At 37.7% G+C, this 50697-nt stretch overlaps 2 protein-coding genes across 2 annotated transcripts; one reads left to right on the plus strand and one right to left on the minus strand.

Moving 5' to 3' along the window:
- Positions 1 to 654: 654 nt before the first annotated feature.
- LOC126815403 (thyroid peroxidase-like) lies at positions 655 to 16574 on the plus strand. Its single transcript, XM_056099928.1, has 4 exons — positions 655 to 662; positions 6109 to 6266; positions 15552 to 15694; positions 16377 to 16574. Exons 1-4 carry the CDS (start codon positions 655 to 657, stop codon positions 16572 to 16574), a joined length of 507 nt encoding a protein of 168 aa, XP_055955903.1.
- Positions 16575 to 24982: 8408 nt separating this feature from the next.
- LOC126814677 (eosinophil peroxidase) lies at positions 24983 to 39204 on the minus strand. The gene is made up of 14 exons (XM_050539994.2): positions 39101 to 39204; positions 38470 to 38570; positions 35450 to 35567; positions 34573 to 34724; positions 33582 to 33779; positions 32612 to 32669; positions 31824 to 31933; positions 31104 to 31211; positions 30530 to 30622; positions 29403 to 29563; positions 28399 to 28892; positions 27258 to 27427; positions 26746 to 26851; positions 24983 to 25348 (listed from the first exon to the last, which is right to left on the minus strand). The coding sequence occupies exons 2-14, from the start codon at positions 38549 to 38551 to the stop codon at positions 25285 to 25287; spliced, it is 1914 nt and encodes a 637-aa protein (XP_050395951.1). The 5' UTR covers positions 38552 to 38570; positions 39101 to 39204; the 3' UTR covers positions 24983 to 25284.
- Positions 39205 to 50697: the final 11493 nt, after the last annotated feature.

The following is a 50697-nucleotide window of genomic DNA, read 5'->3' on the forward strand; positions in this document are numbered from 1 at the left end:
AATGACTTAGTTTGTGGCGAGTGGACGCTACGAGGCAATGGAATGTGTTAAAGCCTGGGTATGTATCCGGGTTCACCAAAGATTGCTTTACACACATGGGTAACGACTCGTGTTCCCCGGGGACGGAACGTTGAGACTCTCCACCAGAATGGTCAGGGTCGTGAAGAATTCGCTTCTCATCTGACATGGAGACACACCATGAGTAAATCTCTCTCTCTCTCTCTCTCTCTCCCTCTCTCTCCCATTGCTGTTACTGATCAATACGCTGTAATGACCACATGTTAAATCTGCGAGACTAATTGTAAACCACCCTGGGGTCATCAACAGAATCATGTACAAATGCATGACAGTCACTGCGCACCGTAAATGCAATGTACCTGTATTTACCTGTGTTTTACCTGGTTGATTAGTCAACCGAGCTATCCCTATTAGTTCTTCAGGTCTAGTAGGGGGAGTTGAAATTCTCGTCACAACAACTAATCCCAGCCCACCCCCATACACACAGGTCGCCAGTTTCTCAAGTCATTTTTCGAAGCACAGATGATTACGGGAAAATCTAGTCTAGTCATTCCTATGGGGCGAGAATACACGACGGCATGCCCATAAAACTGAGGCTCCATGTACACGATGGCGTGCCCATAAAACTGCGGCACCATGCACACGTTGGCGTGCACGTAAAATAACCTGATGGAATTCAATGAAGAGATAGCCAGAACACCATTTCACTTCAATTTTCAGAAAAACAAAACAAAAACATTTGACACACAGAACATGTTCACTTTCTAAAAGTCCCAAACGTTCATATCCATTTCCGTGAAAACAGGCGACGATTTGATGCATTGATTCTCTTACGCTCACTACACACACTAGTTATTGCCGGCAAATGTGCTAGCAGAGGAAATCCGGAACACCGAATGTTTTCACTTCATTTCTTGTAAATACTGAACGGAATTGAACTGTATTTGGAAATGAAATGAAAAGAAATGGGGTTTAACGTCCTTCTGTTCTGCTCCTATACTGTGCTAATGAAGACGGGCATACGCCATACAGTGTGCTACGAGGGAAATTTTGCCCGGGCAGCAGCACTATCGCCTACTCTTATATCGAATTCCAACTGCCAAGAGATCTTTTACGTGCATTCCAATGTATACACGGGACCTCGTTTTTTTCGTGTCATCCTAAGGACTAGACAGCTGTTCTTGTCAAACTGTATTTGGACTGAAGTAGTCCTTTTAATGATCAACAGTCAACAGTATTGATTAAAGATACATTAGTTAAGAGTTTTATAAAGAGTTGATCATTCTTGCTATAATAATTCAAAAATAAATGATAAAAAAAAGAAAATATTGAAATTTCAGCCAAATTACTACATTCTGAGCCAAATTATCACTGTTTATTGTTTTGACAAGATGTGTGCATAGTGGTAACTAGCGCACTGGTATATTCGTGACTTAGCCTCGCTTTCCCATTTTCAAATTAAATTTTTAAATGGCGAACCGTTATAATCTAGTTAAAATCTCGAGTATTCGATGCCATCGAGAGTTGATTATGTTCTGGATAGGTTAATTAATGTCTAATTAATAGTTTAAATAACATTTCAGGCCTAAAGAAAGACCTGAAATAGGCAGATTTAGCTCCAATCTAATTAAAATATACATCTATATTTCGTTTCGTTTTTTATACTTTCGATGGAGAGAGAGAGATACAAATGGGGTTTAACGTCCACTCGACACAAACTAGGTCATTTCGGGTCTAACATATGGTTTAATTTTATTTCAATAATTCGCTTGCGCATAGGGGTCTTTAGCAGTGGGAGGAAACCGGAGGAGAGAGAGAGAGAGAGAGAAATGGGGTTTAACGTCCACTCGACACAAACTAGGTCATTTCGGGACTAACAAATGGTTTAATTTTATTTCAATAATTCGCTTGCGCATAGGGGTCTTTAGCAGTGGGAGGAAACCGGAGGACCCGGAGAAAACCCACGAGGTTGGATCTGTGTTCTAATCAGATTGATTTAGGTCTTGCATAATGTATGTTTAACAATCTATCAAATGGCTTAAAGTGATATCACTCGATTATAGACGAAAAAAGCATACACTGCACAAACACGATATTGGTCATGTTACTGTTCAGTAAATTAAAGAGTAAATTTGCAAACTCAAAACGCTAATCTTTTGAATAAAATAAAATAAAATAATCAAAGTAAAACAAATTGAAATAAAATGAAATGGGGTTTAACGTCCTACTGTTTTGCTCCGAACTGGGCTGATGAAGATGGGCATACGCCATACAGAGTGCTATGAGGGAAATTTTGCCCGGACAGCGGTACTACGGCCTACTCTTATATCGAATTCCAACTGTCAAGGGATCTTTTACGTGCACGCAAATATGTAAACGGAACCTCATTTTTTGTCCCATCCGAACGACTAGACAGCTGCCCTTGCCAGGCCATCCGTTCTTTACCACGGAAACCGCGTAGGAAAATCCCGATGAACTTTCTTGGCCAATGCAGGGATCGAATACCCGAACTCCAGGCTAGCGAGCCAGTGTCTTAGCCACCGTGGCCCCCTCAATTAAATTAAATTAAATTAAATTAAATTAAATTAAATTAAATTAAATTATTAAATTAAATTAAATTAAATTAAATTATTAAATTAAATTAAATTAAATTAAATTATTAAATTAAATTAAATAAAATTAAATTATTAAATTAAATTAAATTAAATTAAATTAAATTAAATTAAATTATTAAATTAAATTAAATTAAATTAAATTAAATTAAATTAAATTAAATTAAATTATTAAATTAAATTAAATTAAATTAAATTAAATTAAAAAAATAAAATGAAAAATAAAACAAACAAACAAAAAGTAATAAATAAATAAATAAAATTAGTGAGCAAAACTTTGGAAGAATTCTTTGCCAATTATAAATTATATGTTTTTTTATGTCCTACCATGAAGGTCAGTTTCACAATTACCAGATTAAAGATCAGATTAACCATGTTGATCGAACAATATTTTCGTTTGGATGAGTTTTCTGTTTAATATAATTTCTTAATTACTTGGTTTGGAGAAGATTAAGTCGACGATAAAACCTACTGAAAACAAGAAGTAAAGAGAACAAGTGATGAGTAAAGATAGAAATAGTCCTTATATTGTGATGTATTTAACCGTAAAACGCAATGAACGACATCGAGGACAAGGAACGATGCATTGGGACAATAAACAGCAACATATTTAAACAGCAAAATAAAACCCAAAATAAACCTTGACCTCATATTTGGTAATTAAAGATTAAAATTCCCACCCTTCTAGGTGTATATAAAGGTTTTAGGTGGTTGCGATGATCATACTGTGTTTTGGTTGATTGTAGACATGCTTCGTCTACTTGTTTTTGTTGTCACGGTCATCGTTGTTCAAGGTAAGATATACGTTTACAATAAAAAAACAACTGTTGGGCTTTCTTTTATTTTAACCATTGAATTATAGACGACATTTTCAAAAGTTTACACCATGATTATGAATGAAAGATTATTTCCAAATATTATAGTATAGTAAAACTTATTATTTTGATTTTTAATTTTATTTAATTGTTTATTTGAAAACTTATAACAAAGTTCGTGAATGTGTGTCTCTATCCATATAGTATACAAGAACTTATATTGTTTAATTATTTGATAACTTATAACAAATCTCATGGATGAATGTCTGTATCCATATAAGAACTTGTTGTTTAATTATTTAATAATTAGATATAGAGAATCTCCTACTCGTCTTTTTTTATATCAACAAATATCAACACTCGTCGATAAATTAAAAGAATGAGGCTCTGTCGAGTTATTTTTTGACTTTATCGACGAGTGTTGATATTTTTTGATATAAAAAAGACGAGTAGGAGATTTTATTTATCACCCAATCCTTTCTTACATGCACAAATAAATAAATATAATTCTTTGCTATAGATTTCACATTTACTGAAATTGATTACATTGCATCATTTTTTTGACAGCAATTCAACCATTGCAAAGTCCTTTAAATTGACCCAGTGTTTCGATCAAGGTATATTAAATAAAAATAGTTCATTTTTAATTAAAAAAAAATAGTTCATTTTTAATAAAAAAAAAAAGAAGTTACTTTTAATAAAAAATCAACTGTTCTTTGAAAATAAATAAAAAGTAGTTTCTTTTTAATAGACCAATCAAATTTAGTAGATTTCAGGGCCTAAAATAAAATGCATTGGAGCACGAACGTGCTTCGAAATCAAAATCCGTGCTACGAAAATAAGAAAACCGTGCTCTGAAAAAAATGGTGTAGTGCACTGAAAAAGTGTAATGTAGCGATGCCTCCTGACCCCTATTGAATTCACTCCCTAAAGAGACTTTAAAAGATAATAATCAGATTTTTTAATATTTTTTACCCTTGTTATTGATAGAATTTGAGTTTTGCTGTTGATGTAATGATAGAATTTAAATTATAATTTAAATATTATCGTAACAAAAGTGGTGTGTTATCTTCCTAGTGCTGAGCTTTCATGCGAAAAATAAAAGCTGCGCATAGTCGCATAAACTCCGATGTAGACTGTGCCAGACTAGTCCACAGCTCGGAATTTTCCCCACCGGCGCTAGCGGTCGGTCGGACACCGAATCCGTGCTACAAAAAATAAACCTTATTTTAGGCCCTGGTACATTTGGCTTATGAAATTTATCACACAAGCGATATGTACTGTAGAATGTCTGTATCCATATATTATAGTATCCATAAACTTATCCTTTAATTATTTGAAAACATTTTTATTTTTTATTTTTTTTTTGCATTTAATTTGGAGACAAATTTTGAAAATTTACACGATAATCAAGAACGAAATACATTTTACATATTTTACATAAAATTCAAGTATTTATAATAACCGACAATGAATAATAGTAATTGATTGGATCAGAACATAAACCATAACTTTTTAAACTAATTTCCGGAGTCCATAATCGCCGCTTTATAGCCATAAATGAGTATTTTTGGACATACCAACCGGAACTCTTTTGGGAGACTGAACTTGGATCCAATTTACCTTCTGCCCCTGTTAAAAGGGTTAGGGTTATTGTTAGTAGGTCCCAAAATATTTATTTGTATAAAGCGACCTGTGTGGACTCCGGAAATTCCCGAACCTTCCCAACCGGCCTACAATTAGCATTCCCCATGTAAATAGAAGCCAATAAAACTGTTAATAAAATGCTGGGGGGTTTTATCACACAATTCTGACAGATAAAATATTCCAGTTGGCGAGGAAAAATATAATGTATTAATTTATACAACATAAGATAATGATTCATTATGGTGCAGACAAAAAAACCAAAGCAATTGAAAGTCTGATTAATGAGCCCGTTCAAAACAAATGAAGGCACGAGTCGTTAACTGTATCCTATTTCATTTAAAAGAAACGATTTTGGTCTTAATTGACAGGTAGACGATTTGTTTTACCTCAAGATGAAGAGGCTGAACTAGAGAGGTAAACCATATTAACAGTAAAACCTCTTAAATCCAACCGTTTTTTTTTTTATCACAGTGACAGCAAAACCTCCCCAATCCGACCTTATTATGATATAATGACAGTGAAGACTATTCAAAGAATTGTGAACGACGAATATGGGACAAGGGTGGGGAGGGTGGGGGGTCGGGGAGATCCCTTTGTGCATAAATCTTGTGGCCTAGTGGTCTAGAGTGTAGCGCTTTGAACTCTAGCTGGTTGATTACCCCTGGCTTGCGGTCGTGATTTTGATCCCTGGTGTGGCTTGGATATTGAGGTGCCTTCTCATCGTCGTGGGTTTACTCCGAGTACCCCGGTTTCCTCCTACAGGAAAGACCCCACTGCGCGTGAGCTAAGATAATAAAAATAAGACAATCTGTCTGCGATATCACCATAGGTGGAAGTGGATGTTAAACACTAGTAAAAGAAGCAGAAGGACCCTCTGGATAATAACCAAATTACATGTAAGAGAGAATTTAGTTTCTGATTGTAGTAAATATTTCGTTTTGATGTATTTTGGTTTATTTGGCCATGATATATTATGTGGATTATAATTATTATTATTATTATTATTATTATTGTAGGAGACAACTGAGTGATTTTGCTGATGAATGTAAGCAGTTTGATACGACAGATGCTATTTATAGAACAGCTAATGGCCGTTGTAACAATGTCGCTCAGCCAGATTGGGGATCAGCAGAAATCCCCTTTGAACGACTTCTCCAAAATTCATACGAAGATGGTAAGTAAACAATCTGGTTAAAACACAGATCCTATTTCGTTTCGTTTTTTATAGTTCAAAATTTCGTTTTACTTGTCTTTACTACATTAGGATCTGGAAGAATAGCCAACGAAACGGTCTGTTACGTCGAGCTTTTGGCGTGAGGTGCACGAAACTGTGGGTAAACCACTAGAACCATAACGTTAATCAAATGTCTTTCGTCATAGGGTCAAAAGCCGTTCGTATGACCTCTGACACGAACTTCCACTACAACCGGTCATAATGTCTGTCGTTGAGTAAACTGACGTGGTTTCGATTTCCCGGTTGGTTGTACGTGACAAGGAGTAGGGTCGCCTGTCCAACCTCGTGGGTTTCCTCCGGGTCCTCTGGTTTCCCCCCACTGCTAAAGACCTCTACCAACAAGCGAATTATGGAAATAAAGTTGATCCATGTTAGTCCCGAAATGAACTAGTTTGTGTGAGGGGACGTTAAACACCATTTTACATGACTATTGCATGTCTTTCTTTAGGCCCTAAATGTTATCTAAATTATTAATTAGATATTAATTAACTTATCTCGATGCCATCGCTAGCCTGCAATATTTATTGGATTTGAATACTTTTTTTCATGGATGATTTAACGTCAAAATGGACAATCGAGACTTTTGGTTTTTTTATCGTACCGACTTTAGTAAATATGATTGAGACTAGCCTAAAATTCAAAATCTAATATCTCGGTTCAGAGTAGATCAATTTGATTGAAATTTTCAGCATGTTCTATTTACATTATCTATTTTTTAACTATAATACCGAGAACTGTCAGCTCTTCATCTAATATCCTATAATGTCCCTTGAAGTATATATATAGAAATAATTTAGCTTTTTTTATTGTTTCACATGAACAGTTAAACCATAATGTGGCGTATCTAATCCTCCATAATAAACACATACCCAAACAAAACATCCGATATTCTTTATTTCTATTTTTAAAGTGGACAACACGTTCCAGTTGAACTACTGCCAGATTTCCTCACAAATAAATAAACATTAATGCTAATTGTAAAACATATTGCTCTTTAGATATTGCCTCTGATTCAGTGAGCGATTTCTTTGACGTCATAACGTTCAAGGTTATCAGTCAAGTATGGCTTTTCTGGTCTAATGCGTTTCGATTCCCCGGGTGTCCGTGACAAGGAGTAGGGTCGCCTGTCACACCTCGTGGGTTTTCTCCGGGTCCTCCAGTTTCCTTCCACTTCTAAAGACCCCTACGCGCAAGCAATTTATTGAAATAAAATTGAACCGTATATGTTAGTCTATTTTGTATCGAGTCGCTGTTAGGCACCGTTCCATGGCCAGCCCCTTCGTGATAAACTACTGACAAATGTGCGCGGACGGGGGGGGGGGGGGTCGAAAAAGGAACTTTACCTGCTTAGTGAGTCTTCTCCGGGACACTAACTCCAACGGTCACTGTAAATATTTATTTACAATAATTAAAAGTCTATCTTTACTTTACCCTTAACCCGTCTTCATTAGCCCAGTTGGAGCAAAAAGTAGGACGTTAAACCCCATTTCATTCCACTGTCATTCAGTCATTCACCCACCCCACCCCCACACCGCGCCACGCCAAATAAGCAAACGTGACTGATAACCTTGAACATCATGACGTCAAAGAAACCGTAAGAATAATTAAAAGTCTAGCATTATTTTATCTTTAAGGTTGTCTATTTTCATTTTTTCTTTAAGGTACCAAGTTACCCAGACTAACAGGTACGGCTGGTAACCCACTTCCTGGTGCCAGAACAGTCAGCACCAAGGTTCATGTGTACGATCCGGCTATTGATCTGGACAGACGATGGACCGTAATGTTCATGCAGTGGGGTCAGTTTCTAGATCATGACATCACAGCTACACCCCTTGTTGATCGTAAGTTTATGAAACAGTTTAAACAAACTTAAAAACATTGGACACAAACATTTGCTGCTTCCCCTTGTTAGGGCCTGACAAGGACATCTGTCTAGTCGTTCGGATGGAACAAAAACCCGAGGTCCCGTGTACACATTGGCGTGCACGTAAAAACCGAGGTCCCGTGTATACATTGGTGAGCACGTAAAAGATCCCTTGGCAGTTGGAATTCGATATAAGAGTAGGGCTTAGCGCTGTGTCCGGGCAAAATTTCCCTCATAGCACACTGTATGGCGTAGAACAGTAGGACGTAAAACCCCATTTCATTTTATTATGAGACTAACACCTTGTCTTTTATTGCTTTATTGCACTTGAGGATTAGCCATTAGTACAGCGGGGTGTTGAGTGACCGAATGGTTAACGCGTGCTCGTTGGATTAAAAGATCTGTCATTGAGTCAAGTGGCATGGTTTCGATTCCCCGCTTGTACGTGACAAGGGGTAGGATCGCCTGTCCAACCTCATGGGGTTTCTCCGAAGTTTCCTCCCACTGCGAAAGTCCCCTACGCGCAAGCGAATTAATGAATTAAAATTGAACCATATGTCGGTCTCAAAATGAATGTCCAAGTTTTGATGGTCCATTCGACTTAAACTATGTCATTTCGGGACTAACATATGGTTCAATTTTATATAATTAATTCGCTTGCGCGTAGGGGTCTTTAGCAGTGAGAGGAAACAGGAGGACCTGGAGAAAAGCCATGAGGTTGGACAGGTGACCCTATGCCTTGTCACGTACAAGTGGGGAATCACCCCCCCCCCCACCCCACGATAGTAATATAAAGACATGTATATTTATATTACAGGTGAAATCGAGGTTTGTTGTACTGATGATGTCATAGCTGGTACACAACATCCAGACGTTCTTGCTGGGTGAGTGAACATTGTTTTATTTTACTTAAAGTAGCTAAGTTTCTAACCCAACACCATCCAAAGTCTTACACGTTGAAAACACGAATTATTTGTCGATTCGAATCAGCATTGATGTTGTGATCTTACCGGGAAAAGGAGGCTTCTGATATCCAATATTTAAGACAAAATAAACATTTTACCATTGGTACACGAATCGTGTACCATAGTGCGTTTAAGCGTCATTTGTAACAAGTGACCAGAAAGAACAAGGCTAGACATATTCCACCACTCATGTCAAACTATGACGTCATATCTTATCTGGAGCGCTTGCGCAATAGACTGGAATAACCAGACGCTAGAAATTGCCATTCGGTTGAGACTCATGCCGTATTTCGCTGGAAATAACTGATTTGAAATTAGAGTAAAAACGGAAACGGTTGAATGTAAATCATTTATATACATTCATATTACATTATTATATGCGTTGCGACCCATTTGTTTCAGTTTCTAGGTCCCGAATATTAGCGATTTAGCTCCTTTAATGATGCATTATGTAAGATTCAGATAAAGAGCTGAAAGTTCAAAAATAGATAATGCAAAGCGAATATATTGAAAATTTCCTTGAAATTACTATATTCTGAGCCAAGTTATCACTGTTTGTAGTTCTGACAAGATGTGTGCATGGAATGTTTATTATCTTACTTGAATATTCGAGTTTTAGCCTCGCTGTCCCATTTTTGAATTAAATCATTAAATGGATGAACCGTTCTAATCTAGTTAACATCTCAAGTATCCGATGATACCGAGAGTTGATTATAGTATTGTCTAATTAATAATTCATATAACATTTAAGGTCTAATGGAAGACCTGCAATTGGCAAATTTAGCTCTTACGCCGTACATAATATATTTTAAATTGGCTTTTAAGACGATGAATAATTTCAAAGTTTTAAGACTGCGTATCATTTCAACGTTTTAAGACTGCGTATGATTTCAGCATTTTAAGACTGCGTATGATTTAGCGTTTTAAGACTGTGTATGATTTCAGCGTTTTAAGACTGTGTACGATTTCAACGTTTTAAGACTGTGTATGATTTCAGCGTTTTAAGACTGTGTATGATTTCAGCGTTTTAAGACTGCTCTATTTGTTTTTCTAGAGGGCCGTGTTTCCCTATTTCTATACCAGATAATGATACATATTTTGGACCAAAGGGAGTTAAATGTATGGAATTTAAAAGATCCCTTAACACATCAAATTGTAAGTCGAAGAATATCTCATTATTTAGCTAATGAATTTTTTAAAATTAAGTTATATATTTCTGTTTTGATTAAGTTATAGAATTTGTTTTTGATTAAGTTATAGAATTTGTTTTTGCCTAAGCTATTTTTGTTTTTGATTATGTTATATTTGGTTTTGGTTAAGTATGGTTAACAACTTCGGGTTGGCCTTTAACTTGCCAAAGTTAGCTGAAACTCCGATGTCCGGTCAAACATGTCCTATGAACGGGTGACTTTCTTTTTCGTTCTAGACTACTTGACGTCTATTCCGCCACATAACGTCACTTCCGGCAGTCTCTACGTCACTTCCGGCAGTCTCTACGTCACTTACGACAGTCTCTCGTGAACACATGGCGAACATAGTTTGGTGTTAAGTGACCGTGCGATCTGCCATTGAGTCATGTGATATAGCGGTTTCAATTCCATGCTTGTACGTGATAAGGAGACACGCGCCCCATTATTTTGATAAAGATCTACCACATGTTAGCCCCGAACTAACTTTATATTGAGTGGACGTTAAACCCCAATTTGTTAAATCTGTCACAATATTTGATAAACTGCATGTATGTTTTTACTCCAGCACCACGTGAACAAGAGAACGTCATCACAGCTTTTGTTGATGGATCTCAAGTTTATGGTAGCTCACCAGAAGAACAGGCAGCTCTAAGATCTGGTGTTAATGGTGAGTTATAGTGAAAACTATTTCGAGGTTATTAAACGTTTAGACGGTAGCTCTAAGATCTGGTGTTAATGGTGAGTTAGAATTAATTGTAGTGGGGTGAAGACCATCAAATAAAAGAGAAATTTTACAATTCTGTAATCATTTTCATTGATATTGTTTAATTAATATCCATAGTCATTGAATAATACCCTACATTCTATGGGAGAATGCACCCAGAACGTGTTATCTGGTCTCGTTCGCCCAATTGTTTTCTAGTTTTAGTAATGTGAATTACGGTCAAAACGATGTCGAGATTATTGAACGTTTAGAGCAGTGGTTCTCAACCTTTTTTTTGGCAACGGTACACCTTGAAACACATGGAAAATTAGCGGCACACCTGGCTAAATATATATGAAAAATATCTGAATTTTGTGAAATAAACACATAACAAGTTATAGATGACATACAATCGTAGACACAGAATCGTCATGTAAACATAATATGACACAAACTAAATGACACCAGTAAATACTCAATTGGGATCCAGTGGCTTTTCGCATTTTCTTAGTCTGCCGTTGAAAATTTCGAGGCACACTTAGGAAGATCTGGTGTGCCGCGACACACTGGTTGAGAATCACTGGTTTAGAGGGTAGAGCGATGAACCAGTTGTTTACTATCTAAAAGGGGATGAAATGAGGTTTAACGTCAAGTTTCTCTTCATCAACCGGGATGAGTTTAACCAATGTTTTATTCATTTGACCAGACGACAACCAGCCTTTCTTTTACTCTTTTTAAGCATACCCCAAGCGTGTACGCGAAATCTAGTTTTTCAATCCTACCCGAAAGACCAGCCACTTTGTCGTGCCAGACCTTCCGACCTGCACCACTGACAAGGGGAAACCACGTTGACATTCCCGGAGAACTTTCTCGCCCAATACAGGTATCGATCCTGAGGCCCCCGGGTTGTTAAGCAACTGTGGCTGGCATTGTAAGATCTTAGTATGAATAAGGAGATGATAAGCTTCCGGTGTGATAGTGTCTATTTCTAAAGGTCACCTTCAGATTTCCTCAAGGTTGCTGAGATGTAAATAAGGTTAGGGCACGTGATTTGATTATTGACGAGATTGTGAGTTAAGGTTTGGGTAAGGGTTAGTGCTAGGTCCAGGTTAGGGTTAGCGCTAGCCCTGTTTATATCTCGTGACCTTTGACCCAATCTGGAGGCGACCTTAAGGAATAGACCTAACCCACAGAAATGAAATAAAATGAAATGGGGTTTAACGTCCAACTGTTCTGCTCTGACTGGGCTAATGAAGACGGGCATACGCCATACAGTGTGCTATGAGTGAAATTTTGCCCGGACAGCGGCACTACGGCCTACTCTTATATAGAATTCCAACTGTCAAGGGATCTTTTACGTGCACGCCAATGTGTACACGGGACCTCGATTTTTCGTCCCGTCCAAACGACTAGACAGCTCTCATTGTCAGTCTAACCCACAGTTTACGAGGTTAAAATAACAGTGGTGGTTGCAGACATTTTGTTTTACTTTAAACAGGTCAGATGCAAGTTGCCAATGGTGAGCAATTACCAGAAGATGTTGATGGACATTGCAATAAAATTCTAGATACAGATTACTGTTTACTAGCAGGTAGGTTTTATTACACAGAGTTATCCCCCCTGTTACTAGGGGAGTCTTGATTACAAATCGTTATCCCGCCTCCCCTGTAGGGTTTATTAAACAAAGTTACCTCCCTGTTACTAACAGGCACTCGGCAAACTTCGGGAAAAATTCCGTTACTTGAAAGTAGTTCCATTGGCGGACTTCGTCATACAGCCGAGGCTAGATCTAGGGTACTGGAATCTGCTGAGGTTTGTCGAGTGTCTAACAGGTAGGTTTTACCAATGACAAACATACAAAGTTGCCTTCCTGTAACAGGTAGGTTGGTTTTATCGCAAAGAGTTACCTCCCTGTGACTAGCACGAAGGTTTTTTTTATTACACTGAGTTATATCCCTGTACCGAGCAAGTAGGGTTTACTACACGGAGTTATCCCTCTCTACATCCCGATAACGTTTGATACCACCAATACTGCTCTTGTTGAGAGTGGGAAGGTCTGTAGAAGTATCTGTATGTATTATCTATGTAAGACCCGTGGGTACAATCAGTAACATGACTTGCGGGTTGGATGGCAGTCGGGGGCTTGGAGGGCGTCTAGATTTCCAGGCTTCATCCGATTTTTAAAGTCACTAGTCACTACACATCAGGAAATAATTCAAATAATATGTGTTAGGGCTTAAATGACCATATTGGTTTCCGACTACCATCTAACGACCAAGATTGGTTTCAGGCTACGATCTAACGACCATGATTGGTTTCAGGCTAACGACCGAGATTTATCTGTTTTCTGGTATTAATAACATTAATTAATATCTATTTTATGTTTTGTCTAGATAATTGTATCTATAGCAACCCAAATGTTTGTGAATCGGACTGACATTTTCTTTGGTATTGGACTAGGTGCGCTGTAGAGCATTAGGTCTACCAATGAATCAAGATTTTGAGGTGTGTACATATCCATTTTTCTTACCAGGTGATCATCGCGTAAACGTGTTCCCAGGTTTAGCGGCTCTACACACGGTTTTCGTTCGATTCCACAACCAGATTGCCACCAGGATCGCTGAAACCAAAGATTGGAGTGATGAACAGATCTTCCAGGAAACTAGAAAAATCGTCAGTGCTGTTCTACAACATATCACATACAACGGTAAGTTTCTACATAAGTGTCTACATAATATACTAAACAGCAAAAAAAAAAACGAAAAAAAAAACGTCAGTACGATTTCAAAATCAGAGAGGCACGTTAAATCAAATCATTCTAGAAAACGACTTACTGAATGGATCAAAGCAATGTTTTGTAAACAGTATGCTGACACATTAGTGATTAATTCATCAAAACTCCAAGACATTACGAGAAGGTTTAGAGTCTGTACACAGTCTATACACCAGTATCTGGTGTGTTCACCGCGAATGTCAATGATTGCAGCGCAGCGTCTGTACATGGAGTGGACAAGACGATTGTTGAACTCCATTGGCACCTGGAACCACACTCTCAGAAAAGCCTGGCGCAATCCATAGGTGTTATTAAGTCTCCTCTGAATTTCATCCCAAAGATGTTCAATCGAGTTTAAGTCCGGACTAAGGGCTGGCCAGTGCATAACGTTGACACCGTTCTGCTGTAACTCTGGCGGTGTGGGCACGGGCGATGTCATGCTGGAAAACGTTGTTTCGATTAAGTGCGAAATGTGGTATGACGTGGGGTCTGAGAGCTTAATCGATGTAGCGCACTGCTATGATGTCGCCTCCGCACCTTCGAACAAGATTTTGGAACACCACAGGGCCCTGTTTCTGGTTCAGGCCGATTCCACCTCAAACCATTATGATTGGACCTCTGCATTAGCCTCGTTCCATGACACTTGGTCAGAATAACGCTGACCACGTCGACGCCATATTCTGGTCCTGCTATTTGCAGTTGATACGCAATTCCGACTCTCATCTGTGAACAGTACGGTTCTCCATTGCCTGTGTCGCCTGTAGACGTTCACGTCGATGGCGAGGGGTGAGGATCGGTCCACGGTAAGGTCTACGGCAATGGATGTTCTCTCTGGTGAGACGTCGGCGCACTCTATTCAGAGTAACATACCAACTTGACGTTTCTTTTGCTGCTTAGTATATGTAATACGTTATTTGAGATACGTTATACGTTGTATTTACGATATTTGTAATACGTTATATTTACGATATATGTAATATGTTATATTTACGATATATGTATTACGTTATATTTACGATATATGTAATACGTTATATTTACGATATTTGTAATACGTTGTATTTACGATATATGTCATATTTACGATATATGTAATACGTTGTATTTACGATATATGTAATACGTTGTATTTACGATATATGTAATACGTTGTATTTACGATATATGTAATACGTTGTATTTACGTTATGGCGAGTAGATACTCGGTTGATACGGCATGACTTGTTATAAAACACAACACAATTTATATAGAAATCAATCACTGAATTATACACATATAAACTGTATTGTATTTTAAAGCGGAAATTTCAAATTTTTAAGTTATATTTTTAAAATTTATTAAAATAAAGCCTTAAAATAGATGGTATCCATAAACAGTTCTACGTTGTTAAAGAATAATCCTATTAATCCTATAATTCACTATTGCCAGCTGAGAAATTGGCAAAAATATCATTTTCAACTTCAAATTCCAACGTTGAGGAAATGGCTGACCATTGTTTTCAATAGGAAACAAGGGAGGTAATTGTGTTGTTATTTCCTGTGTAAATGAGTTTTAGGTGTGAGAATGACACCTATCATCGTATAATAGTGAGTTGATAACCTATTGAGCAAAAGACATAGAAATAATTATGTTTTGACTTTCTTAGAAAATATGAAATTCTCGCTTTAATGTGATCAATCACTAAATGCCAGTCAAGGATTATACTTTCTCAAATTTCAATAATTTTCAGAATATATACCAGAGATCATCGGTGTGACTGGAGCTGAACAATATCAACTTGATGAGGGCAATTATACTTACGACCCTGCGGTCAATCCCAGTATATACAACTCTTTTGCTACGGCTGCGTTTAGATATGGACATTCAACCATCGTTAAAAGTCTGGAAATTAATGGAACTGAAATAGCCACGGAAGACCTCTTCCTTACACCCTATTATGTTTTGCACCAGTTAAGTCCACTGGTTCAAACTTTGATTTCCAACCCTAGTGAAATAAGTGACAGGTAGGTTGTGTGGCAATGAATTTGCTAGAAAATATTAATTTTTATATCTTTAATATAAACACAAGTTCAGGTAAAGCACAAAGTCAGAACTAGGTCAAAACATATTACTTCACAACTGGAATGATAATGAAATAAAAATGGAGTTTAACGTCCGGCTGTTCTACTCCGACTGGGCTAATGAAAACGGGCATACGCCACACAATGTGCTATGAAGGAATTTTGCCCGGACAGCAGCTCTAAGGCCTAAGGCCGAATTACAACTGACAAGTGTCCTTTTACGTGTCTGTCAACGTGTGTTACACAGGATCACGTTTTTTTCGTCCCTTCCGAATGACTATACACTATTCTATACCAGACCCACCGTCCTGCTCCAATGACAACTTCAGCTGTCAGCTAGGCACTTTCTCGCCCAGTACCGGGACCGAACCCGTGAAATATTTGTTAGCAAACCATCGGCATACTCACTGGTCCACTGTGGCCCCTCTTATGTTAGCCATTATGCGATAAACATTAATTTGAATGTGTTTTTTTGTTCCAGATATTTTATAGAGGCCATCACAAACAAGTTATTTATAACAGAAACAGGAAGTTTAGATCTGATAGCCTTGAACATCCAACGTGGTCGAGATCACGGTTTACCTTCCTACAATGATTTCAGGGAACACGTTTGTGGTTTACCAAGAATTAGTAATTTTCAAAGCCGTGCCTTTAGAGATTTTGGCGACATTCTGGCTGATGTTTATGAGTAAGTAATTCGTCTATTAGATTTTGAAATATATATTATGGAAGACCAAACAGATCTTTATTCAGTGTTCTTAATTCTTATTTCTTAATTCATATAGTCTTTAATTCTTATTTCTTCATTGGTTGTCATATTTCGACATTTGTATACTAAGATTAACATTTGTATTTTAAAATCAATATTTGTTTTACAAATCAGACATTTGTGGTACAAATGTTAATTTTAGTGTACAAATGTCGAAATACGACAACAAATGAAGAAATAAGGATTAAGGACTATGAATTAAAAGCTAAGAATTAAGAACACTGAATAAAGGGCTGTTTGGACTTCCATAGATATATAACTATAATAATACATTCATTGTAAACACAACTGGGGATGGGGAGGGGGCGGTGGCCGAATGCTTAGCACGTGCGCGTTGTATCATAAGGTCTGCTAAAGACCCCTACGTGCAAGCGAATTATTGAAATAAAATGGAACCATATGTTAGTCTTGAAATGACCTAGTTTGTGTCGACTGGAGGTTAAACCCTATCTCTGTCTCTCCCCCCTCTCTCTCTCTCTCTCTCTCCCTCTCTCTCTCTCTCTCTCTGTAAACTAGCGGTCAACGGTTTATCTAGCTTGACCATTATACATATGACATCAGCTGGACTGATCGTATCTCCAACTTACAGCTATAAAGCAACACAGCTACTTAATATTATGTAAACACCCCCCCCCCCCCGCCCAACCCATCTACATGCCAGTGTGTGAACACCAAGACTGGTATAAATTTTATTGTATTTAAAATAGAATATAATTGAACTTTCCGTCAGAGACCTGTAGCTCCTCCCACTTTTTATAATGACGTCACCTTAGACAACATTTCGCGGGAAACTGTAATCGGAGTTGATTAGTCAAAGACCTATTGTGGGCGGAGTCGACGGAAAGGCCAATTACAACCGAAAATAGTTACACAGGGCACGATTCTATAGAATGCAATTACTATTTCTTACTGGAAACATTTCTTGATAAAAAAAACTCGATAATTCTACTTCAAATTACAGGAGTGTTGATGATATAGATTTATTTACTGGAGGGGTGGCGGAAAGACGAATCAACCGAGGATCTGTTGGGGAAACTTTTAGTTGTATTATCGGAAAACAATTTCACAATTTAAAATTCGGTGACAGTTTCTGGTATGAAACTAGTGATGTTCGTAGAGGATTTACACCAGGTAGATATTTAATAATTTATTCAAATCAAGTTACTAACTTAGATTACTTATGTACGTAACATAAATTACTTATGTACGTAACATGAATTACTTACGTACGTAACACTAATCACTTATGGACATAACACAAATTACTTATGTTAGTAACACAAATTACTTATGTAAATTACTTATGTTAGTAACACGAATTACTTATGTAAGTAACACGAATTACTTATGTAAGTAACACGAATTACTTATGTAAGTAACACGAATAACACGAATTACTTATGTAAATAACACGAATTACTTATGTAAGCAACACAAATAACACGAATTACTTATGTAAGTAATGAATTACTTATGTAAGTAATGAATTACTTATGTAAGTAATGAATTACTTATGTAAGTAATGAATTACTTATGTAAGTAATGAATTACTTATGTAAGTAATGAATTACTTATGTAAGTAATGAATTACTTATGTAGGTAATGAATTACTTATGTAAATACCACGAATTACTTATGTAAGTAACACGAATAACACGAATTAAGTAACATGAATTACTTACGCATTATATGACATAAATTACTTATGTTAGTGACATAAATTACTTATGTTAGTGACATAAATTGGGTATACGCCTATTTCTGCTAAAACCATTAATGCATTTGGGTGTGCTGCAGGGCCGTAACTAGCTCAGAGCAACGAGGGGGACGGAAAGTCTTCCCGGGGGTGTGGTAAAATTTGCGGACAATAGATATCTATTTTTTTATTGTTTACCCCCACCCCACCCCCCTGCGTCCCCTAGTCACCCCCTGCGTCCCCTAGTTATCGGCTGTTTACATCTACACTAGCTACCTCTATGTTTCCTCCGTTAAACATAGCAACTTCATAATGGTGCATGCTCGCTTCCACTTGGGGGAATATCGCAAACTGTGAAATGGGTTCAAACAGCCTATAAAATAGGTAGCTTATTTAATGTGTCTGGGATATCCCTAGGTAAAAGCGGACCTTAACCCCAACAGATGTTATATGAATTATTATTTAGAATTTTATTAACATGACAAGCCCATAATCAATTCTCAAGATCATCGATGGGATGGCTCCGATTCTAAGTAGATTGGGGGGTGGGATGGCCGAATGGTTAGCACGCGCCCTCTGTATCATAAGGTCGGTCACTGCGTCAACTGGTGCGGTTTCGATTCCCCGGTTGTACGTGACAAGGCGTGACAAGAAATAGTGCCGCCTGTCCAACGCTTCAGTCGTTTAATGATTTAATTTGAAAATGTGGAAGCTAAGTATAGAATAACAAGTATTGTGGTTAGAATCAAAACAATCAATGCACACATCTTGTCAAACCAACAAAAAGTTATAACTACACTTAGAATAAAGTAATTTGAATGACATTTTCAATATATTCATTTTGCATTATCTATTTTGGAACTAGTATAGCTAAAACGGCAACTCTGTGAATTTCCTAATTTCGAGGTTAATAAGGTTTGATATATGAAAACAATTAGAAATAAAATGTTTTATGTCAAATGGATCCACTGTGGCTAAATGGGTAGACGCTGGCTCGCTAGCCTGGAGGTCGCGTGTTCGATCCCTGCATTGACCGAGAATGTTTATCGGGATTTTCCGACGTAGTTTCCCCAAGGACAAGTTGTCTAGTCGTTCGGATGGGACGAAAAAACCGAGGTTTGGTGTTTAAATTGGCGTGCACGTAAAAGATCCCTATGCTGTTGGATTTCGTTATAAAAGTAGGCCATAGTGCCGCTGCCTGGACAAAATTTCTCACATTAAACAATGTATGGCGTATGCCCGTCTTCATTAGCCCGGTCGGAGCAGAAGAGTAGGACGTTAAACCTCATTTTTGTCAAATCGGAAAACCACTAACCATAAGCTTCCGGTTTAGGTTGATTTTCCCTGATCACTTGGTCTGGTATCAGAAGGCATCTAGTTATTCGAATGGGAAAACAAAGTAAGATGTAACAATCTCATTTCATGTCAAATATTGGTAATACAATTACGTATTTATTAACATTGCAGACCAGCTGGCAGAAATCAAGAAGATATTTTTATCTCGAGTTTTATGTAATACTGTTGGTGGGTTTAACCGGATTCAACCATTCGTACTTATACCGGCACGACCAGAGGGGTAAGTTACACTAACAATACGGATGCAGACTACCATTAAATTTCACAATCTCGGTTCAAATTGCAGTTCGCCTATTGATACACTCTCTCTCTATAGAGACGTGGCCATTTGTTTCTCTGTCTGTAGTGACAAGCATTCAACCCAACCAAAATTTGGGGAAAAGCTGGAATAAATGGGGAAATTAATGATGTTCTGCCTCCCTATAGAGTTACGTCCCCTGAAAATCGCTGACAATACATGAATTTTTCTTTCTTCACTAAAATAGATAAATATTATCGAATACAATACAATGAATGGTAGGCCATATAGAATTATATCAGAGCTTTCAGTCAAGAAAATTTCGTATCTAATAGCGAGTGTCGGGGACTGCCAAATTTACCGATGCAGTGTCAAGGAAATTTCGTTCCGATAGCGAGTGTCCGGGACTGCAAAATTTACCGATGCAGCGATAAGAGCATCGATGTTTGCTCCAGATGCATCGATACATAACATTTGACTTGAGATTTTATTAATAGATCACCCCTAGTAAAAGGACACCCATGGAAGGCAATTCCCTTGAGCCTTTAGTGGCTACTGTATGCACACAATTCTACACACAGCACTAGATCAATTATTTTCACACTCCCCTGGTTACTCACCGACCCACAGCGGTTTTCCATACAGACGTCGGCCACACATTTTGAACAAACGAGTGGTGGAACTTTTATATAAATGAATTAAAAATAATGGACAGAGTGTCATCACACAGACAGTAGGTTCCCCCACTAGGAGGACCCGTGTTGGCCGTATAGTCCTTCGGATGGAACGAAAAACCGAGGTACTGTGTACACATGATGTGAATATAACAGAACCCCTGGCACTTTCTATATTATAGCACAACTTACTCTTGGCTTTATCTCATGTTTTTATTTGTTTATATTTACAGTAATGGACGCGTACCCTGCGATGAAATTGCTGATTTTGACCTAGATGTTTTGATCGACCACGTCGAACCTAGCAACCAAGTAGCGGAAGTCGCCCCAACACAAACCGAACCACGTATTCAACGTCCATTCCGCCTAAATCAAGGTGATAGGCCTAGAAACCCTAATGGACCTGTAAGCCGCAGTATACCCAACAACCCTCCACCTCCAGATGGACAGCAAGATCTCCTGAATGCATTAAACGGAGAGACGTCACCACCCCCTCCACCACCCCCTACAAATGAACGACGACGACGACTATTTCGTAAAAGATAAATTAAGAAAATCCCCGACCGCCATTTATAATTTTCGGACTATATCCAGTTTATTCATGGCTTAATTTACAACATAAGAAAACAAAATTAAAAATACATTATGGGAGATTAGATAAAGAGCTGGTAGTTCTCACTATAATAGTTAAAAACTAGATAATGTAAAGGAAATATCTTCATTCTAATTCGATAAAACCTTATTTTAGAATCTCTGTAGCCTCGATTGTCGTTAATATCACTGTCACGATAATTCATCAAAGTTTTCTTGATTATCCATCTTTACGTTTAATCATCAATGGACGTTGAATGGCAGATCGGATTCAAATCCTATGAAAAAAAATAGGACTCATAAGATGGTATCGAGAGTTGATTATGGTCTAGGTTAATTAATGTCTAATTAATAATTTAGATAACATTTCAGGCCTAACGAAAGACCTGCAATAGGCAGATTTAATTCTTGCATAATGTATGTTTAAAAATATCAATGGTTGATAACCAAGCGGCTTGGAATTGAAAATAATTCTGTAAAAAATTATAGGTTGTCGATTGTTGCTTAAAGATGCATTATGTAAGAGCTAAAGCTGCCTATTGTAATCTTTATGTCTGTATGCCTTATAAGTTATATAAATTATTGTTTAGACATTTATTAACATAATAAGTCCATGACAACTCTCTAGGTCATTTGATGCTCTTGATTTTCAAAAGATTCAAAACGATTGGCAGTTAATGATTTGATTAAAAAATGAATAATCGAGACTTTGTTTACTATCGTAACAACGGTAGCAATGACAATCGAGATTCTGCCATTCTCCAAATAGCTCTGATTTTGCTCAAAATGTTGTTGAATTTGACTGGAATTTTCAATATATCCACCTTTCATTATCTTTTATTTAACTATTATAGGTAGGATGTCCAGCTCTTTATCTAAATCAGTGTTAACTCTAATTGGGGTTTAATATCCATTCGACACAAACTAGGTCATTTCGGGACTAATACATGGTTCAATTTTATTTCAATAATTCGCTTGCACGCAGGGGTCTTAAACAATGGGAGGAAACTGATGAACCCGGAAAAAACCAACGAGGCTGGAAGACGACCCTACTCCTTGTCACGTACAAGCGGGGAATCGAAACCACGCCAGTTGACTCACCTTATGATCAACCGCACAGGGGTTAACCATTTGTTTTGTTTCGATTGTTCAGTAATACGACAGTACCGTTTCATTTTTGCCAAAGGAAGCGGTTATGTGAATCGCTATTTTAATTTAACACCGTTTATACATATATCATGTAGATTACTGCCAAAACTCGGCCCACCCTTAATTTTTAACGGAGATTACCGAGTGTCTAACACTGCATGTTTAAGGTGGAATTGTTAACTCGGCCCCCCAATTATTTTTTAACGGAGATTACCGGATGTCTAACACTGCATGTTTAAGGTGGGATTGTTAACTCGGCCCACCAATAATATTTTAACGGAGATTACCGAGTGTCTAACACTGCATGTTTAAGGTGGGATTGTTAACTCGGCCCACCAATAATGTTTTAACAGAGATTACCGAGTGTCTAACGTCACTGCATGTTTATGGTTGGATAGTTCTCCGTTTTAGTTTTTGTTTGTAATAAAATCATTAAACATACATTATGGATAACCGAGACTTTGTTTTTTTTATCGTACCGACTTTAGTAATGATGATCGAGAATAGCCTACAATTCAATGGCTAATATCTCGGTTCAGAGTGGAGGAATTTGACTGAAATATTCAGCATATTCTATTTATGTTATCTATTTTTTAAACTATTATAGCCAGAACTGTCAACTCTGTATCTAATCTCCTATAATGCATGCCCCTTTAATATATTTGAACGTGTTGGTTATAATCGCACGGCTCAGTGAGTGGACGCTGACTCGCTAACCTAGAGGTCCGTGTTCGATCCTTGTGTTGGTCGAGAAATTCCATACAGGACTTTCCGACTTGGTTCCCGCTTCTCAGTGGTGCAGGACAACGTAGAGTCGTTCGGCTGAGAATAAAAACCGAGGTTGTGTACACATTGGCGTGTACGTAACGGACCCCTTGACAGTTGGAATTCGATATAAAAGAAGACCAAGGGTGCCGCTGTCCGGGAAAAATTTTCCTCATAGCATACAGTATGGCGTATGCCCGTTTTCATTAGCCCAGTTCGGAGTAGAACAGTAGGACATTAAACCCCATTTCATTTCATTCCATTTCAGCAACCATGTTGTACTATTATTTTCGCAGTATCGGAATCATGAGCCCCTCCTCCATCTCATCTCCAACTTTTACTGTAAGAGGAAGATCAACGTATGTTTTAAACACCATTAAGCAAAGTCGATAATGATGAGGAATGTCAAAAATACTACGTTCGAATGAGGCCCCCTAGATCAAGCGGCTTTAGGCTTCAGTCTGATATGCCTATGATTACGCCCACTTCCGATAAGGGTAAAACCATTAATGTATTTGTGCTAATTACTTGCCTGTATCTGTAGCCTTTCTCAAGCTACATATGGGCGTATAGTATGTCCGCGTGATTCGTAGACTAACGTTTCAAATTGAAGGCCATCTTCACTGTGCAAGGAGGTCGGGGAACAAAGGCCAAAGTTACTCTCCAGATCAAGAGAAGAGGTCAGATTAGATGTCAACGATGGGGTTTAATGTCTAGGTTATTTCGGGACTAATATATGGTTCAATTCTATTTCATGAGCGTATGGTTTTTGTTGGGGGGGGGGTCTGAAAACCCCCACGATGTTGGACAGACGACCCCACTCTTTTTAAAGTATAAAGCGGGAAATCTAAATCACGTCATTTGACAATCTGTTTAAAATACATATCTATATTTCGTTTCGTTTTTTATACCTTCGATAGCCCCTACTACACAAAGATCTGACAAGTTGTAGTGCGAGGTCATCTCAGCGGTCATATGAGCGGCTTTTGACCCTATGACGTCAGACATTTGATTAACCAATCAGCGTTGATGTTTCTAGTACGATACCCACAGTTCCGTACATCGCACGCGAAGAACTCGCTGCAAATGACAGTTTCATTGGCTAATCCCTCACTTCAACCGAAACACAGGTTATATAACAACTCTTACAGATCCTAGTGTAGTAAAGACTAGTAAAACGAATTTTTGAACTATAAAAAAAACGAAACGAAATAGGATCTGTGTTTTAATCAGATTGCGTCATGTGAATGTGTTAAACCACTCGACCACTCATTTCTGTCATTGAGTCAACTAGCATGGTTTCGAATCCCCGGTTGTACGTGGCAAGGAGTAGGGTCGCCTGTCCAACCTCGTGGGTTTTCTCCGGGGCCTCCGGTTTCCTCCCACTGCTAAAGACCCCTACATGCAAGCGAATTCTGTAAATAAAATTAAACCATATGTTAGTTCCGAAATGACCTAGTTTGTGTAGAGTGGACGTTAAACCCTATTCTCTCCCTCTCTCTCTCTCTCTCTCTCTCTCTCTCTCTCTCTCTCGACCACCCATTTGTCAAAGATAAAGATAATACTGTAAGTGATGCAAAAATTTTCTTACAAAAATAAATATTTCAATTATTAAAACATAATTTTAAAAAATTAAACAAAAATATAAAGCAGCCAAACCATTAATATAAGAACTTGTTTAAGTGACATTTAGTAATTGAACAGTAACACACTAACACTATTTATAGAATAACAATTACTGGTTTATTAACATGCAACGTTTCGACGATGATGTCATCATTTGCTTGATAAAGACGAGCGTATCATCGTCGAAACGTTGCATGTTAATAAACCAGTAATTGTTATTCCATAAATAGTGTTAGTGTATTAATATAAGAATTACTCGCCTATAATACAACTTTCATTTTCACAAAAAAAAAACAGTTAAATAAACAAATCAAATAAATTAATCAATCAATCAATTATAATTTACAAAGTTTGATTTTTTTCTCTCTGAAGACAAGTCTCGAACAATGGTTGTTTTTCTCTCAAGTCTCGAACAATAGGTGTTGTTTTTCTGTCGGTAGTATTGTCTACCTGTTCAGGTGTTGTATACCTGTTCAGGTGTTGTATACCTGCTCAGGTGTTGTTTACCTGTTCAGGTGTTGTGTACCTGTTCAGGTGTTTAATGCTCGTACCACGGAGACAGATCAATTTTTGGAAACCTGCTACAGTCAACTTTAAGATTTCTACAAAATACAAATAAACATATATTTATAACCTCGGATAATGTTCATCTACTAATTATATTATCACAATTACTGTCTGAGTAAAGAAATGAAATGGACGTCCTACTCTTCAGCTACGACTGGGCTAATGAAGGAAATTTTGCCCGGGCAGCGGAAATATGGCCTACTGTTATATCGAATTATGACTGCCAAGGGATCTTTAACGTACACGTCCATGTATACACGGGGCCTCGGTTTTTCGTACCACACAAACGACTAGACTGCTGTCCTTGTCAGGCCCTCGGTCCTGCACCACTGACAAGGGGAAAACCATGCTGGAAAAACCCGATAAACTTTCTCGGCCAATGCAGGAATCGAACACGCGACCTCCAGGCTAGTGAGCCAGCGTCTTACCCACTTAGCCACTGTGGCTCCTAAATTGGTCAAACATACATTTATAACCACAGATAATATTTATCTATTGACGATATTATAAGAATTATCGTCTCGTCTCAACATAATATTTTGGTTATTATGGGACTAACACGCGGTTATATTTTTCTGTGGTCTCGTGTGAAATACTAGGGAGGAATTACCTTATTTTACGTCCTACTCTAACGACTTAGACTTTCTTTTACGTCCTACCCAAACGACTTGACCTTCTTTTACGTCCACCCTTATACATACACCGGTCCTTTGCGGAAACTCGTGGGAACCCTGATCGATTCTTCGTATCATCCAAAGGACTAGACACCATATGATCAATCCTCCCGGTGGAACCCCATGGAAACAGGTTCGGGTTTCGCCCTACCCTAACGACTAGACACAATTTCTTGAGCACTCGGAAACCTAGGTCAGTTTTTCGTACCATCCAAAGGACTAGACACCATATCATGGTCAGTCCTCCCGGCGCCACCCCATGGGAACCTGTTCAGTTTTCGTCCCACCCTAGAAATAATGCCATTGTCAGTCCCCCAGGCGCTATCCTGATTGCAATTTAGCGTTGATAAAGTCTGATATTTTTCAGAACAATGCAAATGACGCTCATGGGCTAAAGAAAGGCCTGCAATAGACAGATTTAGCTCTTGCATAATGTATGTTTAATTAGACATAAATTAACATATCCAGACCAAAATCAACTTTCGATGCCATCGTAAGTCTGTGATATTTAGCGGATTGGAATCCATTTTGTGAAGGATGATTAAACGTAAAAATGAGCCATCTAGACATTGTTTTTTATCGTACAGATTTTAGTAATGATGATCGAGGCTAGCCTGAAATTCAAAATCTAATATCTCAGTTCATCGTTGAGCAATTCGACTGAAATTTTTTAGCAAATTCGCTTTACGTTATCTAGTTTTTAACTATTATACGAGAACTGCCAGCTCTTTATCTAATCTTCTATAATATAGACTTACCCTGCTCGGACGACTTTGAATGGATTCCTCTGAACACTCTTCAAACCAAAACCACCTTGACATACAAGCTGTGACAAAGTAACACGTCCGATAGATCGCCGTTGAGCTGTAAGAACAAGGAGATTACGAGTTTTAACTTATATATGTACATGTATGTAACATGTGTTAGGGAATATAATATATCGATATAGAAATAAAGCCCTGTTTTTCTGCAATCTGTTTAAAACACAGATCCTATTTCGTTTCGTTTTTTTTTATAGTACAAAATTTCGTTTTACTTGTCTTCACTACACTAAGATCTGAAAGAGTTGTTCATTTTTTATTTTCACTGTGACATTCATTTTTTATTTTCATTTTCATTTTTATTTTCATTTTTTATTTGAATTTGATTTCACTGGTTTGTACATTGTTTTCTCTGCCTGTGTTTAACTGGACAGTTTTCCCCGACATTTGACGATTTGCAATGACACTATGTTTTAGATCCGGCTATATATTTTGTATATTTGACTCACCAGCACTGAATCCACGCCGCCTGTCTCTAGTTTCATACCAAAAACTGTCTCCAAATTTCAAATCTCGGAATTGTCTGGCCATAAGACAGGAGAAGAGAGGACCAAGTGTAGACCCCGGTTCACTTAGCTCTACCATACCCCCAGCAAAAACATCAATATCATTGACGTGCCTGTAAAATAATTATACATTTCAAACAACAACTCCATAGTTACTTTAACAAATCATCAGGAACGACAACCCTTTATATATTCGATGGTTTCAGACCAATATTGACGTGGGGGGGGGGGGGTCAGTTCGATGTTTTGCTAGGCCTGATGACCTGTTGAAAGGGATCTATAGAAAATGATATCAAAATCATGAAAATTCACCAAAATCATTAATAGTCACCAAAATCATGAATATTAAAAATCATGAATATTCACCAAAATCACGAATATTCATCAAAATCATGAACATTCACCAAAATCTGGCCGAAAATGGAAATTCAAACACTCTTCTTCGAATCTAGACCAAAAGATCAACACAAATGCCATTCAAAGGAGGCGGGGGGGTGGGGAGAGGGGAAAGAGAGAATTGCTCACAGGTTCGAACAGTCATATTTTCCCTGTTGGGGGTGGGGTGCGCCAGAAAAAATTGCTCACTAAGTCTTAGAAAATCCTTTTTTTTAATACCAGTTAGGTCAACAAATAATTATGTACTTTTTAAATGTCCCAGTTACATATTGATTTGTAGGCCTTATTTTGGTTTCACTGAATGTGTAAAATTCAATGATTTTCCCGAACAGACCGACCCACTGGGCAAAATAACCGGTCCATTTGCCTATCTGGACTAAGCTCAACGGGGAGATGTTGACCTTTCCACCCCCACCCCCTGTTGTGCGCCCCTGGCTGTATACACAATATTCCGTGGTATAGCGAGATAAGGGAAGTAACTCTTCTCCCTCGGGAAGCCGATGGCGATATCACAAACAAGTTGTATTATTCTTATTATCTGTGGGAGGAACAGGAATAAACCCACGAGGCTGAGAAGTCGCCCCGATCTCCAAGTCGCAAACGCTGACACCAGGAATCGAAACCACGACCATTCCACCACCACCACTACCCTGGGGAAGCAATTACTATTTTGGTGATTTCTACTTACTCGTAGACTTTTGCGAGGAAAGGTCCGCCATTACCAAAAACCGGAGATGAGAAGGATGTGACTCTAGGCAGACGACAGAATCGCCGGAACCAGTTGTACGGTGGTAAACCATGATCTCGACCTCTCTGAATATTGAAAGCAGCCAAATCAAAACTTCCTGCAGCCGTTTCAAACAGATGATCCGTGATTTCCTCCGTCAAGAAACGATCCCGCAGTTCCGCCGGATTAGAGACCAGATTCTCCACCAGGGATGTCAAGCTGGTGAAGATGAACTCTGGGTTGTTGAAGAGCTGTCGTGACAAGACCTGTTTGCCGTCGATTACCAAGAAATTAGGAATAAGAGAGTGACCATATCTAAACACTGCCGTGGCGAAAACATTCGCTATGCTTGGGTCTCTTGTGATATCGTATTTAAAGTTTCCTTCATCCAGGTCGAATTTCTTAATGGTCGATTCCGACAATACTTCGGGGACAAATTCTAAATAAGTAATTCTCTGAAAAAAAAACCGAAAACCAAAATAAAATCAAAATTATAAATCAAGTTCCTTGTTACGCAAGACAACCCAGTCGAACAATCTATGGCAAGTCCTAGTACTGAATAACGTCCACGTAAAATGAGTATAACCCGAACCTGAATGTCAATATTACCTACAACAGGTAAATTTCAACATTAGTAATTTCTGCCATTCTCCGTGGGTGGTCGTAACTTTCCTTAAATAAACAATCTGTGACGTCATTTTAGTCCTTTTGCTCATATTCTAGTCTATATTTCTATGTGCAGAAGGACTACAATGACGTCATGGATTGCTTATGGATGGAAAGTTACGACTACCCACGGAGAACGGCGGAAATTACTAATGTTGAAATTTACCTGTCTAATGCAGGTAATATTGACATTCAGGTTCGGGTTATAGTTCTGGAAAGGATATGTTGACATAATTACTTGCATTATTTTTAAAAAAAAATGATGCTTTTCCGGTGACCTTTAAGGTTCGTTTACTCACCTGCATAATGGCGCTGATAATTTTTCTGGTTTCCTGAAATAATCTTTCTCCATTCCACTTGGCATTATGTTGGGTTAGATCTTCTACAATGTAGTTATGGATTCTCACAAAGAGCGTGTGTAAAGCCGTCAAACCCGGGAACACGTGCACTCGTTCATCACCTGTAATAGCATAAACAACTTTCTTTCAAATGGAATGAAAACAATCGTTTTAATGTCTAACTGTCAAGGGTTCTTTTATGTTATCCATTGTCAGTACATCCCCCAGCACCACTGACAAAAGGGGGACAACTCTCTCGGTCAACATCGGGATTGAATACGGGACCGACAAGTTAGCGATTCAACATCCTACTCACGAGTCACTGTTACAATAAACATAATGATAATATAGTAATAACACAACTCGGGATTATTCGGTACATTGCGGTACTTACTGTACTTCCGGTAAGGCTATTACGAAGTGTAGATATCAACACAAATACCTGAAATTTTTCGAATTTGAAAAATGTCCCCTAAATAAATAGTTCCGGACAAGAAGTTCCTTGGTTTTCTTATAGTCCACTTTTATTGATTAACGGGACGGCAATATGGCGGAATGAGGGAATCGCCATTTTGAGGGATCATGTGATAGTCTTGACACGCGCATGATAACGTATGCTGTGATTATTGGCATTTACAGAAGGCCGTCGGTCAATCTCTCATCTTCAAATCAAAGGAACGATAATTAGCTAAGATCAGTCTGATTCAAATACAGATCTATATTTCGTTTCGTTTTTTTTTATACTTTCGATGGCCTACACTACATGAAGATCTGACTGGTTGTAGTGATAGGTTGCTTCAGAGGTCATACGAGCGGATTTTGACCCTATGACGTCAGATATTTGCTTAACTAATCAGCATTGATGTTACTAGTGGATTACCCACATTTCCGTGCAAAACACACCTAAAGCTCGCCGTAACAGACCGTTTAAATGGCTAATCCCTCACACCATCCAGAACACGTCAATGATAATAACTCTTCCAGATCCTAGTGTAGTAAGGACAAGTAAAATGAAATTTTGAACTATAAAAAACGAAACGAAATTGGGTCTGTGTTTTAATCAGACTGAGCTAAGAAAGACAACTCACCAGCATCGAAACAGAATGGAGCATTAGGTCCTCGTATACAATCTTCATCTCTACCTCGTGGTAATAAATCACCAGCCGATGTCTTCATACGTCCTGTTAAATATCAAACAGACCACTGTTTACATGTGAACTGGGCGGATCATGTATATTAAATATCAAACAGACCACTGTTTACATGTCGTGTGAACTGGGCGGAACATGTATATTCGTTCAGTAATATGTTAAAGATGCATTATGTAAGAGCTAAATCTGCCCATTGCAGATATCTCGGGTCTTAAGGGTTTAACTCCGTTTTAAAAGTGAGAGCTAGAACAGATATTATCCTTACCATTAACTCTAAGTGAGAGCTAGAATAGATATTATCCTTACCATTAACTCTAAGTGAGAGCTAGAACAGATATTATCCTTACCATTAACTCTAAGTGAGAGCTAGAACAGATATTATCGTTACAGTTAATTCCTCGTGAGAGCAAGAACAGTTATTATCCTTACCATTAACTCCACGTGAGAGCTAGAACAGATATTATCCTTACCGCGAACTCCACGTGAGAGCTAGAAGAGATATTATCCTTACCGTTAACTCCTCGTAGACGATCCTGTGTTTCCTGGTCACTGCCATAAACATTGGAAGCATCCACAAAAGCTGTCAATAAATTCTGTTGTTCTCGTGGATTGCGTCGAGCTAAAATCAAATTGTAAAATTAACACACCAACTCGGTTTCTACACATTCAATGGGCGTACACAAAAAAGAAATGATGTATCATTATTTCAATAACCAGGTGCTGGGTCCAGGTCGGTGGTCGACGTTTGACGATATTCCCAGTTTTGGGACTGAACTCCTAGCTTGCATAACTGATTGATCAACAACGAGAACCATAAGATCCACCAGCTATCCGATCCAATGCCCCAGATACCCGAACAAGTCTATGACTGCCCGTTTCATCGGCACAACCCATTTGATACCTAGATTACTCAACCAATCTTATACCCAGATTACCCAACCCATCTTATACCCAGATTACCCAACCCATCTTATACCCAGATTACCCAACCCATCTTATACCCAGATTACCCAACCAATCTTATACCCAGATTACTCAACCCATCTTATACCCCGATTACTCAACCCATCTTATGCTCAGATTACTCAACCCATCTTATACCCAGATTACTCAACCCATCTTATACCCAGATTACTCAACCCATCTTATACCCAGATTACTCAACCCATCTTATACCCAGATTACTCAACCCATCTTATACCCAGATTACTCAACTCATGGAATAACTTACTAAAGTTAACATCAATGGCTCGTGATCGAACCAACTCCAGACATGTTTGTGTGAAAAATCGATCTGGTACAGGCGTCTGGGGAATCTGTATGGGGAAACAGTCGTCCGTGCTGAAACAACAGATCACATTACATTATAGATCTCCATTAAAGACACAGAGTTTAATGAAGAGTTGGTCATTCTTGCTATAATAATTCGAAAATAGATGATAAAAAAAGAAAATATTGAAAATTTCATTCGAATTACTTCATTCTCTGCCAAGTTATCATTGTTTGTAGTTTTGACAAGTATAATCGGGACTTTTCAAATGGCGAACCGTTTTAATCTAGTTAAAATCTCGAGTATCCGATGACATCTAGAGTCGATTATGGTCTTGTTTTATTAATAAATGTCTTATTAATAGTTTATATAACATTTCGGGCCTAAATAAAGACCTGCAATAGGCGGATTTAGCTCTTGTATAATGTATGTTTAAGTTAAAGGATGGGATTTAAGGTTATACATTATGTATGTAACATGCATTGATGAATTATATAAATTGAAATGAAATGGGGTTTAACGTCCTACTTTTCTGCACCGACTGGGGTAATAAAGGCAGATATACACCATACAGTATGCTTTGAGAGAATTTGTTTTATCTGAACAACGGTGCTACTTGAATTCCACCTTTATTTTGTCACGCACATGTATGATTTTGGACTGATTTGTGTGTGTTTGTTTGTGTTTGTAGTATCTTTAGACTGTTTGAGTGTGTCCATCCTGTAAATGTTATAACTTATGATACTTACCCTCTAAAGATTGTAGAGTCACTGGCGGCTTGGTCACAACAGGTTCTCGGCGATTCGGCTAATTAAATAATAATATAATATAATATAATATAATATAATATAATATAATATAATATAATATTATATTGCATGGTTAAGTGGGTAACACGCTGGCTCGCTAGTCTGGACGTCGCGTGTTCGATCCCTGCATTTACCGAGATATTTCATCGTGATTTTCCGTCGTGGTTTCCCCTTGTCAGTCGTGCAGCACGGAGGGCCTAACAAGGACAGCTAGTGTGTAGTCGTTCGGATGGGACGAAAAATCGTGTATACATTGGCGTACACGTAAATAATTCCTTGGCAGTTAGAATTCGATATAAGAAGAGACCATTGTGGCGCTGGCCGGGCAAAATTGTGCTCATAGCACACTGTATGGCGTATGCCCGTCTATTGTGTACACAGGACCTCGGTTTTTCGTCCCATCCGAATGACTATACGTTGTCCCCTGTCTTGCACCACTGAAAAGGGGGAACCACGCCGGAAAATTACGATGAGCTTTTTCGGCCAACACAGAGATCAAACGCGGAACCTCTAGGTTAGGGTAGCCTTTCCTTACTCACTGGCGGGGTTGGATGGCTGAATTACTGTATCATAATGTCTGTCATTGAGTCAACTGGTGTGGTTTCGATTCCCCGGTTGTTCGTGACAAGGAGTCTGATCTCCTGTCCAATGTCGTGGGTTTTCTCCGTGTCCTCCTCCCACTGCTAAAGACCCCCTACGAGCAAGCGAATTATTGAAATCAAATTGAACCATATATGTTAGTCCCGAAATGTTTGTGTCGAGTGGACGTTAAACTCTCTCTCTCTCTCTCTTTCTCTCTCTCTTTCTGTCTTTCTGTCTGTCTGTCTCTCTCTCTCTCTCTTGTGTCAGGAATCGTGTCTCCCTGTATGAGTTAAGAAGTATAAAGATATCAGAGTGTGGATACACTTACGTTGTTCTACAGCCGCAGCAGTAAAATCATGATCTAAGAATTGTCCCCACTGCATGCGCATGACTGTACCAATTGATTGTGTCTTGACTTCCGGGTGTACGACGGTACTGACAGTCCTAGCACTTGGTAATAATCTTCTGGAACACCACCTTCTTCCGACTCTTCGACACCGTCCAAATATTCTTGGTGAACCCTTTCCTATTAATAACAAATCAATTTGTTGACATTTTTGCAAGAAAAATGGTAGATATGCATGCTATCAATACAATACATATCTCAAAGATTCAGAGAGAGAAAGAGAAATGGGGTTTAACGTCCTCTCGACACAAACTAGGTCATTCCGGAACAAATATATGGTTTAATTTGTTTTCAATAATTCGCTTGCTCTTAGGGAATCTTTAGCAGTGGGAGGAAACTAGGAAATCCTAACCACGCCAGTTGATTCAATGACAGACTTTAGCGCGAACGTGCTAACCATTCGGCCATCCAACACCCCCTCAAGGATCCGGGTCCGATCTCAACAGAGATAGTTAATAGTTATTTATAATACATAAAGGTGCATTATGAGTTGACCATTCTTGTTACCAGGGTTCCAATATAGGCCATAGAAGAATCAATATATTGAAAATTTAATTCTAATTACTTTATTCAGAGCCAAGTCGCGAGTGTTGGAAGATATAGAGCAGATCTTTCATTAACTTGGCAGCGCTGGTGGATAATCGATAGTTAATGACCCATGCATAAGGAACAAACCACGATAGTTAATGTATATAAGGAATAAACCACGATAGTTAATGACCCATGTATAAAGAACAAAACTACGATAGTTAATGACCCATGTATAAAGAACAAAACACGATAGTTAATGACGCATGTATAAAGAACAAAACACGATAGTTAATGACCCATGTATAAGGAACAAATCACGATAGTTAATGACCCATATATAAGTAACAAACCCCGATAGTTGATAGTTATTTATAATACTTACTATCATTGTAGTTTGAGCGAACAAATCGTTTAAATCGTTCAAATGATTGTCCTAGGGACGGTCTGCGAATATTATTACAGAAACCATCAGCTGTACGGAATAAACGACCAGTGTTGGGACATGGAGATCCAGCTTGTGATGTAAATCTTTGGCTACAAAAAATAGTAATGTCAGTTTAATGATTTGATTCCATCAAACGATGGCGGAGAGGGATTTACTAATGGTTTGTCTCCATGTTAGACGAGAAGCGAATTCGTCACGACCCTGGCCAGTCTGGTGGAGAGTCTCATGTGTGTAAAGCCATCTTTGGTAAACCCAGACACATACCCAGGCATTAACACATTCCATTGCCCCGTAACATTAAAAACATATAATCTTGAATATAAGAATATTAATTAAATAGCAGGGTTAATTTGTGTAAATTTGATGATTTCTAAGCTGATTATTTTTCCATATTCAAATTAATCCATTCAAAAATTGATTTATTTTGAGGATTTGTTAAAGAACTATTTAGAGAAGAATAGAGTAGGCTAAACGACGCTGTCCGGGCAAAATGTACTTGAGTATTAGAATTAATCACACAAAATATGTGCAACAGAAATATCTCTGCATTGGTGATGGAAGGAGGGCTTGACAAGGAGAACTGTCTAGTCGTTCGGATAGGACGAAAAACCGAGGCCCTGTGTATACATTGCCGTACACGTAAAAGATCCCTTGGCAATTGGAATTCAATATAAGAGTAGGGCATAGTGCCGCTGCCCGGGCAAAATTTCCCTCATAACCCAATGTAAGGCGTATGCGCGTCTTCATTAGCACAGTCGGAGCAGAACAGTAAGACGTTAAACCTTATTTTATTTCATTTTATTAAATATCTTACCGTATTTCGGGCCGTGTAGGGAGTTTGTAGAGATTCGCCCTTCTAGAATATTTGTTATTCATTTTAGAAAGCTGAGCGGCACACATAGTTATTGACGTGACAAACGTTTTGGGCGAGCCTGAAAAAGACAATAAAAGGATTAAATTAAATGAAAGACCACGTAAGATCAAAAATCTAAATTGCATCTATGTATAGCCCATGGTTACTATATCAACTTTACGGCAAGTTCACACCAATCTGATTAAAATTAAGTCCGCTTTTAATGTTTAAGTATCCGACACGCCAAAACGCTTTTCGATTTGTCAATTACGACCTTAATCCGGTTGATTGGCTGGTGACGTCACAGGCACTACACATAGTATATACATTATTTATACAATATCTCACTGTATGTACAATATAGCACTATCAATACACACGGCAACTGGACAAGCGTCTATTGACGGTCCAATTACCACGTGACTGGTCTAATCATAATCACCGAATTATCGTCTTTCATTGGTATAGATTAGACATTTGTGATTGGAATATTTTAGAGTGAATTTGAAATGCCGTATCATGCCGTAGATCAATTTAAGCTGCCTTTGTTTAAATAGGTCACGTGTTAAATGAAGATGACTCAAGAAATTAGCGCATTTACCGGTAATTTGGATAACCCCGTAATACTTGATATCCCAAACTTAAGTACCGAAATACCGAAATACAAATGGTGCCAGTCATTTGTCGATATATTCATTATTCGCTATATATAATAATAATAACCATTTCTATACATAAAGAACAACTAGAGTGAATATGGAATTTTCCGATGACTATGCAAAACATGTACAATAGATCGCACTCATTTCTCTGCCAATCAACGCTTGGTATCTTATTATCATGTACCGTTCCATGTACTACGGGTGTAGTAAATGAGGTTAAACTTCGCCGCGAAAATTGCACGGGATCATTCGTGGAGTTCCTGGTGCCGTTTGGTGAGTAATTAAACTGTCAATGCAATTGTAAAATACTTTTATTATAAAGAAGATAACCGATGTTAGACATTATAACCTAATCGTATCACTATCTAAAACGTTAATCCATCCATCAATTAAATGTTGTTTAAACCCCAATCAACAAATAATACGAGGCTACTTGATTACAAAAACACCGGTGAGCAATAATTATTGGGTATAAAGTAATTTTAAAAAAACTTATTAGTAAAACTTAATTATTTTATACCATTAATATGTGTGTGTACGATTCTACCATTAGTTCATTTGTGGGTACTACGCACACATTCCACCTAGAGTGATGTCTTTGATCTGGCCGGCGTAATAAAGATAATTACCTAATCAGCATTCTTAATCCCACTAACAATCACGGCTAACACCGAGATGTAAATTAAATAATGACCCCCAAGTCTGTATAAGTTTAGTCGCATTGATTAATTAATGACAGATATTAACGACACTACTTGTCATATTATTATCAATACACAAAGATAGTTAGATGACACTTCTCAATCTGTCTGTTATTCCATTTAGATGGTTACCCTCAAAATTTATTTGTACTGTATATTGAGATATTTTTTCGCATTTCATTTTTACGGTCTATTTCAGAGTAATGAAGTCAAATCCGTCGTACGATGATAACGGATCGTCATTTACAAATCGCTTTTCAATCATGTTTGACTTTTATGATACAATTTGCATGACCACATCTTTTTAACACTGTACTTTTTTACTCGCGGAAATTAGAACCACAATACTCTTTTGACGAAAATGTATCTCTAATCAATTGGACTGTACACGATGTTAGAGGGTAGTAAAATTCCTGTCATGAGAAACAAATTCTAAATTGAATCATAAATTAAAATGAATTACAAAACAAATTATTCCGTAGTCAATTGTTTTATTTAATTAAGGAACTAAGGGGGATTAAAGAACCAGTCAGGCGTTAATGAGTACACACGCCGGTTGTATATAGGTAATTAAGGAATAAACATTCCGAATATGCATTCGGTCACTGTGACGTCACTGGCGTCTGAGGGGATTAAGAGTGTTTTCGATAATTGGCAAAGTCGTTTTTACGGGAGGTCTATTTTTACGACTTTGAGTGAAGATAACTGAATTAATTTCAATGAGATTGGTGTGAACTTGCCGTAAAGTTGATATAGTAACCATTGGCTACACATATCCAAAAGTTTCCAAGCCCATATCTTATGTGCACTTTAAATTAAATTAAATTAAATTAAATTAAATTAAATTAAATTAAATTAAATTAAATTATTAAATTAAATTAAATTAAATTAAATTAAATTAAATTAAATTAAATTAAATTAAATTAAATTAATAAAATAAAATAAAATAACATAAAATAAAATAAAATAATAAAATAAAATAAATAAAATAAAATAAAATAAAATAAAATAAAATAAAATAAAATAAAATAAAATAAAATAAATTAAATTAAATTAAATTAAAGGAGTAGGGTCGCCTGTCCAACCTCGTGGGTTTTCTCCGGGTCCTACGGTTTCCTCCCACTGCTAAAGACCCCTACGCGCACGCGAATTATTGAAATAGAATTAAACCATATCTTAGTCCCGAAATGACCTAGTTTGTGTCGAGTGGACGTTAAACCCATTTCTCTCTCCCTCTCTCATAACCCCGTGAACAAAAAACTTTGACTCATTAAGCTGAAGTCGCCGGGTTCGATGTAGCGTAAATTGTTTATTATCGTAGCAACGACACTGGACATTTTTAAATCTCGCGAGCGTTCTAATCCATTTAAACCCCTGCCATCCGATGTGCTAGAGAGTTGATTATACACTTGTCATGTGAATCAAGGTTTAAATAATAATTTATATAACTTTTGAAGTCAAACTAAAGACATCTAATAGGCAGATTTAGTGCTTATATAATCCATTTTCAGGAATGTAATGTTGTTTAATGGCACGTCAGCACCAACAGAGATATATTGTACCAGGGTATTGGTTTAACGGTAAACTATAAGTTTTGATAATATTAATGAATACTAACTTGATTCAGGATCTTGTGCCGACACCAATACCATATACATCAGAAGGGTAATCCCCCATAAAATCACACTCCCTATCCTCATGTCGATCTCAGTAGGCTTTCTGTTGAGACAAAAATCAGCAATTACCCAATACTACCCAACACAATCCAATAATACCCAACCCTACCCAATACCGCGAATTAACTCATTTTTGTTTATATATTTGAAGTATTCTGTTAGTTTTTCACAATAATGAGGTAGCATGTGGTAGTATTTGTAGTATTTCAGTATTATTGCGTAGTATTGGGTGGTATTGGGTAGTATTAGGTAGTAAAGGGTAAATCGCCTCTGTGAATATTCTCTTTACACGAAAGAATGATAGCAATTTTATAGTAGAAAAAATCAATAAAGAACTAAATAATCAAAAAAATGAATGAACTAAACCAATAAAATATATAAATAAATAGAAAGATAAATAAATAAATAAAATAAATAAATAAATAAATAAATAAATAAATAAATAAATAAATAAATAAATAAATAAATAAATAAATAAATAAATAAATAAATAAATAAAATGGTTTTAAAAAGTAAGTGCACAAAATTAGCTGAACTGATCATATATCGAAATATAAGCCGTACATAGCTTACCGTTTTATGTAGGGTTAGAAGCTATATGTCTTCAAGTCGTTAGTCTATTCTACGTCCCCAAGTCGTTTGTTGAACTGGTGAAAGAGCTGATATATTTATACAAGATTGCTTATGATGAGTCTAATAGATATAGAGGGGAGAGTTCCGTTTCATTAATTATAGCTTTTTACATCATCGTCATTAAGGATGTCCTTGTAAAGTTGAAGATCAGACAGATATAGGCTGTGTAGTCATGTCGTTCAATATACAGACGTCTTATTATACAAGGGGCGGAGAGGCGGATTCACATGACCAATGAGAATATAAGTAGATGCTTTCTTGAGATATATAAACGGAAATGACTACTTCAATCATTTAGAGACTAATAAAGATTCTACTATGATCACTGATAGGGAGGATAATTATTGTCTATTTACTTTTAGTATGTCATGTTTCCCAATTAAACGAGACATTATTTTTCATTTGACTACACTTCAGGAACCATGGCGTGCGCTTTGTATCATACGGTCTGTCATTGAGTCAACTGGCGTGGTTTCGAATCCCCGGTTGTACGTGATAAGGAGTAGGGTCACCTGTCCAACCTCGTGGGTTTTCTCCAGGTCCTCCGGTTTCCTCCCACTGCTAAAGACCCCTACGCGCAAGCAAATTATGTAAATAAAATTAAACCATATGTTAGTCCCGAAATGACCTAGTTATTAAAAAAACATATGTTAGTCCCGAAATGACATAGTTTGTATCGAGTGGATGTTACCCCCCTCTCGTAGCGCCGCTGTCTCCGGTAAATTTCGCTATGGTGTATGCCGTCTTCATTGGCTCTGTTGGAGCAGGAAAGTAGGATGCTAAACCCAATTTACCCCACAGCCCCCCCCCCACACACACACACAAAATACTGAAGTTTTCATGGCAGTTATTAAGATCCGCCGCTCATTAAAGTCGTGGGATCGGTTGCTCAAAAACTAAGTAATTTTAACGCTCCGTTAGACTCTAAGGGATCGTTATCTTGCTAACGTGCCGCACGTTTGTTAACGGTCCGTTAAATTTCTTATGCTGGAAATGGGGTGTTCTCACTTTCCCAGCAGCTATTGTTTTCCAGGTAAACTCATTGGACCAGTACTAATTAGGGTAACAATGGTGTTAAAACTATAGTCTTTTTCATATCAATATTAACCACTTTACATAAAAGTTATTTTATTAACAAATTTAGCATGTACATATATATTTTTCATATCAATATTAACTACTTTACATACAAGTTATTTTATTAACAAATTTAGTATTTAACCGATTCTTTCATTGCTGATAAAAACATGTCAACTTTTAATTTGGTTGGATCAGCTTGAGGGCATTCACGAACAGTTCGCCTCCAGTGAATGATGGCTCCTCTTCTTGTCTTAACACTAAACTTATAATTATCATAAACAAGGCTTCGAGTACCTCTCGAGTTTGGAATGAATCTAACGTTTACCTGTGCATTAGCCATTTTGGAATGACATACAATTTGAACTTTCAACTATTTAATAAACTTTTATCATAAACAGTGTTCATCGTAATTAAGTATAAAATTAAACTGACATATGAACGAAAAATCAGACAGTGATTTATAGTTCACACATGTCATAGGTTAAATTGAACTGTTTATGCAATAATTTAAAACAGAGTATAACACACTAATCTATAACTAATCCCTAATCCGCTTAATTAGTAGGGTTAATCTGCTGGGAAAGTGAGAACAAACCGCTGGAAAGTCAGTTTCATTATCCGTTAGCGAACAGACTGATTAAAGTTAATCCAAGAGAAGACTGTTTATTGGTTTCAAATTCAATGTATATGTATGAAGTTAGTATTAACAAGAAACTGAAGACAGTAGGACAACTGTGCAATCTGTTCAGAAAACCGAATTTACTATAGAAAACACTATAAAAATATATAGAATACTTTATTTTTTCCTTTAGAAATCTTAACCTAAATCTGTAAGAATAGAATAATTACGGCGTTTGCACTATAAAAACTGTAGAATATTTGGGGCCATTATTTCCTACAGGCCCCCAAAACTCTGTAGAATACTATAGTATTTCATCCTATAGAAAATGGAATAGCACCCCCCCCCCCCCCGCCCCATCGTCCAACCATCCAGAATATTCTATAGAAAATTACACGAGTAATCTATGACTCTTTGCTAGGATATACTACGAGTGACAACTGACTAATGGCAGATAACGGATCCCAACACCTTAGTTATTTATATCGGGGGTTGGATGGCTGAATGTTTAGCGTGCGCGCTGTATCATAAAGTCTGTCATTGAGTCGACTGGCGTGGTTTCGATTCCCCGGTTGTACGTGACAAGGAGTAGGGTCGCCTGTTCAACCCCGTGGGTTTTCTCCGGGTCCTCCGGTTTCCTCCCACTGCTAAAGACCCTTACGCGCAAGCGAATTATTGAAATAAAATTGAACCATGTGTTAGTCCCGAAATGACCTAGTTTGTGTCGAGTTGACGTTAAACCCCATCTTTCTCTCTCTCTCTCTTGTTAAATATAACAGCAAGTTAACTATCCATTAACTCCATATTACCCAGTCATTATAAGTTAAAGGCTCAATACCACTCTTGTTGTAACTGAATAATATGTCCCAATCTTTATTCTAGTCAACAAATTGTACTATTTTACAATATTTCAATTAATTGGTGATACAAATTTCATCTTAACACACCTAATTTAAAAAATTGGAAAAATTCAACTAAATGATTTGAAAAGCCTGACGTAAAGCTTTTCAAATGTGACTTGGATTTAAAAATATTTTTGAATATTTAGTACACATCTAGTACTTAGAGTAAGGCTATTTTTTATTTTCTGGAGCTGTCAAGCCAGCAAGAGTGTTATTATCCCTTTAACAGAGCTTTGAACAACCGGCCCTTGTACATGACGTGGTTATACGGTTTAATACAGATATAAAAATAACTCTATTGTTCGTTGTATAATATCTATCTATTTATAGGGGTGATATACACACCGTCAATTGATGATATATAATTAATAATAATACAGGACTTTATTTATATTCTCGTTTTCCTGTGAGAATACTAAACTAATTGTAGTGGTGATAAACTCCTATTATTATGTCTGTACGAAATGGTACGCGCGATCAATTAAATTTGTTTTAATCACATTTTGCTATATCTCTTACGTATCGAACACACCTTCAATGAAATGAAATGGGGTTTAACGGCTTAATTTTCTGCAAGACTGGGCACACGCCATGCAGTATGCAATGAGTGAATTCCAACTGCCAAAGCATCTGTTACCTGCACGACAACGTGCGTATGGGACCTCGAAATCTAAAACGTCGGCCAGTCCATTTGCAGACACTATTTTTATGCGATGAAATGAAATGGGGTTTACATAGAGGTAGGATTTGATGTACCGTCTATTTCTCAGGCTCAAACTTGAGAGAATTAGACCATATATTATAGAAATATGATTGTATAATTGTAACGTGAATCACTTGTGGTCTATGTTTAGAATATTATAATACTAATACCTCCCGTCAGACAGGGGTGATGTCCTTTATACTGCGCTGCTACGGCGCCGGAAAATGGTCTCAAAGGGCGTCAAGATCGCTATAAGCGTGGTAAAAGCATTGTCGAAACGCTAAAAATCGTGCCGTGGTCTCCATGGTCGCCAATGATCGTCGAGTCATGGCGTTTGTTTTGAGCTGTCCGGGTAAATTTCCCTCATAACACACTGTATGGCGTATGACCGTCTTCATATAGCCCAGTCGGAGCAGAACAGTAAGACGTTAAACCGCTAAACCCCTTTTCATTTTATTTGAGTAATATTAGAGAGAGAGAGAGAGAAATGGGGTTTAACGTCCACTCGACACAAACTAGGTCATTTCGGGACTAATATATGGTTTAATTTTATTTCAATATTTCGCTTGCGCGTAGCGGTCTTTAGCAGAGGGGGGGGGGGCAACCGGAGGACCCGGAGAAAACCCACGAGGTTGGACAGGCGACCCTACTCCTTGTCACGTACAACCGAGGATTCGAAACCACGCCAGTTGACTCAATGACAGGTCTTATGATAAAGCACGCACGTGCTAACCATTCGGTCATCCAAACCCCCCAGTAATATTATAGCTAGCAGTTAAATGTTTCGGTGTTATTTGAGTAATATTATAGCTAGCAGTTAAAATGTTTAGGTGCTATTTGAGTAATATTATAGCTAGCAGTTAAATGTTTCGGTGTTATTTGAGTAATATTATAGCTAGCAGTTAAATGTTTCGGTGCTATTTGAGTAATATTATAGCTAGCAGTTAAATGTTTCGGTGTTATTTGAGTAATATTATAACATTCTATTAGCTAATAAAATAATAAATGTGTTTAAAGGAGCTAAGTCTCTAACTCAATATCATCCACAGTCTTCGACATGGAAGTTAACCTACCATTTCATTTCATTCTAAATCATTACGTGCTTTGAAGAGACAAGGTCGCCGGCAAAGGTGAACACAAAGCAAGAAAATGACCCCAAAAATTATTTGTTAATTTAAATCAACATTGATGTTGTGATCTTACCGGCAAAAGATGGGCTTCTGATATCCAATATTTTTAAAGGCAACATAAACATTTTACCATTGGTACACGAATCGTGTACCATAATGCGTTTCAGCGCCATTTATAACAATGGACTCGAAACGAGGCTAGACATATTCCACAAGTCATGTCAAACGGTGACATTCTGTTCGTAAATGAAATGAAATGAAATGGTGTTTAACGTCCTACTGTTCTGCTCCTATACTGGGCTAATGAAGACGGGCATACGCCATACAGTGTGCTATGAGGGAAATTTTGCCCGGGCAGCGGCACTATCGCCTACTCTTATATCCCTCCTGTTCGTATCTGGAGAGCATAGGCAATAAATACTATCGGTGTACACTGAAATAACCAGACGCTAGAGATTGCCATTCGATTGAGACTTCTAGTGTACTACGCTAAACATAACTGATTTGAAATTAGAGTAACAAAATAAACGATTGAATGTAAATCAGTTTATATACATGTACATTCATATTACATTATTATTTGCGTTGCGACCCATTTGTGTCAATTTCTAGGTCCCAAATATTAGCGATTTAGCTCCTTTAAATAATATGATTGCTATTTTGAAACTTGTGTCAGATCCTTGTTTAACGCCATCAATTCAGAAAGCAATGAGTGAAAATAAGATTTATTTTAAGAGAATCCCAGTTTCCTTATGTGTTTATAATTAACTATTGAATCACTAGTATATAATTTAAAATGGTAAAAGAATCACGAGCTGTCTATTGTTCAAAATCCGGTTGAATGTAAACATTTCTTCATTCAATGGTTCACAATTGAAATGAAATGGGGTTTAACGTTCTACTGTTCTGCTCCGGCGGGGGTGGTGGTGGGTTGACTGGCCGAATGGTTAGCACGTGCGCGCTGTATCATAAGATTTGTCATTGAGTCAACTGGCGTGGTTTCGAATCCCCGGTTGTACGTGACAAGGAGTAGAGTCGCGGGTTTTCTCCGGGTCCTCCGGTTGCCTCCCTCTACTAAAGACCCCTACGCGCAAGCGAATTATTGAAATGAGAGAGAGAGAGAGAGGTTAACGTCCCACACCGAATAGGTCATTTCGGGACTAACACATGGTACAATTTTATATCAATATTTCGTTTGCGTGCAGGGGGCCTTGGCTGTTGGAGGAAACCGGAGTACCCAGATAAACTCCACGAGGTTGGACAGGCAACGCTACTCTCCTTGTCACCTAGTGGGGGTGGGGGGTGGGGGGTGGGAGGGAGTCACTGACGTAGTGAGTAAACCCACGAGGTTGGACGGGCGACCCTATTGCTTGTCACGTACAAGCGAGCGGGTAATCGAAACCACGCTACTTGACTCGTTTAGGGATTCATCGGGATTTCCCGGCGTGGTGCAAGACGAAGAACATGACCAGGGACATAGGAGAGTTGTTCGGAGGGGACTAAAAATCGGGACTCCGTTTTCACATTGGGAGTTGGAATTTAGATATAATAGCACAATTTCCCTTATAGCAGACTGTATGGTGTACGTCCGTCCTTATTAGCAATCAAATGAAATGAAATGGGGTTTAATGTTCTAATGTCATGTCCCGACTGGGCTAATGAAGGCGGGAATACGCCATACAGTGTGCTATGAGGGAAATTTTACCCTAGGTATTTCGTCCCATCCGATCGACTAGACAGCTGTCCTTGTCAGTGGTGTAGGATGAAGGGTCTGACAAGGGGAAACTACGTCGGAAAATCTCGAAGACCTTTCCCGGCCAACACCGGGATCGAACCCGCAACGTCCAGGTTAGCGAGCCAGCATCCTACTCATTTAGCCACCGTGGCTTCCGTCCTCATTATCCCAGACATTACTCAATTTAATTTCATTTATCATCTACTCTTGAGTCAAATTAGTGGGGCTGGATGGGCCAATGATTAGCGCATGCGCCTTGTTTCATAAACTGGTGTATTTTCGATTCGCCGGTTGTACGTGACAACGAGCAGGGTCGCCTGTCCATCCTCCTGGGTTTTCTGTGGGTCCTCCGATTTCTTCCCACTGCTAAAGACCCCCTACGAGCCAGCGAATTATTGAAATAAAATTGAAAAATATGTTACTCCCGAAATGACCTAGTTTGTCTCCCCTTGAGTCAAATTCAGAAGATATCGTATTCATAGATAGTGTCATTCTGAATTTGCTCCAAAATACTGGCACAGAAATCCGAAAAGAAAATCTGCGCCATTACCTCTCTTTTTGCGAATCCGCCGCTTTATAAAATCAAAATTTCCCCTTTTTTCCATGGATATGTTGTAAAGATCCGGTTAGGCCCCTAGATTCAGTGAATCATCGGCAGTAAATAGTAAACAATATAGAAATTATTTTTATACGCACCCGGATTTTGTGTTTATAATAAAAGATGGGTGTATGAAAATGAACTGACCCAATTTTTCCTGGAACCTAAGACGAGCTAAACAGATCATTAGAATGAAATGAAATGAAATGGGGTTTAACGTTCTACTGTTCTGCTCAGACTGGGCTAATGAAGACGGGCATACAGTGTGCTGTTAGGTAAATTACTCCCGGACATCGGCGCTTTAACCTACTACTCTTATATCGAATTCCAACTGTCAAGGGATCCTTTACGTGCATGCCAATGTGTACACAGGACCTCGGTTGTTCGTCCCATCCGAACGACTAGACAGCTGTCCTTGTCGGCCCTCCTCCCCCGGTTCTGCTCTACTGACAAGGGGAAACCACGCCGGAAAATCTCGAAGGACTTTCTTGGGGTCATTAGAGTGCTCAAATTTAAACAAATTAAAGATGCATGCGCTAAAATTGGCTTGAAATGTTATATAAATTATTATTCAGATATTTATTAACACGACAGCCCTCTAGACCACCGGAAGGCCGAGATTTAAATAGATTTAAACATCAGAGGGATTTATAATTTTAACGATGAAATGGATGATCGGGGCTAAGTCTCTGTTGTCCAGTACCGTTGCTACGATAATGAAAGATCTACGCTACATCTTCAAAGAGTCATTACTTCACGCAGAATAAAATTATTTGAATGACATTTTAACATATTCATTATTCCATTATCTAGTTCTGTACTATTATAACAAGAACAGACAACTCTTTATCTAAATCTTATATAATGTATTTTTTAAAAGACCTAGACCGACAGAAATACATGGATCTTTGGTGTATAATTGTGAAATGGGGAAAACAGCCTAATTAATTTCATCAACCGGACTAATGAGAGAGAGAGAGAGAGAGAGAGAGAGAGAGAGAGTAACGTCCACCCGACAGAAACTAAGTCATTTCGGGACTAACATCTTGTTCAATTTATTTCAATAAATCGCTAGCGCGTAGGGTTCTTTAGCAGTGGGAGGAAACCGGGGGAGCCGGAGAAAACCCACGAAGTTGGACAGGCGACCCTACTCTTTGTGACGTACAAGCGGTGAATCGAAACCACGCCATTTGATTCAGTCACAGACTGGAGTAATGAAGAAGGAAGGACTAAGGGTCATTAGAAACTGTAATTTACACGGAATCTTGCTTTAGCCTTCCTGTCGGCTCTGTAATCCAGGTTCGTACCACTAGGCCATTTAGTTATGCTAGGCTCCCATTGTCCTGCGATGCGTTACGATAGGATTGTTCCCATTAAGTCCGTGATATGGTACGTGCAGATACGTTCCGATACAATCAACACGATTGCTACTACGACTGACCTCAATATATGATAAGATCTGATAGGATCACCACGATCACTCCACGATTAAAACCACGATTTCAATCGTAGCACGAATCGTGATAGTGGCAACCTGGCATTAATAGTGACGGGATGGCTTACTGCGTTTAGAACATCTGATACGACTTCCTGTTTCCGGACTTCACTTAGCTAATATCTTTTATTAGGATTACTGGTGGTACTTGCATCGAAGTTGTATGTTTAGATGTAGAGGGAATTTATTCCACCTGGTTATCTATCATACCCGAGAAATGAAAAACATATTGAAACCTTCTTAGAGAGAAAGAGAGAGAGAGAGAGAGAGAGAGAGAGAGAGAGAGAAATGTGGTTTAACGTCCACTCGACACAAACTAGGTCATTTCGGGACTAACATGTGGTTCAGTTTTATTTCAGTAATTCGCTTCCGCGTAGGGATATTTAGCAGTGGGGGGAAACCGGAGGACCCGGAGAAAACCCACGAGTTTGGACAGGCGACCCTACTCCTTGTCACATAACAACCGGGGAATCGAAACCCGCCAGTTGACTCAATGACAGACTTTATGATACAGCGCGCACGTGCTAACCATTCGGCCATCCAACCCCCCAAACATTCTTAGACTACTTTATATTTTCCGCGAAAATCTGAACTCGTCAATCCGCGACCCAAGCGTGACCCTAGCTCAAAAATGCGAATTACATATAATACTGGTCCCAGAATTCAGTTCGCTTTAAAGGGACAATAACACTCTTGCTGGCTTGACAGCTCCAGAAAATAAAAAATAGTCTTATTCTAAGTACTAGATGTGTTAGTGTCATACCTGTTGTGTAAATTATCCATTAAATCCTATTTTACTTGACCAGAGGGTTCAAAAATATTTTTAAATCCAAGTCACATTTGAAAACCTTTACGTCAGGCTTTTCAAATCATTTAGTTGCATTTTTCCAATTTTTTAAATTAGGTGTGTTAAGATGAAATTTGTATCATCAATTAATTGGAATATTGTAAAATAGTACAATTTGTTGACCAGAATAAAGATTGGGACATATTATTCAGTTACAACAAGAGTGGTATTGAGCCTTTAAATGAGAACTTTTTGTTTCCTTCTTGATCCCAGCCATATCAAATGTTTATCTATATTAGTGACAAGAGACGCTGTATACAAAGATTCACTCGATTAATTAGTATTCGAGTTATTTGCTAATTTTGGTTCCAGTCGAGGTCGTCATGTTATAGACTATTAACACCTCTGATTAATTCTATCTTAATCTATTTTCAAGTAATTGATTCGTTGTTTAACGGTTAGTTCACTAATCCTAATGTACAAGAAAAAAAAATATTCATACTTTTATTATTTTACTATTTTACTGTATACTATTTGATAATTTTACTATTTTACTGTGTACTAATTTTACTATTCTATTTTTTCATTGTTTACTATTTTATAATTTCATTATTCTATAATTTTATTGTTTACAATTCTATAATTTCATTGTTGACTATTTTATAATTTCATTGTTGACTATTTTATAATTTCATTATTTCATTGTTGACTATTTTATAATTTCATTGTTGACTATTTTATAATTTCATTGCTGACTATTTTATAATTTCATTGTTGACTATTTTATAATTTCATTGCTTATTATTCTATAATTTCATTATTATTTTTCTATAATTTCATTGTTTACTATTTTACTTTTTTTTATAATTTTATTGTTGACTATTCTATAATTTCATTGTTGACTATTCTATAATTTCATTGTTTACTATTTTACTTTTTTTTATAATTTTATTGTTGACTATTCTATAATTTCATTGTTGACTATTCTATAATTTCATTGTTTACTATTTCACTTTTTTTTATAATTTTATTGTTTACTATTTGATAATTTTATTGTTGACTATTTTATAATTTCATTGCTTATTCTTCTATAATTTCATTGTTTACTATTTTACTTTTTTTTATAATTTTAATTGTTTACTATTTGATAATTTCATTGTTGACTATTTTCATTTTTTACTATTTTACTTGTTTACTATTATCCTGTTTACTTTTTTATACTTTATTTTGTTGACTATTTAGACTTGAGGGACCTTCTGTCCTGTTTAAAATAAGTTTTTTTCTATGGATTATTCATGATATATGCATCAATCTGACAATAAGATGTTAATCCCCTTTCATCAAGCACGTGGATTGTTTAGTGTGGGAAGGTGTTCTGTCCTTTTATAAATTTCATTTACGTATATTTCACGGTTCGTTTAACTGAAGGTGTACTTGTTGTAATCGTGATATATTCGTCAAGGATAGGGAAGTATACAGGTGTGATATGTATCGACCAATATAAACCTGGTGAAACGAGGACCCAAGGGCATTATATAACGTATATTAAGCGTGAATTACAGACACTATCTTAAAGTCTATCGTGTGTGGGTTGGGTTATAATACGTCGTATCGTTTCTCAGAAGCATAAAAAAGTTTGAATAAAAAAAATTGATGAGTCTGACGTAAAAATAGTTTTACCAGAGGGTTTTAAAGAGAGGGGTGAGAGAGAGAGAGAGAGAGAGAGAGAGAGAGAGAGATGGGGTTTAACGTCCCCTCGATACAAACTAGGTAATTTCGGGACTAACATATGGTTCAATTTTATTTCAATAACTCGCTTGCGCGTAGGGGTCTTTATCAGTGGGAGGGAACCGGAGGACCCGAAGAAAACCCACGAGGTTGGACAGGCGACCCTACTCCTTGTCACATACAACCGGAGAATTGAAACGACGCCAGCTGATTTCAATGATAGACCTTATGATACCCCCCTCCCCTACTAAATGGCTAATACCAGAACACAGTAAATGAAAGAAATGGTTTTTAACGTCCAACTTTTTTGTTCCACCTGTGCTAATGAAGAATTGCTATGAGATACAGTTTTGCCCAGGCAGCGACGGTACGGCCTACTCTTACTTTGAATTCCATCTATCAAGGAGGGTTCGTTTGTGCAACGCCAATCAGTACAATAGACCTCGCTTTTTCGTCCCATCCGCACGACTAGATACCGTTCATATCCAGGCCCGTTAGTCCTGGACAACAACGGCTGAAAATCATAAAAAACTTTCTCGACAAACACAGGGATCTAATCACCAAGTACCTTGCTTAAAACGGACCTCGTTTCTGTTCGTATCGTCCGAACGACTGGGCACTGTTACCTGCCAGGCGCTCCGTCCTGCAACACTGAAAAGGGGAAACAGCGCCAGCAAGTCATGAGAAACAATCTCGGCAAACGCGGGATTTAATCGCATACTGAGCTACGGTGGTGGCTAATACCCCATCAGACAGCGGA

The sequence above is a fragment of the Patella vulgata genome, chromosome 3, assembly GCF_932274485.2.
Source record: "Patella vulgata chromosome 3, xgPatVulg1.2, whole genome shotgun sequence".
Taxonomy (NCBI): Eukaryota; Metazoa; Mollusca; class Gastropoda; family Patellidae; genus Patella; species Patella vulgata.

Coding starts and splice junctions, on each gene's coding strand:
- LOC126815403 (XM_056099928.1), top strand. Junction 6,267..15,551: donor CCAAAATTCATACGAAGATG/GTAAGTAAACAA, acceptor AATAATTTTCAG/AATATATACCAGAGATCATC. Junction 15,695..16,376: donor GATATGGACATTCAACCATC/GTTAAAAGTCTG, acceptor TATTTTATAGAG/GCCATCACAAACAAGTTATT.
- LOC126814677 (XM_050539994.2), bottom strand. CDS start 38,551: ATGAGGATAGGGAGTGTGATTTTATGGGGGATTACCCTTCTGATGTAT. Junction 35,568..38,469: donor GGCACAAGATCCTGAATCAA/GTTAGTATTCAT, acceptor TGTCTTTTTCAG/GCTCGCCCAAAACGTTTGTC. Junction 34,725..35,449: donor CCTACACGGCCCGAAATACG/GTAAGATATTTA, acceptor TATTTTTTGTAG/CCAAAGATTTACATCACAAG.